Source organism: Bubalus bubalis, chromosome 5 (genome assembly GCF_019923935.1).
Source record: "Bubalus bubalis isolate 160015118507 breed Murrah chromosome 5, NDDB_SH_1, whole genome shotgun sequence".
Taxonomy (NCBI): domain Eukaryota; kingdom Metazoa; phylum Chordata; class Mammalia; order Artiodactyla; family Bovidae; genus Bubalus; species Bubalus bubalis.
The window spans coordinates 39,057,509-39,112,042 of NC_059161.1; the positions used below are offsets into that span (position 1 = coordinate 39,057,509).

At 49.6% G+C, this 54,534-nt stretch overlaps 2 protein-coding genes and 1 long non-coding RNA gene across 9 annotated transcripts in view; 2 read left to right on the top strand and 1 right to left on the bottom strand.

The window, feature by feature from the left end:
* DRAXIN (dorsal inhibitory axon guidance protein) overlaps positions 1 to 13,978 on the top strand; it is a 17,938-nt gene extending 3,960 nt beyond the window's left edge. The window contains exons 2-6 of the mRNA XM_025285889.3: positions 1,358 to 1,545; positions 3,191 to 3,302; positions 4,401 to 4,490; positions 5,984 to 6,073; positions 10,373 to 13,978. Of these exons, the coding sequence (XP_025141674.1) occupies positions 1,358 to 1,545; positions 3,191 to 3,302; positions 4,401 to 4,490; positions 5,984 to 6,073; positions 10,373 to 10,485 (593 nt within the window). The 3' untranslated portion in view covers positions 10,486 to 13,978. The remainder of the gene's footprint in view (positions 1 to 1,357; positions 1,546 to 3,190; positions 3,303 to 4,400; positions 4,491 to 5,983; positions 6,074 to 10,372) is intronic.
* Positions 13,979 to 25,993: 12,015 nt separating this feature from the next.
* LOC102395098 lies at positions 25,994 to 28,139 on the bottom strand. Of its 2 annotated transcripts, none has more exons than XR_006551152.1 (4): positions 27,985 to 28,139; positions 27,370 to 27,855; positions 26,971 to 27,068; positions 25,994 to 26,830 (listed from the first exon to the last, which is right to left on the bottom strand). It is a non-coding gene; the product is annotated as an uncharacterized LOC102395098 (long non-coding RNA). The 2 variants fall into 2 exon arrangements; XR_329164.3 differs by having other exon boundaries at positions 27,290 to 27,855.
* LOC102394347 (angiotensin II receptor associated protein) lies at positions 27,404 to 46,398 on the top strand. Of its 6 annotated transcripts, none has more exons than XM_006076751.4 (5): positions 27,431 to 27,532; positions 40,631 to 40,665; positions 43,190 to 43,295; positions 44,144 to 44,339; positions 45,696 to 46,398. In XM_006076751.4, exons 1-5 carry the CDS (start codon positions 27,506 to 27,508, stop codon positions 45,797 to 45,799), a joined length of 468 nt encoding a protein of 155 aa, XP_006076813.1. In that variant the 5' UTR covers positions 27,431 to 27,505; the 3' UTR covers positions 45,800 to 46,398. The 6 variants fall into 6 exon arrangements, with proteins under 6 accessions (XP_044798934.1, XP_006076813.1, XP_006076814.1 ...); XM_006076752.4 differs by having other exon boundaries at positions 44,144 to 44,318; XM_025285890.3 differs by lacking the exon at positions 27,431 to 27,532 and adding an exon at positions 39,649 to 39,752 and having other exon boundaries at positions 44,144 to 44,318.
* Positions 46,399 to 54,534: the final 8,136 nt, after the last annotated feature.

Here is a 54,534-nt window from a genome sequence, read left to right on the forward strand (position 1 = left end):
ATTCCAGCTTGTGCTTCTTCCAGCCCAGCGTTTCTCATGATGTACTCTGCATATAAGTTAAATAAGCAGGGTGACAATATACAGCCTTGACATACTCCTTTTCCTATTTGGAACCAGTCTGTTGTTCCATGTCCAGTTCTAACTGTTGCTTTCTGACCTGCATACAAATTTCTCAAGAGGCAGGTCAGGTGGTCTGGTATTCCCATCTCTTTCAGAATTTTCCATAGTTTATTGTGATCCACACAGTCAAAGGCTTTGGCATAGTCAATAAAGCAGAAATAGATGTTTTTCTGGAACTCTCTTGCTTTTTCCATGATCCAGTGAATGTTGGCAATTTGATCTCTGGTTCCTCTGCCTTTTCTAAAACCAGCTTGAACATCAGGAAGCTCACGGTTCACATATTGCTGAAGCCTGGCTTGGAGAATTTTGAGCATTTTACTAGCGTGTGAGATGAGTGCAATTGTGCGGTAGTTTGAGCATTCTTTGGCATTGCCTTTCTTTGGGATTGGAATGAAAACTGACCTTTTCCAGTCCTGTGGCCACTGCTGAGTTTTCCAGATTCGCTGGCATATTGAGTGCAGCACTTTCACAGCATCATCTTTCAGGACTTGAAATAGCTCAACTGGAATTCCATCACCTCCACTAGCTTTGTTCATAGTGATGCTTTCTAAGGCCCACTTGACTTCACATTCCAGGATGTCTGGCTCTAGGTCAGTGATCACACCATCATGATTATCTGGGTCATGAAGATCTTTTTTGTACAGTTCTTCCGTGTATTCTTGCCATCTCTTCTTAGTATCTTCTGCTTCTGTTAGGTCCTTACCATTTCTGTCCTTTATCGAGCCCATCTTTGCATGAAATGTCCCCTTGGTATCTCTGATTTTCTTGAAGAGATCTCTAGTCTTTCCCATTCTGTTGTTTTCCTCTATTTCTTTGCATTGATCGCTGAGGAAGGCTTTCTTATCTCTTCTTGCTATTCTTTGGAACTCTGCATTCAGATGCTTATATCTTTCCTTTGCTCCTTTGCTTTTCACTTCTCTTCTTTTCACAGCCATTTGTAAGGCCTCCCCAGACAGCCATCTTGCTTTTTTGCATTTCTTTTCCATGGGGATGGTCTTGATCCCTGTCTCCTGTACAATGTCACGAACCTCATTCCATAGTTCATCAGGCACTCTATCTATCAGATCCAGGACCTTAAATCTATTTCTCACTTCCTCTGTATAATCATAAGGGATTTGATTTAGGTCATAACTGAATGGTCTAGTGGTTTTCCCTACTTTAAAAATGTGAGTCCTGCTGTGGGCTGATGGGGGTGATGAGCAGATAAAGTCGCTGTGTTCCCTGCTTCTTGTCTCAGGCCGAGCCTTGGTCAGAGGCCCCAGCTCCCTGATGAAGAAGGTGGAGCTCTCAGAAGACCAGTCCCCAGATGCTCTGATGGAGGAATCCTCCACCAGCCTGGCCCCCACCATACTCTACCTTACCACCTTTGAGGCACCTGCCACTGAAGAGTCCCTGATCCTGCCGGTCACATCCCTGTGGCCCCAGGTAAGGGGCTGGGAGGGTCCTTGGGATGACCTCATGTAAACCCTTCCTAGTACCTTTAGGGAGACTGAGGCACAGGGGCAGGAGGGAGTTGGTCCAGGCTCATGAGGCTGGATGGAAGCTGGTTCTCCTGATGCCCATCCAGCCCAGCTATGGCCAGCCGGCCCACTGTCCAGGGAGTGCTGCCACTGTCCAGGCAGTGGTCCAGGGGCTCATTCTATGGGATGCCAAGGAATCAAGTGCCAGCTCAGCACACTGGTCTCTGAACCTAGAAAAGTCAGGCTTTGGGGGAAGAATTTTGTACATCCCGCAAAGGACAGAGAATAATAATGTCTAAAACCATGTCCCCACAATCCAAAATTAACAAGCTTTAGTCAACACTTTGACGCATCTGCTTCAGACCTTTAAAAAGAGAGGGAGCAAGCAAGCAAATGTGGCAAACACACCAACCATTGGTGAGTCTATGGTAGTTTAGTCGCAAAGTCGTCTCCGACTCTTTGCAACCCCACAGACTGTAGCCCACCAGGCTCCTCCATCCATGGGATTTTCCAGGCAAGACTACTGGAGTGGGTTGCCATTTATTTCTCCAACGGATCATCTCAACCCAGGGATGGAACCTAGGTCTCCTGCATTGCAGGTGAATTCTTTACCAAGTGAGCCACCAGGGAAAACCCCTTGGTGAGTCTAGACAAAGGGTATTTATTCTTGCAATTAACACAAAATGTGTCATTGCACCTCTTCTGTGGCTTTGAACATTTTTTCAAAATAAAATCATTAAACATAACCAATAAAATAATATATGTAGAAGAAGTAAAACTTTTTTAGCAGGAGATCTTCCTTATTCTCTTTTTGGGTCTTGCACTCCCTTGAGATCCTGATAAACCATTTCCAACAAATCCACTGTTATCCATGCCATTGAAGGGCTACCTGAAGCCCATCTGTTGAGAATCCAGCCCTATGGCATGCTTGCATGCTCAATCACTTCAATCATGTCCCACTTTTTGTGACCCTATGGGCTGTAGCCTGCCAGGCTCCTCTGTCCATGGTGTTCTCCAGGCAAGAATACTGGAGTGGGTTGCCATGCCCTCCTCCAGGGGATCTTCCTGACCCAGGGATCGAACCCAGGTCTCCTGTGGCTCTCATGACAGGCGGATTCTTTACTGCTGAGCCATTATTGCCCATGTTCTACTGTGCACAGATCCAGCCCCGAAACCACAAAGGGTGGGGCCGAGGGGGTCTAGAGTAGAACTGAGCTATGGGCATGGCCTCAACAGTGCCATGCCATGGAGAACTGAGGACATCTGTAGGGGAGAGAAGGGACAGGGGAGCGAGCAGCTGGGCTTCCTCCTGAGCGGACATGGCTGCATCCCCAGCCCCAGCCCCCAGAGACCCTGGGGACTGCAGCAGCTGCCTATAGGTGCTGTCCTGCCTGGGGGTGGCTGCTCTGGGAAGACACTGCCCAGGTAGCTGCTGGAGCCCAAGTCCTGGAGGCCATCTCGAATTCCCCAGGCTGAGATTGCAGGCTGTCCAACACGCCATGAGCTGGCCTAGGAGGAGCCCCTCCTTTGCCCTCTGATCCTGGGACCCCACATTTCTTCTTCCACCTTTTGGGATCTTCAGGCTCCCTCTTCTCCACCCTCCTCTGCAGGCTCACCCCAGGCCTGACGGGGAGGTGATGCCCACACTGGACATGGCCTTGTTCGACTGGACTGACTATGAAGACTTAAAGCCTGAGGTCTGGCCATCCACAAAGAAGAAAGGTACGTCTGCCCACCCCTCCATACCCCTGCTGGGCTCCTCCCCTCCCCCACCATGCCTTGGGATAGGGGCCTGGTGACCCCAGCCTGACCTACAGATGTCCAAGTTGGTGAGAGGGGCATGGAGTCTATAAGGGAACAGATACCTGAAATAGACATGTTGCTCTCAAGTGCTCATCACACACCAGACGGATTCCAACTAGCTACTCCTTTAACCTGAAGAAAAAAAAAACAAAACAGATCTGTTCTGCTGTTGATCCCCTCTGCCTTTTTTAAAAGTATTTAAAAATTTTTGTATTTATTTATTTTGGCTGAGTCTTTGCTGCTGCTGGGCTCTTCTCTAGTTGCAGAGAGCAGGGGCTACTCTCTAGTTGAGGTGAGGGGCAGGGACTGCTCACTGCGGTGGCTTCTCTCGTTGGGGAGCACTGGCTCTAGGGCAGGCGGGCTCCAGTAGATGTAGCTCCCCAGGCTCTAGAGCACAGGCTCAGAAGTTGTAGCACACCAATTTAGTTGCTCTGAGGCATGTGGGATCTTCCTCACCAGGGGATTGAATCCATGTCTCCTACTTTGGTAGGTGGATTCTTTACCACTGAACCATGAGGGAGTGTGTGTTAGTAGCTTAGTCGTGTCTGACTCTTTGGGACCCCATGACCCTCAAGACTCCTCCCTCCAAGGAAGTCTCTAGGCAAGAATACTGGAGTTTGTTGCCATTCTCTTCTCCAGGGGATCTTCCTGATCTAGGTATCGAACCCAGGCCTCCTTCATTGTAGGCAGATTCTTTACCATCTGAGCTACCAGAGAACCACCAGGGAAGTCCCCCCTTTTTTTTGTCCACTCCATGTGGCATATGGGATCCTAGTTCCTTGACCAGGGATAGAACCCGTGCCCCTTGCAGTAGGAGCACAGAGTCTTAACCACTGGACTGCCAGGGAAGTCCCCTGATCCCATTTTAGAGAAGATAAAACTAAGGCAGAGAGGCTTCATGTCTTACCCAAGCCACACTGTGGAAGTGGTGGTGTGAGCACTCTGACCCTGGCATCCAGTGCTTAATCTCTGCTCTGATGAGCCTCAGCCTCTGACCACAGGTCCTGTTTTCCCCAGAGAAACACCGCGGCAAACTCTCCAGTGAAGGGAATGAAACATCGCCGGCTAAAGGCGAGCCCTGTGACCATCACCAGGACTGCCTGCCAGGTACCGAACCAGCATCGTGTTCCAGGCAGTAGACAGGGCACTGGGGGAACCATTGTGGGGGTGGGAGTGGGTGGGTCTTCCCAGACACATGAGCAGGATCCTTTAGGGGTAGTAAATAATAGCAACCACTTTGATGAGAGTTGCTGCCATACTTTATTCTATTTCATCCTCACAGCAACCCAGACAGAGAGGGACCCTGTCATTCCCAATTTTCAGGCAAGGAAATTGAGGCTCAGAGAGGCCAAGTGTTTCAGCTGTGATCACAGAACTCGGAAGTGGCTCAAACCTGAGTCTGCTGGTTCTGAACCACTGCCCCACACTGCCTTAAGTCAGGATGACCCTTCTCCCGACTTCTCCCTAACGTCTTGTCGGGCTTCATTCTGTCCTCATCCTGTAGCGACACTGCTGGGCTCCTGTGGGTGCTTTGATAACATCCTGACCTGTTCAGCAGCTGAGCCCATCAAGACTGTCTGAGAACAGGGGCCTGGGGTTTGGATGGATGGTCTAAACCTCTAGCCCTCAACTGGGTCACTCAGGACTTCTGGGAAGCCGAAACCAAGATGGAGTTAGAAGGGCAGGAGGTTTTTGGGGATGGTGGGGGATAAGGCCTATGAACAATGAAAGCGGGAGGAAGGAGGAATGCACAGGAGTCTGATACAATCTCAGCCAGCCCAATGGGCAGCTCCAGAACAAAGACTCCCTGTTAGAAGAGGCCCCCACTGTGCAGAAATTGCCAGGCCCTGGCAGCCAGTCACTGCCTGGGCTGTTCTGCTCAGGCCCAGTGTGACATCATCAGCCCAGGAGGCTCCTGCAGGTGTTAACAGCGGGGGCTGGTGGCTAACTGCTCTCCTGGCCAGTGGATTGCAAGGGCAGAGACTCGAGTGGCACACCTTGAATCCTGTTAATTCAGTAACCAGAATATTCTACAAAACAGCAACCGAACCATTTGGCATTGTGTAAGCCAGACCACCAGCTCCCTGACAAGCTGTTTCCCTTCCAAATGGTTTTTCCACCCAGAGCAGGAAGAAAAGGCTCAAGTTTGGGCCAACTGGACAGCGGCTCTGAGAGCTGGCTCTGTGGTGGGCGAGGTCGTGCCTGGGGCTGTGTCTCAGGGGCTTCTGTTTCCCCATCTGTCAAAAGAGGACGTTGGCGTCCATGATCCCTGCAGCCCCTCCCAGCTCCACACTGACTCCACACCTGGCGGCCCCCTAGCCTTTCCACCCAGTGGGGAATCAACAGCGCCTTTCCTCCTCCCATGATCAGTCAATTGCCCATCTGGGGCGTCTAGGGTCTCAGCCGCCCGCCCTCTGGGGACCTCGGCCAGGACATCCGTTGGTGGTTCCGGCTGGGAGGCTTGTGCACCAGATGGTCCACCCGGCCAGGGGCAGCCCCGCCATGGAGATGATGGATCTCCTGTCCAGCGGGAGCGTGTATGGGGTGGCAGGGGGCGTCTGCTCGGCACGGCTGACCGCATGTGCTTGCCATGTGGGCAGGGACCTGCTGCGACCTCCGGGAGCATCTCTGCACGCCCCACAACCGAGGCCTGAACAACAAATGCTTTGACGACTGCATGTGCGTGGAAGGTGAGGCCAGATGCCGGGGCTCCCTCGGCACCGAGAACCTTACCACCTCCCATTCTCCTCGAGGCAGGGGTGGGCAGAGAAGGAGGTGAGAGAATCCCTGGGGAACTGAAGACACCAGCAGGAACAGCTTTGCTCAGTGCTTTCCCAATCTGTGAATTCATTTAGTCTCCATTGCTGGCATCGCTGCTCAGATTTGCTTTTATCACCTCCTGAAATACAAGCTGGTATGATCTCCCATGATCTGGAGACAGGAGAAGGGAGGAGAGAGAAGCGTATCTTTTAAAAGAAGATCAAACCTGAGAAGGCTGGTGCTTTCACACCAGAATTCTATTCCAGGGGAGACATTCCAAGTGTGATAACAAGGGTTGGGGAGTGAATTTCCCAGCACTTTCCCAAGGAAGGAGGCTCTTACCCAGCTGGCTCCCTCTTTACCTCCTCTGAGCTCCCACCTGGAACAGTGTGTGCCCTTCTGCCCAGGTGTGCCTCGATGTACCCAGCTCTGTGCTAAGCACTCTACCTGTTAGCTCCTCAATCCTCACAACCATCTCAGAAGGGAGCTATCATTCTCCCCATTTCACACAAAAGTAAACTGAGGCACAGAAAGATTAAGTCACTTGCGCAAACCTATGTAGCTAGAAAAGTGGGGGAAATATTTTAAATTGTGTATTCTGAAAATTTTCAAATACATATTAAAGTCATCAGAATAGTATGAAGAACCCCCATTTCCTATCATCCAGTTTCAGTAATTCTCATTCACGGCCAATCTGTGCTGTCCCCACCCCCTCCAGTTCCCCCACTGCAATAGGATTTTTTTGAGGGGGGCAATAGGATTTTGAAGCAACTCCTAAGAATTTAGATATTTTACCTGTGAATATTTCCATATATGCATCTAAGAGATAAGTATTCTTTTAAAACCAAAATACCGAAAATGCACAATAATTACTGGATGTCATCCCACCTCCAAGGTTCACTTCTCTGGGGGGTGAGGGGTTTGACCTTTGTCCCTTTGTGAACCGTCCTGAGGTACACACCCTATTTTTGCTCACATTAGCCTCAAAAGTTATCTCCTGTGAGAGCAATAAAGCTGCTTCAGTCCAATTATCCATTTGTCCAGTTGGTCAAGACATATTTCCGGAGTGCCTACTATGCACCAAGTTCTGATCAAGACATTGGGGATTTAGGGGTGAAGAGAACCAACAAGTTCTCCACCCATGGATTCCATTCTAATGAGATGAGTGACAGTTAGCAAATAACTGGGCTTCCCTAGTAGCTCAGATGGTAAAGCATATGCCTGCAATGCAGGAGACCCGGGTTCAATGCCTGGCTTGGGAAGATCCCCTGGAGAAGGAAATGGCAACCCCCTCCAGTATCCTTGCCTAGAACATTCTTTGGACAGAGGAGCCTGGCAGCCTACAGTCCATGGGACTGTACTCTACAGTCTCAAAGAGTCGGACACAACTGAGCAACTAACACACACAAACACACACAAGCAAATAATTAGATGTCTGTAAAAAGGAGTAGAACTGTAAAGACAGTAATTCAGGCTGGCCTGGGAATTATTTTAGAAAGGATGGACAGGAGCGGACAGCAGAACTAGCCACCTGAAGATGAGAAGTGGGATAGGAAGGGAGAGTCCCAGACAAGCAGCAGAGCAAAGGCAAGGACCTCAGACAGGAGCAAGGCTGGCATGTTCTAGTGCGCCTGGCACACAGCAGCCACACGGTGGCACAAGAGGAGATGGGAGAAGCTGGGGGGTAGGATCAGGACTTCATTTACATTGTCATGGGAAGATGTCGGCAGGTTGTTTGTTTGTTTTTTTTTTTTCTTTTTTTTAGTATTTATTATTTGGCTGCATCAGTCTTAGTTGCTCTGCCACAGGTGGGATCCTTGTTTGCCCACCAGGGATCGAACCCATGTCTCCTGTATTGCAAGACAGATTCTTAACCCCTGGACCATCAGGGAAGTCTCTCAGCAGGTTTTAAGAAAGGGAATGACCTGGTCTGACTTTTGAGTATACCATCTCACTCTGGCTGCAGGACTGTGCGGGGCAGGACTGGAGACGCAGGGACGAGCTAGGAGGTGAGGGGATGGAGGCAGGCAGGGGTGGAGATGCTGAGAAGCCGCCTTCTTTTGCCTGTGTGCAAGGTGGGGGCTCATTTGGCGGAGGAGGAGACTGAAGTGCATAGCAGGCTGGAAGGCACTCCAGTCCAGGGAGCCTGGAATTAGCACCAGGACCTCCAGGTCCAGCCTGCCCAGGTGAGTGGGATGTGGCCCTACTGCTGCACATGCCCAGTTGGTGCCCTGCTGGATGCTCAGTGGGCAGCCCTCTGCCAGGGAAGCCATGCTTCCTTCCTCCCCTGGGCCTCAGTTAGGAGGGGGCAGCGTTTCAGGCCTTCAAAAGATAACTGTGCAGTCAAAGCCCCATCTGCTCATTTCCCTGGTCCCTCCCATCCTGGTCAGTCCCGCAAAAACTCTCGTTTCCTCTCTGGAGACTCAGACTCTGGGGAAAAAAAAAAAAAAAGAAATTGAGTGGAAATGACAGCTCCTTAAAGATGGTCCAGGAAGAGATTGTCGCCCAGATGCTACAGCAGAAGGATCCAAGTGGTGCCAGGAACCCTCATGAGGACCAAGAGTCCTGAGGTACTTCTGAGAAATTCTGAAATGTTGGATTCAGGTCCCAGAGCTGAAGTCCAGCAGTCTAGGCCAGCCTGGAGGGTTCCAGAAGGGCTTCTATGGCTACCATCCACTCCTATTCATGATCCCCTGCCCCTCCCAAGTGTCACTCATGTAGCCACAGATCTGAAGGCTCAGTGATCCACGTGTTGGTTCTAGACCCCTAAGCACAAACTTCAGAGCAATTTCTGTATTCTCTTGACAGTGACATAAGCAGATCTTAAATTGGTGACGGCCCCTTTCCCTGTGGCCACTCCTAACCGGAAATGTAGAGATTGCTCCGACCACACTGACATCTCCTTCCCTAACCCCCTACCCCGAATCTGGAAGATATGGCCTTTTTTTTTTTCTTTTTTTTGGCTGCATTGATGTCTTAGTTGCAGCACACATGATCTTCATTGTGGCATATGGACTCTCTAATTGTGGCTCTTAGACTCAGTAGTTGTGGCGAGAGCTTAGTTGCTCCATGGCATGTGGAATCTTAGTTCCCCAATCAGGGATCAAACCCACATCCCTTGAACTGCAAGGTGAATTCTTAACCACTGGACCCAGGGAAGTCCCGGGAGGATGTGGCCTGAAATGAAAAACATGCCTACTCATGTATGCCAGGGGATGTCTATCATGGGCCATGAGTTAGCCCAAGCAGGAACCCCTCCCACTGGTGGGCCAAGAGGGCCACTCCTACTCTAATTAAGGTGGTCGGGGGGGTTCCTTTGAGAAGGGACTGTGAAGGAGCAGTTATGCCAAGAGCTTCAGGAAGGGATTTCTGGCTGTGAGAACAGCAAAGGCCCTGAGGCTGGAAATGGTGGGGTGTATGAGGAAAAGTGCTAAGACTAGGTGTGGCTGGAGTTAGAGTGAGGAGGAGTGGGAGGTAAAGAGAGCAGACAGGGGGCAGGGCAGGTGCCAGAGAGTCCTGCAAGCCAGGGGAAGCAGTTTAGATCTCCTTTGGAGTGCAGTGGGGAGCCATGGGAGGTTTTATAGGGAAGGGCAGAATCTGAATCTCTTTTATTTATTATTATTATTATTTGCTGTGCTGCATGGCATGTGGGATCTTAGTTCCCTGACCAGGGATCAAACCCAAGCTCCCTGCATTAGGAACACAGAATCTTTACCATTGCACTACCAGGGAAGCCCTGCATTCCTTTTAAAAATAATTTTAATAGACTATTTTTAGAGTCGTTTTAGGTTTACAGGAAGATTAGACAGAAAATACAGCAGTCTCATATGCCTCCCCCAACAGTTTCCCCTGTTATCTTACATTAGTGTGGTACACTTTCTAAGATTGGTGAACCAATAGTGGTACATTCTTAAGTCCATAATTTACATTAGTGTACACTCTTTGTGTTGCACATTCCTTGGGTTTTGACAAAGACTAGACATTATCCAGCATTATAGATAGTATCGCACAAAATAGTTTCGTGGTCCTAAATATCTCCTGTGCTCCATCTGTTCACTCTTCTCCATCTGTGATTCTCTTTTTTAAACCCATTCAGGCTGCTGTGCGGGGGATGGATTGGTTGTAGGGCAGAAAAAAAGAAGGCAGTGATAGTGAAACGGTGCGAGGCCGGGCGGGGGCGGGGAACTGACTGGTCTCACGTTTGACCCCCCTTGCCTCTCTTCGCTCAGGGCTGCGCTGCTACGCCAAATTCCACCGGAACCGCAGGGTCACCCGGAGAAAGGGGCGCTGCGTGGAGCCCGAAACGGCCAACGGCGACCAGGGGTCTTTCATTAACGTTTAGCTGCCCGCGCGCGGCGCCTCCGCACCGGCCTGGGGACTGAGCTCCGGAGGTTTGGAGAAGCCGGGCAGTTTGTTTATAACTAGCGGTGGCAGATCAAATGCGGGACCAGCTGACTGAGGCTGCAGGCTCAGATCCAGGACGCTCTGTCCCGAGCACTGGACGAACTGCCCCTCCCCAGCAGCCGAGCAGCAGCACACCTGCACCCACCCCAGGGCGGACGGGAGACCCACACTGCCTGCGCATCCCGGTGTCCGTGTTCTCCGTGTTGGCAATGTCGAGAGTGCCCTCTATCGTCCGACAGCAGCACTGCAACGGTTTCAAGTTTCCAAAGGAAGAGGCTTTTGAGCTGGAAAAGAATGGAAACTTCTGGAGAGACTGGGGAACCAAAAGGCGGGAGATGAATACCGAAGCACCTCCTATGTACCAGGCACTGTGCTAAACGCGGGCCATACGTTATCTCGTTTATCACATGACCTTTTAAAGTAGGCATAATCACCATTTTACAAGTGAGGAAACTGAGGCAGGCTTAAATGATCTTGTCCAGGGTCCCAGGTCAATGCTCCTCAAACCTTCACCTTGTGTAGGAATCCCCAGGGATCTGGTTAAAATGCAGATTCCAATTCAGTCGATTCTGCATTTCTAACAAGGTTCAGGGATTGCTGATGCTCCTGGTGACCCGGGACCCCACTGAAAGCACCAGGTCCCGAGGAGTCAGGAGTGGAGCCCGCATCTGAACGTGGGTCTGCCCAGCTCCAAGGTTCACATCCTTGCTCTTCCACAACCAAGGACTCATTCCAAGTTCTCCATGGCTTTTGGTGAGAGACACGCATTCCCTGGTGGTTCCTTTTGCTGTGGTGAAGGCTGGAATAACAGACAATTCTCTTCCTTCTCTGGACAAAAGTGTATCGTTTAAAAGAAAAAGAAAAAAGAAAACGTGCATTAAGCACCTGCTTGCTTACAAGGCAGGATTTGGGCAGATTGGCGAACTGGTGTTCTGAGACTGGAAGTGTTTAAGGGAAACGGTAAAGCTGTTCCTTATGTCTATGGCCCTGCTCACCCCATCCTGGGATGTGTACTTTGGAGGGGCCTGAAAGCTGCCACCCCAGGGGTTCTTTGGCTTTTGGAGTTCATGACCTTTGAGAATCTAATGCAAGCATGGACTCAAAAACACACATTGCCAGTTGGCACCCACTTTGTATACGTCTTAGTGGTTCTAGGTCCCCCAGAGACCATCCCAGGTCTATAGGTCTACACTTCTTCAACAGAGTGTACTGAGGAGTTGGGGACATCTAACTGCATCCATCACAGACCACCTAAACACCTTTCTGAGCTGATGTGACTCTATAGTGGCCACCTCAGGAGAGTCACTTAAATCCCTCCACCTGGCATCTCACTCCTGACCAACCCTCAGGTCCAAGGCAAACAAGGTTGCAAACCTTCCCTCTCCAGATGCCTCGCTGGCCTGGACCGCAGCCGGAGGGACCACACCCACAGGATGCCAGGGCTGTTTACTCCATTGGGAAAATCAGTTGGGGTCAGGGGTATGGCACCGAGGAAGGCAAACAGATCTAGAAGAAACCAAATACACCGGCTCTTTTCTCCTTATTCAAGTTCAGAGGCATGGGAATCTTAGGGAGGGGAGGACCGCAAGAGATCAAAGCCGGCTATTTGAAAATTGAATCCACCTGCAGTCTTGTCTGTTTGAGACCAGACAAGGCCTGTGCTGTGTGCCTCATATGGGGTGGCCGATTTGAGGTCATGATATAACCCTAGCAGGGGTGGCTGCAGGCAGAGAACCCAGAATTGCTTTCATCTGGTGGTGGTGGGGAGGTGTGTGGCGAGCAGTGCTGAGGGTGGCCCTGGCCATCAATGATGGAAACACAAAAAATTAGGACAAAGTGGAAGGCTCAGTGGAGCTATCAGTGCCTACCAAGGGAGCTCCATGGCTAGAAATTCAGGGCCTATGGCTTTGCCCTAGCTGCTTCCATTTTGCATTTGCAAAGGCAAAGTGAGTGGAATTCTCTTAACTCCAGAGTTAGGGGTCCCAAGGCCCTCTCTGTGTTTAACAGACCTCTCTGCCAGAAGTACTTCCTTAGGTCTGCCTTAAATTTCTTTTGCTGGTGCATAAGCCAATATCCTTGAATCCAGGGTTCAACAAACTTATCATAAAGGGCCAGATAAATATTAATATTATAGGCTGTGTTCCAATGAAGCTATTTATGAACACAGAATTTCAGATAATATCACTTGTCACATATGGTTATTCTTTTGATTTTCATTTTAAAATGTGAAGACCTCTTAACTTGCAGACTACACAGAAACATGCAGTGGGTTGTACTTGGACCCCAGGCCATGGTTTGCCAATCTCTGCTTTAATCTGCTGGTCTCAGCCTTGGCTGCACATTAGGACAGTCTGGGGAACTTTCAAAGGTGCCTGAGCCCACCCGCGAAGATTCTGGTTTAATCGCTCTGGGTTGTGTCTGGGCATTGTACTTTTGCAAGGCATCCGGGTGGCTCTAACGTGTCACCCGAGCCCGGGTCTGGGACCCCTGCCCTCATCCTCCTACGGGAGTGCAGCTGCTGACAAATGGGCTGCTCCACCACTCACTACTTTGGTGACCCTGGGAGACTTCATTAAGGTCTCTGTGCCTGGATTTCTTTATCTGTAAAATGGGGCTAATCACTCTTCCTTCATAGGGGTGTAGTGAGATGTAAATACAAAATCCTAGCAACATGCTTGCTACAGTGCCTGGCACATAAAAAGCCCTCAGTTAATTTATTTTCTAGGATGATTTTAGCAGCTGTTCTGTTTTTTGGCAGTGATCCATCATGTACTCAGAAATCAGTTCAAAGTCACCATTCAGGATCTTTCCTCAAAGCATGTTCCCTGGAACACTGTGAGATGCTCCCTTAGGAAAGAGGGGATGGGGTTCTGTGGTCAAAGAGGTTTGGAAAACTGTTCTGGACTCAGCCCGAAGCAGCATGTACAGTTTCTGTCCACTAAGGCAGAGCTGTGGATGTCAGCGGCTGTGCAACAACAGGATCAGGAGTTTCTAAATATATCCCCCTCCTCTCCCTGAGGCTGGGAAGAGCTGAGCAGGAGGCCAAGTGGAAACCAATAGCTACTGGGACGGTCACCTGTGCCCCCTGCATTCCTCCTGAGGGAGCTTTCCAGCCATTCCCCAGAGATACTCACTGTTCCCACGGGGCTGCCTTTCCGTGACTTGTCTGGTGATGCCAAGAGTGGCTCCTGAGCCTGCCAGAGATGGGCGAAGGGTCAGAGGACATGAGAACCATGCCACATGGGAATGTGACAGCTTCACTTGCCCCTTGAGGAGTCACTGAGCCATACATCATGTCCCGAAGCCAAGACCCCTTCCACCACCTAGAAGCTACAGGTGGAGTCTTTGTTGCTAAGTCACTCAATCGTGTCTGACTCTTTGGCACCCCATGGACTACAACATGCCAGGCTTCCCTGTCCTTCACCATCTCCTGGAGTTTGCTCAGATTCATGTCCATTGAGTTGGTGATGCCATCCATCTCGTCCCCTTCTCCTCCTGCCTTCAATCTTTCCCAGCATCAGGGTCTGCCTTACTTCAAGCCATATTCAGCACATCCAATATGATCTGATGTCAAGATGACGGGCATCAGCTTCCTGGAAGGGATCCGCTTTGCAGCTGGAGAGACATCTATGTAACCTGCAAGGAACATGTTTACAAAACAACAGAACAGCAAGAAAAAATGGGTGCTGGGAGAGACAGCAGGAAAGGCCAACTATTTAGGCTCCTCATTGGGGCTTGCATGCAGTTGACAGGGACACCATGACCTTCATGATGATCTTCACTCCTGTGGGAGATGGGAGGGCATGTGCTGGGGAGGGCATGGTAGGACTTGCCAATCTGAAGAACCAGGCGCTTCCATTCACAGGGAGTATATTTACTGAATCCTAAATCAGGATGGTGGTCTGGTGGAGGATAAGCAGCCTCTTCTGGATGCAAAAGGCTTTCTGGTCCCTCCGTCCTTTTTTTGTTATTGTTGGGACAAGGAATAGCGACTTTATTCAGAAAGCCAGCCAACCCCATCTTGCCTGAGTTAGAATTCAGGCTCCTTTTATATTTAAAGGGGAAACTCAAACACTTTCTGGTTCCCATCAGCCTTCATCTCTTCCTCCCTGCAGTCAGTCATTCACAGGTGGACCTGATCAGGGTGTTCCTTGTGTGCTAAACAAAGATATTTTAGCTTAATGCTCATTATCTGGGAAGCAGGGTTCCCAGTAACGGGCCATTATGTGTAATTTGTTTATAGGCGATGTCCCTGTAGTGATTAATTTGTAATAGGATACAAAAGGTCTTCCCTATCATAATTCCCAATGTCAATGTCCGTTCCACAGTCTTGTGGGGGAAAGACCTGGGAACTTGGCAGAGATGCGGGATCCCGGCCCCACTGGGACCTGCTGAATCAGTATCTCTAGGGGTGGGTTTTCACAAGTTCTCCAGGCTGTCCTAGTGCACAGTAAAGGTTCAGAGACACAGTAGATGCAGAGGGGGAGAAAGGATGGTCAGACGGCCAGGGACATTTGGATGATTCGGGGGCGTTTGCATATGGGTATGAGGTTGACCAATCTGAGATCCACTTTGCCTGGTTAACAACCAGCGTGACCAACTTGCAGGCTCAAAGGCCCTGCCTCCTGGGCTAGAACTGGCCTTTATTTTTAGAGGAAATGAAATGGAGCATCTGGGCCTGGGGCCTCAGTCGTTGGGTTTTCTGGCTTTTGGGCACTTCCCTGGGGGACTGTGGTTCCTGTTTATAAAGTATGGGGACAACAGGGAAACGGGGAGGTGCTACATCCTTGAGTCCCATGATGGCATGTTGCATGCGCTCTCTTGAGCTGTAAATAAAGAGATGATGGTTAATAAGCTTCCCTGTTGTCTCTCTCTGCCCCTCCAGATGGTCTGTCTTGCAAGACAGGGAACACTGTCAGGGTGTTTCAGGGGAACTCAGCCTGGTATTTCTCCAGCTACTTATTCATTCACTCTGCACCTTGGATTAAGCATTTGCTCTGAGCTAAGCAGAAGAGAGTGGCAGAGGATGAGATTGTTGGAAAGCATCATCTATTCAATGGACATGAACTTGGGAGAACTTCAGGAGACAGTGAGGGACAGGGAGGCCAGGCGTGCTGCAGTCCATGGGGTCACAAAGAGTCCGACATGACTTAGCAACTACACAACAACAAAGGGTACACAGGCAGGTAGGGTCTCAGCCCTCACCTAGACTGCATCCTGGTCCTTTAACCAGACCATTGTGTGTGTGTGTGGGGGAATTTCATATCTTTATCTTCTCCCACTTTAGGGTTGGGGCAGCTAAGGTCCCAAAGAGATTACAAGGCTGGCCATATATAAGGCTGGTAGGCACATTGCAGGCAGAGAGTGCTGAGAAAAACAGGTGCCCGCTTGGGCAGAATGAGGAAAACAAAGCACCACCACCTAAGACCAGGCCTGGGCAGGCTCAGATGCCGTCTTAGGAAAGGGCATGAACTGGCTGGTGGTGGACTGTCTTAGCACCAGGAAGGACATCTGTTATCTCAGTGGCAGCTCCAGCCAGCACCACCAAGCTGTGCAGACCAGACCCCCTCCAAGCCTAGCCGATCAGAGCAAGGCTATGTTATGGCTCTCAGTGGCTCTGTGTCCTAAAGCCAAGGGAGGGTCCAGACCCTCCTGGGAGCCAGAGTAACTACAGATGTGGGAAGCCCCTAAAGGCCTAGGGTCCTTGTGGGGATTTCCCTGCCCAGGCACCACTGAGGGACTGGCTCCTGCAGCCTGGACAGGGAAAGCTCCCTGATCCAGGGTTTCTATAACACAGGCCTGGGGTGCCAGTGTCAGGATCATCCGAGGGGCAGACCCACAGTTCTGAGCCTACCCAGGCCCCTGACTCAATCTCTAGGGGTGGGCTTGGGAATCTGCATGTTGATAAGTACCCCCTCACCCCACCCCCAGTCCTGAGAACTACTGCACCAAACCTTCCTGAGAACTCACATTCTTCCCTGCTAAGGCACCATGTAGCTGGCAAACCTCCCACTGAGGATGGATCCCAGGAATCAAGCCCAGGAGGTCCCCCTTCATATAAGCAACTGCTCAACTCAGCCACTGTAGTGCAAAAGGCTCCAGAGACAACACAGAAATAGATGAGCACAAATGCATGAACATGGTTGTGTTCCAATAAAACTTTATTGACACCAAAGGGCAGCAGGCTGGATCTGCCCTTGGTCTGTAGTTTGCCAGGCTCTAGTTGTTACTGCTGACCCCGGGGTCAATGGTTATAGAAAGGCATGCTGGGCTTCTAAAATCTCCCTTTGTTATGGAATGTCAACTCAAACCCATTTCTGCTAAGGAGGGTCTGAGCAGTCTGAAGTGAAGGGTCAAGACCAGTTGAACCTGAGGCCATGGGGACTTCGATGCTCTCTGCTGGCAGCGTGCATGCAGCCCTCAGCAGATCAGGTGGCTGGACTGGCAGTGTCTCAGGGTTCTCCAGAGGAACAGAACCAACTGAGCATTTGTATTTATGTATCTTAAGTGTCTATGTGTTTACTTCTTCTTTATACATGTATTTATATAAAGAGATTTATTTTAAGGAATTGGCCTATGCTATTGTCAGATCAGATCAGATCAGTCGCTCAGTCGTGTCCAACTCTTTTCGACCCCATGAATCGCAGCATGCCAGGCCTCCCTGTCCATCACCAACTCCCGGAGTTCACTCAGACTCATGTCCATCGAGTCAGTGATGCCATTCAGCCATCTCATCCTCTGTCGTCCCCTTCTCCTCCTGCCCCCAATCCCTCCCAGCATCAGAGTCTTTTCCAATGACTCAACTCTTCGCATGAGGTGGCCAAAGTACTGGAGTTTCAGCTTTAGCATCATTCCTTCCAAAGAAATCCCAGGGCTGATCTCCTTCAGAATGGACTGGTTGGATCTCCCTGCAGTCCAAGGGACTCTCAAGAGTCTTCTCCAACACCACAGTTCAAAAGCATCAATTCTTTGGTGCTCAGCTTTCTTCACAGTCCAACTCTCACATCCATACATGACCACAGGAAAAACCATAGCCTTGACTAGACGGACCTTTGTTGGCAAAGTAATGTCTCTGCTTTTGAATAGGTTATCTAGGTTGGTCATAACTTTCCTTCCAAGGAGTAAGCGTCTTTTAATTTCATGGCTGCAGTTACCATCTGCAGTGATTTTGGAGCCCCCAAAAATAAAGTCTGCCACTGTTTCCACTGTTTCCCCATCTATTTCCCATGAAGTGGTGGGACCGGATGCCATGATCTTCGTTTTCTGAATGTTGAGCTTTAAGCCAACTTTTTCACTCTCCACTTTCATCAAGAGGCTTTTGAGTTCCTCTTCACTTTCTGCCATAAGGGTGGTGTCATCTGCATATCTAAGGTGTAGGAGCCATCAAGTCTGAAATTTGCAGGGCCAGCCAGCAGGTGGGAAACTCAGGCTGGGCTCAGTGTTACAGGCTTGAGGCCAGGTTTCTTGTTCCCCAAGACCTCAGTTTTTGCTCTCAAGGCCTTCACCTGATCGGGTGAGGTGCACCCACATTCCTGCAGGTCATCTCCTTTACGTGAAGTCAGCTGCTTGTTGATGTTGACCACATCTGCAAAATGCCTTCCCAGCAGCACCTGGAGCAGTGTGTGATTAAATCTTTGGGTACAACAGCCTGGCCAAGTTGACACAAAAATATAATCACAGGGGCAGGGGCAGGGAGAGCTCCTGGAGCTGGGCTCCCGCACTCCAGATCCAGATCACAGCACTTGGGTGTGTGGTAGCATTGTCTGTGATGTGTCGTGAAGCTCTGGGCCTCCTTGCTCTGTTTGCCAGCTTTAGCATCAGGTGGCAGCAGCAGCGGTTACCATCTGTTATGTATGTGGGCATGGGTGCTTTGGTGTGCCCAGAGGAATGTCTGGACCTGAAATTCCACTTGGGGTGGATAGGGTGCAAGGGTGCTGTGAGTGGACCCATGTAGGCAAGTGGCTAACAGGGGCGCCCCTTCCTTTCATCGCACCCCCACCCCCAATGCTGTATCCTGAAACCCACCTGTTTGTGCTGGGAGGCCAGCCTCAGGACAACTGGGCTCCTTCCACACTGGTGATTGGTCAGTGCGGTAGGGCTGGGTAGTCAATTCTGCACATCGTGGTCCCAAAATGTCCCACTGTGTTCTCACCCTTGACCTTGCGTCAGCTCCCCGCACATAGTGAAATCCAGGGTTAGCGAAGAAACGCATTCATCTGAACACTACCCTGACCTCTGTTTACTGAGCTGACTCCACTGCACGAGGCACATACCCTCTGGTGTAGCTGGAAGTTGTTAGAACCCATTTTGCAGAGCAGGAAAACTAAGACACTAAAAAACAAAGGCCACTTGTCCAAAGTAATGTAATTACTTAGTGGCAGAGCTAGGGACACTACCCAAGTGTCTCTGAGTCTAAAACCTAACTGTGGGTAATAATTCCCTGGCATTCTAGTCATTAAGACTCCACACTCCCCTGCTATACAGCACAGGGAGCCCAGTCTGGTGCTATGTGACCATCAAGAAGGGTGGGATGGGGGTGGGTGGGAAGCAGGCTCAGGAGGGAGGAGATATATATATATATATGGCTGATTCGAGTTGTACAGCAGAAACCAACACAACTTTGTAAAGCAGTTATCCTCCAATCAAAGGAAAAAAAGAAAGAAAGATTCTATGCTTCCAATGCAGAGGGTGTGAGTTTGGTCCCTGGTCAGGGAACTAAGATCCCACATGCTGTGCAGTGCTACCAAAAATTAAAATAAAACCTGATTGTGTCCACCAGCCTCATGTTCCTCTCAAAGGCCACAAGTTCACTGAGCACCTACCAGGAGTCAGTCACCGATCCTCACCCTCAGGCCCATCCACTTGGCAGATCACAGGACTCTGAGCTCACCCCCGGGCCATTAAAGCTACTGTCGAGGCCAGCGGGGGTTGGGGGTGGGACAAGAGCTCTGCCCACAGGTCCCAGCCCTGGGCTGCCTGAGCCAAAGGTCACCCACTCACCTTCAGGCTGCCTCCCCTGGAGGGCTCCTCAGAGAGAAAAGGGGTCGAGATTCCTCCCAGGGGCTTTCCAACTGGTGTAATCCGAGGAGGCACCCTGCCCAGTCCCACCACTGCTTCCTCATTCTTCTCTTATCTCTCTGCCAGCTCCTTAGTGACCCCCAGCATGTGAGCTGAGACCTCATGGAGCCTGCAGCAGAGACTGAGAGCCGGTGAGCAGGCAGCAGTGGGTGAAAGTAAACACCAAGATAAACCCCACGTCAGATAGGCATCCAGGGCGCCGCAGGGCTCAGCAGCATAACCGACCTTGTTTGTGTTTCTGAGTGATCACTGAGGAGCAGCCAGAGCTCTCACATGCCTCCCTGGACTCCAACCCCATCCACGTGGAGAGATGGGAGGCCACACAGAGAAAAGGAGGCAGCAGCCTGAACTCAGGACAGAACTGGGACAGGCAGTGGAGGCGAGAGGCAGTCAAGCATGTTTAGTGAGGGGCCTGTGAGATCAATCTGCCTGCCAATGCAGGAGACATAGGTTCGATCCCTGGGTCAGGAAGATCCCTTGGAGAAGGAAATGGCAACCCACTCCAGTATTCTTGCCTGGAGAATCCCATGGACAGAAGAGCCTGGTGGGCTACAGTCCATGAGGTCACAAAAGAGATGGACAACAACAATAACAATCTCAAACTCCCAATCCAGCAATCCTCTTTATGTCACCAGGTGTATGCATCCGTATATGTGTGTGTGTGTGTGAGCACATGTGATCTCACAGTTGTTCAGTTGCTAAGTTGTGTCCAACTCTTTGCAACCGCATGGACTGTAGCATGCCAGGCTTCCCTGTCCTTCACCATCTCCTGGAGTTTGCTCAGATTCATGTCCATTGAGTCAGTGATGCTATCTAACCATCTCATCCTCTGCTGCCTCTTTCTCCTTTTGCCTTCAGTCTCTGGGATTAGCAGATGCAAATCACTATATATATATATATATATATATATATATATATATATATATATACACACAGACACACACACACACACATACAATGGATAAATAGCAAGGTCCTACTGTATAGCACAGGGAACTTTTTTCAATATCCTGTAATAAACCATAATGGAAAAGAATATGATAAAGAATGTATAGATACATATTGTTGGTATTTAGTTGCTAAATCATGTCTATCTCTTTTGCAACCACATGGACCGTGTGGCCATGTAGGCAACCATGCTCTTCTGTCCATGGGATTCTCTAGGCAAGAATATTGGAGTGGGTTGCCATTTCCTTCTCCAAGTGATCTTCCTGACTTAGGGATCAAACTTATGTCTCCTGCATTGATGGGCAGATTCTTTACAACTGAGCCAATGGGGAAGTCCACGTATATCATATATACATATACAATTGAATCACTTTGCTGTTCAGCAGAAATTAATACAATGTTGTAAATCAACTATACTTCAATAAAAATAAAGAGGATTGCTGGAGAATAGATGAGGGGAATGAAGAAAATGCCGTAAGACTGAGAGTTAGAGTGCAGCTGAGGGGCTGGACTTGTATTGGGCAACAGCTAGTTACATTGCTTTCTTTCTGGCTGACATCTCACATGACCACTGGGACACCTCAGGGCACAGAGAGTTTCCTTTCTGCCTTCTCCACACTCACCATGGGGTCCACAGGGCGTTGTGATGAGTTCTCTGATAGCTGACTTGAGCACTCGGGTGTCTGGAGGCATGGGGAAATATTGCTAAGAGTTCAGTGAGGCTGTCCCAGGATGGGGCCCACCCAGCAGTGATTTCCTTAGGGCCCCAAGGAGCTGGCGAAGCAACTGGAACATTAGAAATTATTGGCTGCATTTTAGGGCTCAAGAAGGAGTATTCAAGGAGACTGACTGGGGCCTATAAAAGTTAGTGATGGATGCTGCCGTAAGTCTCAATTCTGTGCCATTGGGATAATTGTTTCAGAATCAGTCTCCCAAAATGAAAGGCATTATTATAATAAAACTCCTTGCATTTGCACCTACCTACAGATGGTGACTGCAGCCATGAAATTAAAAGACGCTTACTCCTTGGAAGGAAAGTTATGACCAACCTAGACAGCATATTCAAAAGCAGAGTCATTACTTTGCCAACAAAGGTCCGTCTAGTCAAGGCTATGGTTTTTCCTGTGGTCATGTATGGATGTGAGAGTTGGACTGTGAAGAAGGCTGAGCACCGAAGAATTGATGCCTTTGAACTGTGGTGTTGGAGAAGACTCTTTAGAGTCCCTTGGACTGCAAGGAGATCCAACCAGTCCATTCTTCCATCCAACTCCTTCTGAAGGAGATCAGCCCTGGATTTCTTTGGAAGGAATGATGCTAAAGCTGAAACTCCAGTACTTTGGCCACCTCATGAGAAGAGTTGACTCATTGGAAAAGACTCTGATGCTGGGAGGGATGGGGGGCAGGAGGAGAAGGGGATGACAGAGGATGAGATAGCTGGATGGCATCATGACTCGATGGACATGAGTCTCAGTGAATTCTGGGAGTTGGTGATGGACAGGGAGGCCTGGCATGCTACGATTCGTGGGGTCCCAAAGAGTTGGACACGACTGAGCGACTGATCTGATCTGATATATGTACGTATATATATATATATAGGAATAAAATTGATAAATTGTCTCTATTAATGAAAAATGTTCATCTATGTATATATGAACTAATTTAATAAAAAAAAAAAAAAGAACCAGGCTCCCTTTCTTATGACTAGTGACACAAACAGATGCCTCCCTGGAGAGGAGGCTCTCACACCTCCTGGCAATGTCCAGGCTCCTTCAGAAAACCCAGGAAGAAAAGAGGAGAGTCACCCACCCTAACATGCCCCCCCAACCCCTGGTGCACATGCTTCCCCAAGAACCATCCCTTGCCTGGCTCTGAGTGAGTGATGCCATGAACACAGATGATTTTATTGACAAGTCACAATGACCTTTGATACTTTCAGAAACTTGGTATCAACTAGAGACCAGGCCAAAGGATCTGGGAGCTCAAGAAAGCCATACTGACTCCAACCCTACAGGGTTCTGCTCAAGTTTCATCACTTCTCCTGCCTTTCCCACTGTCTTTGCTCAGAAAGAAAGAGATCACATCCTCAGATACAAAGAACAACCCTGACTGATCTTGAGTGGCCTCAGCCTGCAGCAGCTTGAAGAGGGACTTTGGTTCCTGGCCAGAGATTGAGGTCAGGTCTCAGCAGTGAGAGCGCTAAATCCTAACCACTAAAAAAGATCCTGGTGCTGGGAAAGATTGAGGGCAGGAGGAGAAGGGGGCAACAGAGGATAAGATGGTTGGATGGCATCATCAACTCAATGGACATAATCTGAGCAAACTCTAGGAGATAGTGAAGGATAGGTATGCTCAGTCTAGGGGTGGCAAAGAGTTGGATTGAACAACAACAAGACCAGTGGTCAGTGACAAGGCCCTGACCCTTCGGCTTTGCAGAAAAGAATTCCCACAAAGACAGAAAATAGTGAAACAAAGTATTTATTAGGAGGAAAAACGGAGTACAGTAAATGTGGATATACACAAGGGTGGGTTCAGAGGGAGAGTGTCCTCGTGATAGTTTGAATCACTTTTATGGGGCATTTCTTCTGGGTTTCCTTTGCCTGGTTCTGAGGCTGCACTGGTTTAGTTTAGGGTCCTCCCACATGTGCATGCCCATCTCTTAGCCAAGATGGATTTTAGTGCAGATGACAGTAGGTAGGTAGACATCACTTACTATGAGGTGATGCCCCCTCCTTTTTTGACCTCCAAGGAGCCTTTCTGCACATGTGTAGTTAGGGAGGTCTCCTTAACTTCGAGTATGAGGACGATGTGGTCTTTTATCTCTTATCTGGCAGGGCCCAGCTTCCTCCATTATCTTTCTTGTAGGGAGTTTCTGCTATTATAACAGGGTCCCCTGGGGCACAGAAGTAAAGAATCCATCTGCAAGTCAGGAGCCACAGGAGACATGGGTTTGATCCCTGGAGAGGGATCTTGCCTGGAGAGTCCTATGGACAGAGGAGCCTGGTGGGCTACAGTTCAAGGGTTGCAGAGAGTCGGACACAACTGAAGCAACTTAGCACACATGCACAAACTGTTATGAAGTCTCTGTCCACAGGGGAGAAACTGTTCAGCCGGGGGCCCATCTATCTCCTGCCTCATGACCAGCGAAACACCTCGGCCTTCCCCTAGCCTGCCAGACCTTAGGCCAAGAAACACAGAGCTGGTGTGTTTCTCAGCTTCTCACAAGCTGAGAAGCAGCACTGGGGCAGAGGTCTCCAGATCGAATCTGGATCCAGCACGAATCCTGGTGGCACCCAGGGGCCACGGCTCTGCCTTTTGGGCCCTCCCTGATGAGTTTCCTGGGGAGGGCCTGCTCTCTCACAGGTGCCTGTGACTTTCAGACAGTATTTGGTTACTTTCTCTGTTTTATTTCTTTCTGTTGATGTCACGCAGTCGTGGAAGGAAGTGGTCGGATCACAGCAGAACTGTTGAGTGTCCAGTACATTGTGGTCCAGAGGACAGTTAAAAATAATTTCAAAGCCTTATTCAGTGCCTCCCACCACCTGGGGCCTGTTTATCACTCTCTCCATTTTGGAGATGCAGAAAGAAATTCAAAGAGATTAAGCAACTAACCCAAGGTCACACAGATATAGATTGGCGGCACTGGGCGGGGACAGGCGGGGCGCGGGGGGGTTGGCGGAGGAAACAGTAAAGGCTGGGGAGGCGACAGCATGCTGAAACACTGAGGTCCATCTCCAAGGCTTTGCTAGTGGGAAAGAGGTATAAGCATCTCCCAGTCCAAGGGGCCTTTCCCTGATGCTTCAATTCAACAGACATGTATCAGGGGCCAGGAGCTGCTAAGAGATGCCAGAATATGCTGTGGTTTTTTCATAGCAGTATAGCAATGATTTGCTTATTGAGCACCTACAAAGTGCCAGAAGTTATGTCAAGCATGCATCACCCTGAGGTTTAAGATCACTCTGCTAGGAGGCAGGGCAGGGATCCAAATAATATCATTAAAGAACACAAGTGACCATGGGGAAGAAATGGCTGTGACTGCTTCATTGGGCATTTGTATAACTAGCAGCACTGAGTGGCTTCCTGACAGAATCTGGATTATTCTGAGGACAAGTGGGTGGCAGGTTTTCCTCCGTGCCCATGATGGAAGTGGTGCCAACACACTGGTTCAGCTGGTGTATTCCTTGAACAGTATGTGCCAGGCAAGTGTGGAGATGGCAAGACCCTCCTAGGGCTTGCAGTCTAGATTGGGGAGGGTGAGGGGGGACAGACAATAAACATGTCAACAAGTGAATGGAGAGGTCAATACCTTCAAGTACTGTTAAGTGCTATGAAGGAAAAAAAATTGGATGGTTACTACCATCTTTGAAAACAGTTTGACAATTTCTTAACAGCTTAAGTATACACACGCCATGTGGTCCAGCCATTCCATTCTAAGATAGTCATCCAAGTAGGCGTTCAATAACTATTCCCTTAATGAATAAATGAATGCATCTATTCTGCATGACAGTCTTTTGGGTTTTGTTTTGTTTTCAATTGTGGTAAAAAGAAATAAAGTTTACCGTCCTAACCATTTTTAAGCGTACAGTTCCAGTAATGTTAAGTACAGGCTTCCCTGATGACTCACATGGTAAAGAATGCCTGCAATGCGGGAGACCCAAGTTTGATCCCTGGGTCAGGAAGATCCTCTGAAGAAGGGAATGGAAACCCACTCCAGTGTTCCTGCCTGGAGAATCCCATAGACAGAGGCTACAATCCATGAGGTCACAATGAGTCAGACATAACTGAGCAACCAACACACACACACAATGTCAAGTACATTCACCTTGTTGTGCCATGTCATTTACTTTTCATCTTGAAGGTACTGAGGATAAGACTCAGCTGAGACAGACAGAATTGGTGAGGGACATGAAAAATTTAAACTTGACTTCCAGAAGTGTACTCCCTAAAAAATATGGCCCCAAAGCCTGTGCTTTTTGAAGGTCCACTTGTCCTTCCATAGTCAGGGTGGGTAGCTCCTTTGAGAACAGTTTCACTTTCCTTTGTCCCTTTGGGCTCCCTCCCCACCCCTGCTGGGTCTGCCCCACCTCCACCTTGGCCCAGAGTGCCTCTGGCCCCAGCTGGTGAGATGAAGGCAGCGTCACTGCAGGGACATTCCACAGATCCAGCCTTGTGCTTCATCTGGCTCCAATCTGTCTTCCCCTCCTTGCCTCACTCCATCTTTGAATCTCAGCCTGGGCTGTATTTTCCTGTGATGTGGGCAGTGGAGCTGAGTGGCTATGTCACAGTCCTGAAACCAGACCTCTTTGGTCCCCAGCCCAGTTTCACACCAACTAGGGATATGCCTTTGGCCAAGCCCCTTAACTCCTCTTAACCTTAGGGATCTTATAGTAAATTAGGATAAGAATGGCACCCACACCATGGCGGTTGTTATGAATATTTATTATGAGCACTTTTCACATTGTTTGCCACAAAACTGTACTTAATAAATGTCAGCTCTAATACCAGGAATTGTTTGTTTTGCATTTTCTCCTTACAAGGTGATCAGTTTTACTATATACCTACATGCTTGGATTAAACACCTCTAGAATCTAGGGTTTATAGGAGATATCTCTTAGAAGGAAACAATATAATAATAATGTTATAATATCCACTAGTTATTGAGGAATTCCTCTCTTCTAGGTACTATGCCAGTAACAATAATTAATGATAATTAACTAATAATGAATATCAAAACAGTAGCAAGTCCTGACTGAGTGCTGTCTGCCAGGCAATGTTCTAAACGTTTTTATATATTAACAAATCCTTATTAACAAATTCAAAATAACCATCCTTCAAGGAAGATACTATTATTTCTCTCATTTTACATATTAGAAAACTGTAAGCACAGAGAGGCAAAGTGACTTGCTCAAGTAGAACCAGTAAGTGGACAAAGTTAGGACTCAAACTCTTTTCTCTGGTCCAGCTAGTCCTCTGGGCTCTGAATCCCAACAATCGTGCCCAGTGTAGTCATCTGTCCGGTCTCTCTCTGAAGCTTACCGGCTCTCCGTTATTCTGGCAGATGTGCTGTTCTGCTCAGGGGGCTGGACAGCTGTGTCTCCAAAAGGGACATTCAAATAGGCCAGCAGACTCCGGGGCCCTGCAGAAGACCCCACATCCACCTGGAAAACTTCATTCTTTGTATCTGGAGAGAGTCTGTGTCTTGATAGGATCTTAGGACCCACCCAGGCAGTTTTGCAGGTTTCCACGTGGTCTCTCCCCTCCTGGAAATAAGAATAAGCACTCAGAGGGAAGGACCCAAGGGGATCCCAACAGGTCCGGATGGGAACAGATTGGAATAGATGGGAACTTTGGCTCCAGATGGGAACAAGTCCTGGTAAAGACTTGAATAAGTCTTCCTTACCTTTAAAGCAAGTGTCAGATTCATTTTTTCTTCAAACATGAATTAGTTCATTCATCCTCACAAGGATTCTATGAGGTAGGTAACCGTCTTCACTTTCACTGGGGAAGGAGGGAGGAGAGACTGTGCCCTCAGGGATGAGACACCAGCTGTTACAACATCTGCAGGTTGTACTTGGAGGTTCCCCCAAGTTCTCCTGGCTGCAGGTGGCCCCGTCAGCCCACATGCGGGGATTTTAACTCGGCGAGATATTGCGCCCTTTGCGACACAAATCTGGACATTCTCCAGCCGCCCCCCGCCCCCGCCCCCGCCCCGTAACTACCTGGGCAGTGGCGCGGTGAAGGCTCGAGCGGCAAGACGCCGTCTCCTAGCTACCGGGCAGTCGTCACATGACCTACTCACGTGGCCCCCCAGCCCAGCTGGGGTTGGAGCGCGGGCAGAGGGCAGTCGGCGGGGCGGGGCCGGCAAGTTTGTTTCCCGAGTTCGGAGACCAGGAGCCCCCGCGGTTGTGGCGCAGGTGCTGTCCGGCTGGGTCGCGATGGAGCTGCCAGCCGTGAACCTGAAGGTGGCGATGGGCGGGGCGGGGGTGGCGCGGGGCGGGTCTCCCGGAGCGTGTTGGGTATTTGCGCTTTTAAAGTAGGATTTTAGAGGTGAGAGGACCGAGAATCTGGGGAAAGTGGAGTGGTGGGGAGAAAGAGAAGCAACAGAGCCCAGGTGGAAGGAGGTGGGGGGATAGACCATACCAGGGAGACTGATCCAGAAGGCCAGCAGGAAAGACCGAGAGGGATCTGGAGGAGGGAAGCGGCCGTCTCTTCCTGGAGTCAGACCGGTTCTGCTGGGAGCGCTGAGCCCCTGAGGCTCGCTTTGGCCTGCGCGCCCAGAATTTCTCTGGAGAAAGGGGAAGGCGTGTCGGGGAGGGACCCAGGGAGAGCCCGAGGCTGGACTTGGAGGCAGGACACTTCCCCTCCACGGAGAGAGGGGTAAAGCTTTCACCTGGACCCCCAACACTGCCCTTACCGCCTCTTTTGTTGGGAAGATCAAGTTAAGGAAATCAGATGATCCCAGGCAGATGGTTTTTCAGAGTTGATAGATTCAACGTCATTATTTCTTAAGCAACACAGACACCAATAGAATTTACTCAAAAGCAGAAACCCCCAACTTTGCACATTTAGGAAAACACTGTAGCTCGCTGGGGTGTCTTCATTTCCTGAGCTGTAAGAATGCCAAAGGCTGTTCTTCTTTTTCTCCCCGCCCTCCTCCAGCCCAGTGCTTCTTGGCCGGGTTTGCCACTGAGAGGCTGAAGCCTTTAGCTTTGGTCGAGCTAAGCTAAGTTGCTTCAGTCGTGTCCGACTCTTTGCGACCCTGTGGACTGTAGCCCACCAGGCTTCTCTGTCCATGGGATTTTCCAGGCAAGAATACTGGAATGGGTTGCCGTGGTCTCCTCCAGGGGATCTTCCTGGTCCAGGGATTGAACCTGCGTCTCCTGTGGCTCCTGCATTGAGGGCAGATTCTTTACCAGTGAGGCACTGGGGAAAGATGTTAACCTTGGACCAGACCTGCCACCTGTGGCCTGGGTACAGTTTCCTTTGAGACTGTATGCAGGAGTACCCTCTTACTCACCCTTGACAAAGCATTATGCACCCATGGTGTCTGGTACTAAAGTAATGTAAGAGATAGATGACTACAGAACAATACATCATCCATATTTGGATTATTAGACACGGTCTGTGCTGTGACTTCACGTGGGCACATTTCCTTAATATTGAACACTTGCTTCAGCAGACCTCTCCGAGGCTTCCAGTCAACCGCTGCAGGGGGAGAGATGGCTGTGACAAGGGAATGGGCTTGGATTGAAGGTTTAGCAGGGAAGAAATTTACACGAGGACAATTGAGGTTCATTGGTATCAACATTCACTCTGTTCCAGGCTGTGTGCAGTTAATGCCGACTACCTTTTCTCTGATTAGAGATTTGCCTAAAATAATTAAGGGGGAAGGAGGAAAGGGACAGAGGGGCAGGAACTTACAAGGGAGTGAGCCCTCATTCTTGGGGCATCTGTGGTGTGCCAGGTTATTTAATCACATCAACCTTCTGAGATTTTTGTAGTTGAGCCAACTTCAGCTCAGACCAGATAGGTAACTTGTCAAGGCCCCACAGAGATTAAGTGACAGTCAGAATTTGAACCCATCAGGGTCAAACTTCAAAGCTGTGTCCTTTCCTGGCCACCGTTAGGGCCGACTTCTGCTTTGACAGTTAATGCCCAGTGGGAGGGCTTAGTCTGTTTGTGGCTTTTTTTTTTCTTTTTTTTTTTTTGGAGAAACTTTATGGGCCTCACAGGCCACACATGACCACAGATGTGAGTTTTGCTGGCTTTCAGTGCCCACAGTGAAACCGCTGGTCCTTTCTTTGACTTGAGAAGTAAAACACCATATCTCCAAGGCTCTTAGCTGCTACCAATCAGAGACAAGTAAGTGCCGAGAGGTCGTGAACAGCTAGGGTTGCCAGGTAACATTGAGGCCATCCAGTTGAGTTTGAATTTCAGATCAACAATGAATAAATTTTTTAATCTAAGTATGAAAAGTGAAAGTCATTCAGTCATGTCCAACTCTTTATGACCCCAGGGACTCTACAGTCCATGGAATTCTCCAGGCCAGAATACTGGAGTGGGTAGCCTTTCCCTTCTGCAGGGGATCTTCGCAACCCAGGGACTGAACCCAGATCTCCCACATTGCAGGTGGATTCTTTACAACTGAGCCACCAGGGAAGCCCCAGAATACTGGAGTGGGTATCCTATCCCTTCTCCAGCGGATCTTATATCCCAGGCAATATTTGAAACAGTCTAGAAAATTATTCATTATCTGAAATTAAAGATTGACTGGGGGTTCTGTTTTTGTTGTTGTCTTTTCTGGCCTCCCACAGAAGTCTAAGTGGGATATTCTGAGATCAGAACCCCTTGGGAGCTCAGAAAATGCCCAACCCCCCTGACCCTGCTCTTACCCTTGCCTTCCTTTCACACATTCCTGGGGCATTGGCTCAGTGCCTGCTTGTGCCCAGCCCACCCACAGTAGGCACTGGTGCCAGGTGAACAGAAGCAGCTGCCCTGGGCCCTCCGGGTAGTTCCTAACCCAACGCCACACATGAGGCAAGTCCTGAGCTGAAGGAACGTCATTGTGAGAGTTTAGAAAGTTCTAGACTTGGGTTCATGAGGGCTTGTGAGAAAAGGCCCTTGGGAGGAGGGTGCAGGAGGGTAGTATAGCACGAGGGTTAAGAATTCCGGAACCTGACTGCACAATAGTCATGGATGGCCTTGTCTCGGGGCTTCCCAGGTGGCTTAGTGGTAAAGAACGCACCTGTGATGCAGGAGACATGGGTTCAGTCCCTGGGTGGGGAAGATCCCCTGGAGTAGGAAATGGCAACCCACTCCAGTATTGCTTGTCCATGGACAGAGGAACCTGGCAGATTACAGTCCATGGGGTCACAAAGAGTTGGACATGACTGAAGCAACTGAGCACATGCATAGCCATGTCCCGGAGGCTGACTACCTAGCAGGCAGTGTGTTGAATGTTTCACACACCCCTCCACCTCTACATAGCCACACAACACCCCCATGGAGCATTATTGTCCTCACTTTAGAAGAGTAAACGGCAGTTGCGAGAGCTCAGGTGATGGCCCGGAGTCACACAGCTCTAAGTCATGGAGCTGGGGTCTGATCCACATACTTGGCTCCAGCAGCCACACGGTCAACCACTGCCTGCCTCTGCCTCCCCTCTCTGGCAGCCCTGACTACTGCCCCCTGGGCTCAGCCCTTGGGGATCCTTGGGGATCTTGCTGCCTCATTCAATAGGCCACCGAATGTTTGCACAGGACTAAGAAATATATTCTGGGGTTTTTGTTTAAATTTTGTTTTGGCCACACCACACGGCTAGTGGGATCTTAGTTCCTTGACCATGGATTGAACCTGCACCCTTGGCAGTGAAAGCACAGAGTCCTAACCACTGCCCCTAACAGGATATTCCCAGGAAAAATATATTCTGTATATTAATCTGTATGGAGGGGGATTCCCTGGTGGTCCAGGGATTTGGACTCCATGGTTTCACAGCTTGGGGCCCAGGTACAATCCCTGGTCGGGGAGCTAAGATCCTGCAAGCCTATATGGTATGGGCAAAGAAAAAAAAAATTCTTTATGGTGACCTCAAGTCTGTCGACCACCTGGCTAGGCAGTCCCAGCCCCACTGCCATGAGGCCTTCAGTGACAAATGAAGGGTCTGAATCCTGGTCCAAGGACCCCTCGGTTTCCCCTTAGCCTTCCTTCCTCCTGGTCAGACATACTCATTTCCATCCACGCTTCCCTTGCTCTTCCAGATCCTAGCACAGTAGTACAGTGGGTAGAGCACAGGCTTTGGGGCCAATCAGATCTCCCTCCAAGGCCAGGCTTTGCTGCTTACCAGCTGTGTAACCTGAAGCAGGTTTCTTAACCTCTCTGAATATCAGTTTCTTCACAATAAAAAGAGCATAAAAATAGACCCTACCTTCTAGGATGCTAAGAGGAGGATCCAGTGATCCAGGAGGTGAGGTAGCTTCACAGTTTTGTTGTTTTTTTATTTTAATCTTTATTTTATGTGTTTATTTTTGGCTGTACTGTGTCTTTGTTGCTGTGCAGGTTTTCTCTAGTTGCAATGAGTGGGGCCCAGTCTTGATTTGCGGAGCATGGGCTTCTCGCAGCAGTGGCTTCTCTTGTTGCAGAGCATGGGCTCTAGGGCACAGAGGCTTCAGTAGTTGAAGCACATGGGCTCAGTAGTTGTGGCCTGTGAGCTTGGTTGCCCTGCAGCATGTGGCATCTTCCTGGATCAAGGATCGAACCAGTGTCTCCTACATCGGCAGGCAGATCTTTACCACTGAGCCACCAGGGAAGCCCGCATCACGTTTTTATTAGAAAAACTCAGACCCAAGTGACTGATTCTGCGATTTGCATCTGGGCTCTCTTGTCATACATAACTGTTTGGGCCAATGAATCTCTCACAGCCTCAGTGTCTTCATAAGTGAAACATAAGCATTAAAACTCTACCCCAGACAGTCACAAGGATGACATGGGCCAAGTGTTCAGGGCAATGTAGATATGTGGCAGGTACATCTGCATCAGTAGCAGGGGTTGCTGTAGATGACATGGTTTCAGGATGACTGTCCACAGAGGTTGTGGTTGTTGTTGTTCAGTCGCTCAGTCATGTCCAAGTCTCTGTGACCCCATGGACTGTAGCCCACCAGGCTCCTCTCTCCATGGGATTCTCCAGGCAAGAATACTGGAGCGGGTTGCCACTTCCTTCTCCAGGGGATCTTCCTGACCCAAGGGTTGAACTCGCATCTCCTGCATTGGCAGGCGGATTCTTTACCACTGAGCCCCCAGGGAGGTGCTTACAGTTATTTCGTGGAAACATCCAGTGACTGACTGTCAGATGCCTGTCTCTTTCTGGTTGAGGCGCCCCTGTGGGACACGAGGGTGATAGATGCTGCCTCCATATCACCAGGGAGGAACCCAGGGCTCCAACACAAAAGGAGGTGGCCCCTGGACCAGAACTCAGGTCTCCTACCCCTAGTCCAGCATCTTACAAGCCCCTGCTGCCATGGCCGGTCTCTCTCTCCCTTGGTCTTCTAACGCATTGAACACTGGCTGGGAAAGGGCCAGGCAGCCTTCCAGGCCAGGCACTATATGAAGAGTCCAGGAGCTCAAGTCTCTCTCCTCTTGCCCAGCTGGGAGCAGTCAGGCCGCCGGAGCACGTGCTGGGCACATGCGCCCCTCTCTCCCCCATCTCTGTGGCTGTATCTGAGACTCCCCAGTATTCTCTTGGTAACCAGAAACCTCCCCCAGAGCCAGCAGACAGTTCTTTTGTGCTGAGATAAGGGCTATGGGAGAGGGCAGGGCTGGTTTGGCTGGGTTTCTTTTTCTTTTTTAATTTCTATTGAAATGTGTTGTTGTTTAATCACTAAGTTGGCCCCCCTGTCCTTCGCTGTCTCCTAGAATTTGCTAAGATTCATGCCCATTGAGTCGGTGATGCTATTTAGCCATCTCATCCTCTGCCACCCTCTTCTCCTTTTGTCTTCAATCTTTCCCAGCATCAGGGCCTTTTCCAATGAGTCGACTCCTCAGCTGGCCAAAGTATTGTAGCTTCAGCTTCAGCATCAGTCCTCCCAGTGAATATTCAGGGTTGATTTCCTTTAGGATTAACTGGTATGATCTCCTTGCAGTCCAAGGGACTCTCAAGAGTCTTCTCTAATACCGCAATTCAAAAAGCTTCAATTCTTCAGCACTCAGCCTTCTTTATGATCCAATTCTCACATCCATACGTGACTACTAGAAAAACCATAGCTTTGACTATACGGACCTTTGGTGGCAAAAAGATGTCTCTGCTTTTTAATACACTGTCTAGGTTGGTCATAGCTTTCCTTCCAAGGAACAAGTGTCTTTTAGTTTCATGGCTGCAGTTAGTGAGTATGGTTGATTTACAATGTTGTATTAGTGTCAGAAGAGTGAATCAGTTAAACATATACCTATATTCACTCTTTTTTAGATTCTTGGCTAGGTTTTTTGTTGGAGCTTTCCTGCACATTCAAACCCTCTGGGCCCAAGTGGGTGTGCCCTCCCATTACAAAGATGGGGAAACTAGCCTACGAGGCTTAGTCTTCATGGGTTTCTTTTCCCACGGCTGAAGAGACGTGCTCCACTGGTGCTAAGTAGCCTAAATACTGAGCAAACAAAAGTGATGTCGCACCGAGGGGAGCTGTGTCTGCTAAAGGCCCACAGGATTTCCAGGTCATACTGTTTTCTTCCCCAAAGAGAGGGCCTAGTTTGGGGGCTTAGCCAGATGCTCACTCCATATTACAGGCTTTTCCGGCTCCAGGAAGTACTTTATCCCACAGGTTATAGAATGGTTTCCGCACAGGCTTTCCTGCGTGTCGCTGCCTTTCCTTTTCTGGGCTCTGCAGGCCAGGCCTGGAAAATCCCATGGATGGAGGAGCCTGGTGGGCTGCAGTCCATGGGGTCGCTAAAGAGTTGGACACGACTGAGTGACTTCACTTTCACTTTTCACTTTTATGCCTTGGAGAAGGAAATGGCAACCCACTCCAGTGTTCTTGCCTGGAGAATCCTAGGGATGGGGGAGCCTGGTAGGTGTGAGCAAGGAGTTAACCAGGGACGGGGGAGCCTGGTAGGCTGCCGTCTATGGGGTCGCACAGAGTCGGACATGACTGAAGCGACTTAGCAGCAGCAGGCCAGGAGCATCCCTTTATTAAAGACCTGCTGTGTGCACAGTCTAGGGGTGGGAACCAGAGCATTTGAGAATGAAGACTGTTTCTGAAATAGAAGTTGAGGGAGGGGAGGACTCAGTGTTGATGTTGGGGAGTGGAGAAGTGATATGACTGTGACTCCTTCCTTGGTTTCTTGTCTTAGTTAAAAACCCAACACCAGGACCACCTGGCTGGCCGCGTGTGGCAGGTCCCTTCCCCTCTGTGAGCAGGACTTCTGTCAGAGGGGACCGTGTTTTGCTCTCAAGATAAAGATCAGAATTCTCTCCCACACCTCCCAGGCTCAGCCCTGCCCCCCACCCCCACCCGCTTCCTGTCCCTCCTCTACTCTCCTCTTCCACTCCAGCCACATGGGCCTCTTTTCAGTCTCCAGAAGGGTCCATGCTCCCTTCCATCACAGATCCTTTGCAGGTGCTGTCCCTTTGGCTCGAAATGCTCTTCTTTCCCCCTCTGTCCCTGGTTAACTCCTTGCTCACCCACTTCATCTCCCCTGAAACATCATCCTTCAGAGAAGCCTCCAGTGTTCCCCTCCTCTGATCCAGAATGAGGGTCCTTTTCTTTGCCGTTACTTCCTTCTCAACAGACTGTCTGTTCGGACCCCCACTCCTTAGGTAATTTTTTGGTTAGCAGGTGTTCCCCTCCACCCCACCCGGACTGCCAGGTGTCAGTTCTGGAAGGGCAGCCTAAGACTGCATCTGCCCAACTTACCTTTGAATCTGCAGGGTGGAGGCCAAGCAGGTGTCAGCGATGCCAACTTAACCTGTAAATGATTAAGTAACCTGGCACAGTCTGATCACCCTTCTTCAGTCCCTGTAGCCTCCTGGATGGCTCAAGTGGTAAAGAATCCACCTGCAATGCAGGAGTCATAGGAAGCATGGGTTTGATCCCTGGGTTGGGAAGACCCCCTGGTGGAGGGCATGATAACCCACTCCAGTATTCTTGCCTAGACAATCCCATGGACAGAGGAGCCTGGCAGACTATAGTTCATGGGATCTCAAAGAGTTGGACATGACCAAGCACACATGCACTCATTCTTCTGTGTGCTTAGTCAGTCGTGTCCAACTCTTTGCAACCCCATGGACTGTCACCCACCAGGCTTCTCTGTCAGTGGGATTGATTCTCCAGGTAAGAATACTGGAGTGGGTTGCCATGCTCTCCTCCAGGGGACCGTCCCAATCCAGGGATGGAACCCAGGTCTCCTGCATTGCAGGCAGATTCTTTACCATCTGAACCACAAGGGAAGCCCAAGAATACTGGAGTGGATTTAGTTCAGTTGAGTCGCTCTCAGTCATGTCCAACTCTTTGTGACCCCATGGACTGCAGCACACGAGGCTTCCCTGTCCATCACCAACTCCCAGAGCTTGCTCAAATTCATGTACATTGAGTCGGTGATGCCATCCAACCATCTCATCCTCTGTCGTCCCCTTTCTCCTCCTGCCCTCAATCTCTCCCAGCATCAGGGTCTTCTCTAATGAGTCAGCTCTTCGCATAAGATGGCCAAAGTATTGGAGCTTCAGTTTCAGCTTGGGCTTCCCTGGTCACTCAGCTGGTAAAGAATCTGCCTGCAATGCAGGAGACCCAAGTTCCATCCCTGGGTTAGGAAGATCACCGGGAAGGGAACGGCTACCCACTCCAGTATTCTGCCCTGGAGAATTCCATGGATTGTATAGTCCATGGGGTCACAAAAAGTTGGAAATGACTGAGCAACTTTGATTTTCACTTTCTTTCAGCTTCAGCACCAATCTTTCCAATGAATATTCAGGACTGATTTCTTTTAGGATTGACTAGTTTGATCTTGCAGTCCAAGGGACTCTCAAGAGTCTTTTCCAACGCCACAATTCAAAAGCATCAGTTCTTTGGTGCTCAACTTTATTCATGGTGCAACTCTGACATCCATACATGACTACTGGAGAAGCCATAGCTTTGACTATATGGACCTTTGTCCAAGAGTAACGTCTCTGCTTTTTTACATGCTGTCTAGGTTTGTCATAGATTTTCTTCCAAGGAGCAAGTGTCTTTTAATTTCATGACTGCAGTCACCATCCACGGTGATTTTGGAGCCCAAGAAAATAAACTCTGTCACTGTTTCCATTGTTTCCCCATCTATTTGCTATGAAATGATAGGACTGGATGCCATGATCTTTGTTTTTTGGATGTTGAGTTTTAAGCCAGATTTTTCACTCTCCTCTTTCACCTTAATTGCTTTCTGCCATAAGGGTGGTATCATCTGCATATCTGAGGTTATTGATATTTCTTTCCGCATTCTTGATTCTAGCTTGTGCTTCTTCCAGCCCGGCATTTCGCATGATGTACTCTGCATATAAGTTAAATAAGCAGGGTGACGATTTACAACCTGGACATACTCCTTTCCCAATTTGGAACCAGTAAATTGTTCCATGTTCAGTTCTAACTGTTGCTTCTTGACCTGCATACAGATTTCTCAGGAGGCAGATAAGGTTGTCTGGTATGCCCATCTTTAAGAATTTTCCAGTTTGTTGTGGTCCACACAGTCAAAGGCTTTAGTGTAGTCAATGAAGCAGAAGTAGATGTTTTTCTGGAATTCTCTTGCTTTTTCTATGATCCAACATATGTTGGCAACTCGATCTCTGATTCCTCTCCCTTTTCTAAATCCATTTTGAAGATCTGGACGTTCTCAGTTCACATACTGTTGAAGCCTAGCTTGGAGAATTTTGAGCATTACTTTGCTAGTGTGTGAGATGAGTGCAATTGTGCAATAGTTTGAACATTATTTGGCACTGCCTTTCTTTGGGATTGGAATGAAAACTGACCTTTTCCAGTCCTGTGGCCATTGCTGAGTTTTCCACATTTGCTGGCATATTGAGTGCAGCACTTTCACAGCATCATCTTTTAGGATTTGACATAGCTCAGCTGGAATTCCATCACCTCCACTAGCTTTGTTTATAGTGATGCTTCCTAAGGCCCACTTGACTGCGCACTCCAGATGTCTGGCTCTAGGTGAGTAATCACACCATCATGGTTTTCTGGGTCATTATGATCTTTTTTGTGTAGTTCTTCTATGTATTCTTGTCACCTCTTCTTAATATCTTCTGCTTCTGTTAGATCCATACCATTTCTGTCTTTTATTATGCCTATCTTTGCATGAAATATTTCCTTGGTATCTGTAGTTTTCTTGAAGAGATCTCTAGTCTTTCCCATTCTATTGTACTCCTCTGTTTCTTTGCACTGGAATGGGTAGCCTATCCCTTTTCCCGGAGATCTTCCCAACCCAGGAATCGAACTGGGGACTCCTGCATTGTAGGCAGATTCTTTACCAACTGAACTACCAGGGAAATCCACTCACTCCTCAGTCCCTGGGGAAAACCTCAGAAGACTAGTTCTACTCTGCCTCGTTTTCCGCATCTTTGTTATAGGAGGGCATATCCACTCAGGCCCTGGGTGGAACAACACCTGGCTAAGTCGGGATTGAATCCTGGCTCTGCTGTGTGACCTGGAGCAGATTACTTACCATTGAGCCTTGGTTTTCTCAACTGTAAAACGGGGGAAATGGTGCTTCAGAGGATTGTAAGAATGAAACGCATTCATAGGCAGAAAAACCTTATCTTGGTGCCTGACACATAGGAAGCACTCATTAATAAAGGTAGGTAGTGACCAAGATTCCTTCCAGAGCTAGCCTTCTGTCATATTGTTCTTGTTCGATTGCTCAGTTGTGTCCAACTCTTTGCAACCCCATGGACTACAGCATGCCAGGTTTCCCTGTCCTTCACGAATCCCTGGAGTTTGCTCAAACTCATGTCCATTAAGTCGGTGATGCCATCCAACCATCTCACCCTTTGTCTTCTCCTCCTGACTTCAGTCTTTCCCAGCATCAGGGTCTTTTCTAAGGAGCTCTTCACATCATGTGGCCAAAGTATTGGAACTTCAGCTTCGGCATCAGCCCTTCCAGTGAATATTCAGGATTGATTTCCTTTAAGATCGACTGATTTTCTCTCCTTGCAGTTCAGGGGACTCTCAAGAGTCTTCTCCAACACCACAGTTCAAAAGCATCAATTCTTCAGCATTCAGCCTTATTTATGGTCCAACTCTCAGTCATGTAGGCTCAGCTTTTTTGGTGTCTTGAGACCTCTGTAAAGTCAGGTGTGTTGGTCCTTAAAGAGCCATTCTCCTAGTCCTTTGTAGCTGGAAGAGGAGTTCTTTAGGGGTTGGGGACCACAGTCTGGACTTGGTTCACTTAACCTGAGCACTGGGAGCAAGGTGGGGTATCCTGGCCATCTGCCCCGGATGTCATCTGCCCCCCACCCCGTGTGGAAAACATCCATGTGTGTCCAAGCCCAAAGAGCTTCTCTCTCTAGCACAAAGGTTAGGAGCCCTAGTTTTGGAGTCAGACTTACCATTTAATTACTGTTTTGCTATCAGTGGAGTCATGATCAACTTAATTTACCTCTGGGCCTGGTTTTCTTGACTGTAAAATGGGAATGATTCTAGTATCTGCTTCAGAAGCTCAGAGAAGGTCATGTGAGACATTGGGCCCAGGGCGTGGCATGTTGCAGATGTGCAATAAATAATAACTCTTTTTTTTTTTTTTGGCGGTACTGGGTGTTCATTGCTGCGTGCAGGCCTTCTCTACTTGCGGTGAGCTGGGGATACTCTCTAGTTGCCACACTCAGCCTTCTTGTTGCTGTGGCTTCTCTTGTTGCCCAGGCTCTAGGTTTGCAGGCTCAGTAGCTGTAGCACACAGCACCTAGTTGCCTCGTGGCATGTGGGATCTTCCCAGACCAGAGATCGAACCCGTGTCTGCTACATTGGCAGATGGATTCTTAACCACTGGACCACCAAGGAAGTCCAAGAGTAATTCTTCTAGAAATGCAGCCAGAGTTCCTTGCTGCAGGTGGCATCCTCTCCTTAACACCCCCCACCCCCTGGAGCACAAGACTAGAAACCTGGGCCTTTCACTGCAGTCCTTGCTGTGTCCACCCTTGCTCTCTGGGCCCAGCATGCCGCCGCTGCCTCAGGCTCTTGGCATCCTTGAACCCTTGGTGCCTGGAGCAAACTCCCTTAAAGGTCCTTGTCCACCACTGGACCCTACTCCTGCCGTCTCGCCGCCACCCACAACCTCAACCCCATCCCGGCCCTACCCCTCCTCAGGGCTCTGGGTGTTGTGTCCTTGCCTATGCTTCTGGGAGTCCACCCTGGAACACCCCACTCTCCCTCCCCTGTGCCTGGCTGGTCCCCAAGTCCCCTTTAGCACCAGCTCCGAGTTCCCCGCTTCTTCCCCCTGCCTTACCCATAGCATCCATCTGCTCCTTCCTTCCTTTTTCTCTTTCTTTTTAAAAAATATTTATTTGGGACTTCCCTGGCGGTCCAGTGGTTTAAGAATCCACCTGGCAATGCAAGGGACGTGTGTTCGATCCCTGATCCAGGAACTAAGACCCCACATGCCGAATGAGCCACTAAGCCCTCGCGCCGCAACTAGAGAGCCTGCATAACACAATGAAGATCCCACGTGCTGCAGGTAAGACCCGACATAGCTAAAGAAACAAATGAATAAGTATTTACTGACAGAGATCTTTAGTTGCAGCCTATGGGATCTAGTTTCCCCCCATCAGGGATGAAACCCTGGACCCCGTGCATTGGGAGCACAGAGTTTTAGCCACTGGACCACCAGCAAAGTCTAATACTATCTTCTTTACTTGCTTTGCAATCAGGACTCTCTTGATTTCTGGGAATAGAGACCAGTTCCAGCAGAGGGCTGTCTCTGAAGGACATATGTGGCAATAAAAAGGGTGGGACGGTGCACGGACTCTTAGTATAAATCCTAACATGTTACCTTCCTGCAAAAAAGCCCCTGGTGACTTCTTGAGATGAAGCCCTTGAGATGAAGTCCATGTTCCTTGCCGAGGTCCTCCAGGCCCACCTTTCCCCTCTGGTCTCCTGCCCCCAGGCTGCTCTCCCATTCCTTGGACGCACTGGGCATCTGCTCAGCCCCACATGGCACCCCAGCTCCAGTGTACTGAAATCAGCTTCATTTGAGCCCCTTCCAGCCATCGAGGCCTCCTCTGGTTTCAGAACAGATTCCCAGGTTCCCCAAAGGAGCCTCCAGCTTTGGAAACAGGAAGGGGTGTGGGTGTCAGCTGCCCCAAGGGACCGGGGAGGGGTGACCTGGCAGTGTCCTCTGGCCTGACCTGTGCTCTTCCTCCTTCTCTGCCACTGTTGGGGGCCACTCTCTTGCTGGTGTTTGAGCAGACATCCCCGAAGCCCTCTTAGGTCCCAGGCAGGGGCTTCTGGTGTTTTTTGGTTCCAGAAGCTTTGCTGCCCATTCATCCTACCACCATGGTGGTCACAGTCGCAGTTCTCTTCTTTACCCCACCCCCTCTTTTTTTTGTGCCACAGGCAATCCTCCTGGTTCACTGGCTGCTGACGACCTGGTGAGTGAGTGTGGGTGTCCAGTTCTGTGTCCCCCTGGTCTCCCGAGATCTGGGTCCACATGTCTCTCTGGGGTCTTGTCCACGTGTATCCTGGGTCCTGTCCACATGTATTCCTGGGGTCTTGTCCATGTCTCCTGACCCGTTCCAAGACTAAATAGCTCATCTGTCAAGATCATCATTAGCAAGCTCCTGTGTCCCAAGGATGTTGGAGGGGCAGGTGGTCCCCAGAGGCCTTTGCCATCACTGACCCTAGGAGCGTCTAGCCCTCATCCTCAGGAAGACAGCAGCCCGGGGGGGGGGGGCAGTACTGACAGCTCAGACCTTTCTCCAGACACTGCCCAAGCCCTTTGGGGCTTGGCATCCCCCTGGTTCCTCCACTAGGGCCTTTGCATCTGGGGCTGTGAGGTGCTGAAGCCTAGGGGCTGGCCTCTCATACCTTGCTGGGGTGGATATCTGGTGGAGCTCTGTGTGTCTGTGACCTTGGGTGAGCCACTCAAACCCCATGAGTCATTTTCTCACCTATAATGTCAGAGTATTACTGACCCTCCCACTTATCCTATTAAGTCATCTGAAGATGAAAACACGATTTCTGAAACCATAATAATTGCTGACATTTATTGAGGGTGCCTTCTGGAGGTTAACTCAGCAGCTCAGCAAGTAGACACATGATGAACCTGAGTATGAGGGTGAGGTCACTCACTTAGGCGTGGACCCTCACTCTCATTTCATACCTCCTGCCCAGAGACAGTAGACTCAGGATTTAGACTGACCCTGGTCATGTCCTTAGCCCTGCTGTGTTCCAGCCAGGTCACCTTCATCAAGTGACTCCACTTCTCAGTACCTTGGTTTCCATCTGTAAAATGGGTGCAAGGATGCACGGCCCTCAGGAGCTGTGAGGAAGAAGCATGGCCTTGCTCTGCTCACCAGACACTGCCCAGGCCTACACAAGGGAGGCCCGGGGACCACAGGGTGATTTTCATAATTACCTTCTGCTTTATCTGCTTTATCTGTTGAGTTTCTGGGGAGATTTTTCTGCCCGACCAAGACTGGAAACCATTGAGCTCACGTGTACATTTTGCAGATGTGGAAGTGCAGTGTACATGTTCGTGGGTATGAATAACGGGAGCAGTGATCATCATGGTTAATGGCCTTGGGGAGCAGAGTGAAAATCCAGGTTTCTCAGGAACACTCCCCGAGACTCTGAGTTAATGAGTCCAGGCCGGGCCCCCAGCACTTGCTTTCTCAAAACCAAAAAATGAGATGACTGATTTCCAAGTAAGCCCCATGGTGCTCTGCACTTAACTGCTTTGCACATGTTTTCCATATGGTATACTTCAGGGAATGTCATTTATATTTATGAAGCACCCCACTCTGTGCTTGGGCCGTCCAGGTGGGTTAAGAGCATGGCCTCTTGAGCCAGACTGCCTGGGTTTAAATCTCAGCTCTGCCACTTAGGAGCTGTGTGACCTTGGGCAAGTTCCTTGACCTCTCTGGGCCTCAGTCTCCTCATCTGTAAAATGAAGATGACCGTAGTGCCTCTTTACAAGGGTTGTTAACGCATATGCACATAAATGAACCCATTTAAAGCACTCGTAACTGTGCTAGATACTAGTAAGGGGTCTGGGTTAACTATTCTTTGAATTGACAAACAGTTTAGTTAGTAGCGATGCCCTACAAGATAAGAGAGTGGGCATTGTGTTAGAAGGTGGTCCTTACAGTGGGGCAGTCAGGGAAAGAGTCTCAGAGTTAACATATGAGCTGAGGCTAAAATGACAAGAAGGGACCAAGTGTTCAGGTAGAGGGAACAGCAAGGCAATGGATGGGAGGTATAGGCTGGGCTGTGTCATCAGACCCCACAGCACCCTGTAGACCATGATCAAGAGTCTGAATTTTATTCCAAGAAAGTGTTGGAGGAGTTTTAGCAGAGAAATGACATCCCCTGATTTACCTTACCGGTTGCTGTTTATGGAGGAGTTAATAAGTGTCTCTAGTGGTGAAGAATTTGCCTGCCAATGCAGGAGACGTAAGAGACACAGGTTCGATCCCTGGGTCTGGAAGAGCCCCTGGAGGAGGGCATGGCAACCGGCTCCACTATTCTTGCCTGGAGAATCCCATGGACAGAGGACGCTGGCAGGCTACAGTCCATGGGGTCGCAAAGAGTCGGAAACGACAGAAGTGACTTAGTATGCATGCAAGCGCATTTATGGAATGACCAGGATGGGGCAGGAGTGGAAGTTAGGGGAACAATGGGTAGAGGCTACAGCGAAACACTCAATCCCAGTAGGAGAAGATGGTGGTTTGGACCTGGAGGGATATGGCCAGATTCTGGATCCGTTTGGGAAGCAGAGCCGATGGGATGTGCTGACATTTTTGGCACATGGGTGTGAAGTAGGGGAATGGAGAGCTGAACGAGGCCGAACTGTGGCCTCTACTCATGGGGGCCCTGAGACCTAGCACCGCAGGAGGTGACCTGTGGGCACCTAGGGGGCACCTCCTGACTTGACTCAGGTGCCTCCTCCTGCAGGGGCTGCATCGTGTTCCAGGGCCCCTATGCCTGGACCAACGTCCCCATCCTGGCCTTGGGCGTGTGGGCCGTGGCGCAGCGGGACTCTATCGACGCCATAAGTATGGTAAGCTGGGGGAGCAGCCAGGGAACCGGCTTCAGGGTGGTCATAGGCCCAGCTCCGTCTTCCCCTTTCCCTGTCCTGTCTTCTCTGCCTTCTTTTTTCCCCATTTTCCATTTTCTAGAGTCCAGGCTCCCAGCCCACATGTATCTTCACTAGCCTGGCCTGCTGCTCTGCCTGCCTGGCTCAGAGAGTCTCCTCATTGTTTTCCCCAAAAGGGGCATGGGGTGGACTCCCACCAGTGCCCCATGAGATTGGCCATTCCTGGAGGGCAGTAGGGCATGCGCCAGTAACCCTCCTTGAGGGCCCCCCTAATAGGGAGGGCCCCCTATGAAGAGGGAGCTCAACCACTTTGTGAGGTCAGAGTGGACACAGTCTGGCTAAACTGTCATACTGGGAGTGCCCGGACACCCGCGCAGACCCTGTGGCTGTGAGCACCAGCACTGGCCTCTCAGGACGGTTGGAGACGGATTTCTTCAGTGGTGGAGATGGAGCCAGTGAATTCCAAGGGACCTTCTATCTTAGAGGTTCTGAGCCCACGTCTTGTGCCTCATCATGGCCTCAAGGATGAGAAGAGTTGGGGGAGAGGACTCTGTCAGAGCCTGCAGGCTGGGTCCCGATAGGGACCCCATCCCTGGTCTCAGCCCTGCAGTCCCCAGTCGGGCATCTAGTCTGCAGAGTCCCACCTGCTGTCTTGGTCTGTCTTCCAGCAAACCCCAAGGACACAGTAGGGCACAAATGGAGCTTCCAGTCTGGAATATATGGTGGGGGGATGGGGTGACAGGGCAGCAGTGTGCTCACCACCCTAATGACACTGTGGTCACCCCTCGGCCCTGTGCCTGGCTGTCTTGCAGTTTCTGGGTGGCTTGGTGGCTACCATCTTCCTGGACGTGATCTACATTGGCATCTTCTACCCGAGGTCCAACCTCTCGGACACAGTGCGCTTCAGCGCAGGCATGGCCATCCTCAACCTGATCCTCAAGCCGATCTCCTGCTTCTTCGTCTACCACATGTACCGGGAGCGTGGGGGTGAGCTCCTGGTCCACGTTGGTGAGGCCACCACCTCCAGCCAGCCCCCCAGTTCCCCTCCCACCAGCCCCGGTGCTGGCACTGCTGTCTCCTCTCCTTTCCTCGATCTCTGCCTTGCCCGCCCCCCAGCCCCTGCCCCAGGGAGCCAACCTTGCCCCCTGAGACAGGGATTCAAGGTGCAGGGTGGGGCCTGGTGTGGGCTCTGGGCACTAGGCTGAAAGGTGTGCAAGTTTCTGGTCTCCTAGAGGAACCCAGGGGTCCCCTGGCCATCCCTGCCTGGCTATGGTGCCATGTCCTTCTCTCAGCTTAAACATGGGTGCGACTGGGGGCCTGACCCCATAGGCACCTGCAGGGCCAGCTTCCCCTCTCAGCTCCCTCTAGCCCCATTGCTGGAACCCCCTTTCCTGCCACCTATGGGGTCTGGGCGACCAGGGGAGAGCCAGTGCTGGCCTGGGTCCTGGGGGGCCCCAGCCAAAGCCAGCCCTGAACTGGACCCCTGCTTGTTGCAGCCCTTCCCCAGCCCCTTGTGACACCCGTTCTCATGTCCTTTCTGAGAGAAGTGGGGAGAGCTGTGGTCTTCTGCCTTTCACTCTTGAGAAAAGTGGCCTGAGACCTGCTGGGGGAGCAGCTGGGTTGAGGATGGGAATGGCCCAGGGCTGCCCACCCTTAGCAAAGCACCAGGCTGCCCGGACCTGCCCCGGGGTAAGGAGGAGCCAGCGCTGTCCCTCCATTAGACAGATGAGGAGACAGAGGCCTGGGGTGCTGGGGGCTTGTTCAGGAGCACAGGACAGATGTGGGGAGTGAGGATGGGAGTGAAGGGTATGGCACCCAGAAGCCAACAGCCTGCCTGGCACTGTCTGGGCTCTGCAGCTGCGCCAGCCAGGGGGCCTTCTGTAGGCTGTACAATGATGTCCACTGTCCGGGAGAGGAGCTGGAGGGGAGCCCGTGGGTCTGGGGCTGGGCATCCCTCGGCCAGATTCCTGAGCACACGCTCCCAGGGAAGCACCGAGGCACAGTGGCTGAGCCCTGTCTTTGGTGCCGTGCTGCATCAGTTGGAATCCTAGTGTCCTCTGCTTCAAGCTTTATAATCTCAAGCAAGGCGGTTTATCTTTTTAACACTCGGTTTCCTCATCTGTAAAGTAGGGACAAAAAAATACCCTGCTCTATAGGGTTACAGGAGGACTGAATAAGTGATACATGCTAAAGGCTTGGTGCCTGGGGCTGCTGCCACTGTCTGTCCTGGATACCTGGATGCCCAGCTCTGGCTTTTCTTGTTGGGGTGGGATGGGTGGCGGGGAGTAGGGGGACCTTGGTTTGGCCTCATGGAATGTGCTAAGTCTTCACCCTTCATTTTTTTCTTTCTCTCCAACCCCCCAGGTTCCCTTGGGCCCTCAGAGGATCGCAGTTCCTACCAGCCAATCGACTCCTCAGAGGTGTCTGCCGACCCTGAGAGCAAGGCTCACATGACCCGAGGATACTGAAGCCCAGCCCAGGGGCCAGTCTGACAAACTGTGGAGCCGGCAGAGAGGAGGCCTCCTCACCTTCTTTGTGCCTTGGACATCATTCTAGGGGGTGCTCCTGACCGCTCCCTGCTTTCTCAGAACTAACTTGTGTCCTCCAGTTCCCCATCTCAGGGATTGCCTGAGTCACGTGCCCTAAAAGGCCCAGAGCCCCTGTGCACACCTGTCCCCAATTCCTCGAGCCCTCTCCTCCCTTCCGGGTTGCCCACTGGTCCCAGGCTGGGAACTCTGGTTGCTTTTGTCCCCTCCACCCTTAGCTGCTCCGTGCAGGCCCCAGGCCGAGCCATGCCCGAGCCTGGCAGGATCAGGCCTCTAGGGGCCAGTGGTGCCCCCCCACCTCGGCCTCTCCTAAGGTTGGCCATGCCCTCCCGCAGGAGCTCTGAGAGCCTTGGGTCCTGCTCACTGCCAGGAGCACAGGGGTGAGGACCCCTGGCTTCTCACTACCTGGTCACTTGGTGCCTGAGGACCCCAGGGCTGGAGGCAGAAGGGGTCTTCAGCCCCTCAGACCCCCATCAACCTCCAGCTGCAGGCCACAGCATTAAAGGGAATTCTGCAGCCAAGTGTGTTTTGAGCCGTGTTTCCTCTCCTCTCAGAGCTGGGGCCTGGACTTGCCATTCCCAGGAAGATTTCTCCTGTGAATCTCCAGGGTGCCAGGGCTTAGGTGCTTGTTTTCTTGTGACAGGAGGAAACGGGGGCTCGTGACCAGCTGGGCCTGCTGGGTGCTCAGCTCTGGCCTAGCCGAGGCCCCAGGAGAGGAGGGCACTGTCCAGTGTGTCAAATAGGCATCCATGTCTCTGAATTAAGTGACAGGTATTGGTTTGAATCCTGCTCTGCCACTGACTGTGTGCCCTTGGGCATCTCAACCTTTGGAGCCCGTGTCTGCTGGAAGAGGGCTAATAACCTGCCCAGAGAGAAAGAGACGACGCAGGCGAAATGTACAGTGCCTGACCCTCGGGAGAGCTTCCTAAATGACAGCAAAGTTTTTGATGGGGCTGCTCCCTAAGCCCATGCTGATGTTGGTCAATAGTCCGGGGTGGCCTCCCCCTGGCAGACCCAGTATCTTGGACTCAGAGCAAACTGGGACAACTGTTCAGAAGCTCCAGGGGTTTCGTGGCCAGGACCCTACCCCATCCCTACTGGGATGGGTATTGACCACTGGGCCCCAGGCATCTGGGCTTTGTCAGGCCATCCTGGCTTGCTTGTCCCTGGCACAGAGAGGTTAAGGCTGGGTGCACAGCCCCCACCGCCCCATTCTTCCATATCCATCCATCCAAAGAGGCTGAGTGCCTGCCAGTGCTGGGCATGGGCCTGGGGCTACAGGGGTGAACTCAGGTCCTGCCCTCAGGATAACAGACGCTGGGAGTCCTCTGTCAGGAGGCCCAAGCCCGGAAAAAAGGAACATGGGCCTCTGAAGAAGGGACCCAGGAATGCTCTTGGGCCCAGGAATGCAGAGGAGCTGCAGCTGCGGAAAACCTTAAACAGTCTTTTAGTCAGACAAAGGCAGACAAATAAGCCATGGTTCATTCATTCTAAGGAATACTGTTCAGCAGTTCAGATGAATAAACCAGACATATTTCTATCAATGGTGGTCCCCCCAAACATCGGTTGCAGAGTGGCACATGCAATATGAGAGTGTTCGTGTGAATTTTAAAAGCTCATAGAAATACTTTGTATTGTTCATGGGTGTGTATGTGGTTAAGGCATAAAAGTGTTGACTAGAAGGACCTGTCTCAAGTTCATGATTGTGGCTTTGGGTGGGAGAGAGGTTCCAATTCTCTCCCCAACCCTGCCACCCCGCCCTTTAAAAATTTTTTTTTGGCTGCACTGGGTTTTCATTGCTGCACACAGATTTCCTCCAGTTGCAGAGTGGAGGTTACTCTCTAGTTGCAGTGTGTGAGCTTCTCGTTGCGGTGGCTTCTCTGGTTGCAGGGCACAGGCTCCAGGTACATGGGCTGCAGCAGTTCTGAAGTGGTGTGCTAGGTACACTACTTTCAGCGGTGCATGGGCTTAGTTGCGGCATGTGGAATCAGGGGACCAGGGTCAAACCTGTGTTTCCTCCACTGGCAGGCGGATTCCTACCCACTGTACCACCAGGGAGGTCCCCAGGTCTCTTGTTTATACCAGTTCCTGGCACGTGGGAGGCTGGCAGTGTATGTGCTCCTTGAATGTATCAGGAGGCCACCATGGCTGCAAATGAGGACAGGAAGAAGGAATGAGGTCAGGGAGGCAGCACGGCCCAGATGGCGCAGTGTCACAAGGTCATTTCAAGAACTTTGAATGAGACAGGAGCTGCTGGAGAGCTTTGGGCAGAGTTGGACATGGTCTGATTTATGGTCTAGAAGGACAGTGTTGGACAGACAGGTGCGGGTGGTGAGAAGTGGTCAGGCCAAGCAGAGCACCAGGCACCAGCTATATCAATCTAAGGGAGTTCTTCAGGTACTTCTGCCTGATAGGGATAGAACAGGTCAGGAATAGGTCGGAAAGATCCCTTAGAGAGGGAAATGGCAACCCACTCCAGTATTCTTGCCTGGGAAATCTCATGGACAGAGGAGCCTGGTGAGCTACAGTCCATAGGATCACAAAATAGTCGGACATGACAGCATAACAACAGGTAGCGGTAGGAGTTCTAGTAGGGCACTGTAGATAGGGAAACCTAGGAAACCTTGGGAGACCACTGTAAGTTAATGATCACTCAAGAAAGCTTCTGGAAGGTAGTGGAATTACAGCCTTGCTAAACTATAAAGTCATAAATAAAGGCACGAGATATGCCCCAGGCCATTGTGTGTGTGTGTGTGGTAAGTCGCTTCAGTCGTGTCTGACTCTTTGCGACCCCGTGAACTGTAACCCACCAGGCTCCTCTGTCCATGGGATTCTCCAGGCAAGAATACTGGAGTGGGTTGCCTGTGCCCTCCTCCAGGGATCTTCCCTGACCCAGGGATTGAACCCACGTCTTTTATTTCTCCTGCATTGGCAGGCAGGTTCTTTACCACTAGCATCACCTGGGAAGCCCCAAGGCCATTAGGTGAAAGAAAAATATCACCTCTTTTCTTTTGATATAATAATCCTAAGAGATCAAGAGATGGCAAGAATATACAGAACTGTACAAAAAAAGTCTTAATGACCTGGATAACCATGATGGTGTGGTCACTCGCCTAGAGCCAGACATCCTAGAGTATGAAGTCAAGTGGGCCTTATGAAGCATCACTATGAACAAAGCTATTAGAAGTGATGGAATTCCAGCTGAGCTATTTAAAATCCTAAAAGATGATGCTGTGAAGTGCTGCACTCAATATGCCAGCAAATTTGGAAAACTTAGCAATGGCCACAGGACTGCAAAAGGTCAGTTTTCATTCCAATCCCAAAGAAGGGCAATGCTCAAGAATGCTCCAACTACCGCACAATTGCACTCATCTCACATGCTAGCAAGTGCTCAAAATCCTTCAAGCTAGGCTTCAACAGTATGTGAACTGAAAACTTCCAGATGTTCAAAATGGATTTAGAAAAGGCAGAGGAACCAGAGATCAAATTGCCAACATCCATTGGATCACAGAAAAAGCAAGAGAATTTCAGCAAAACATCTGCTTTGTTGACTACGCTAAAGCCTTTGTGTGGATCACAACAAACTGTAGAAAATTCTTCAAGAGATGGGAATATCAAGCCATCTGACTCCTGCAAAACCTGTATGCAGGTCAAGAAGCAATAGCCAGAACCAGACATGGAACAATGGACTGGTTCGAAATTGGAAAAGGAGTACATCAAGGCTCTGTATTGTCACTCTGCTTATTTAACTTATATGCAAAATGCCTGGCTGAATGAAGCACAAGCTGGAATCAAGACTACCAGGAGAAATATCAATAACCTCAGATATGCAGATGATACTACCCTAATGGCAGAAAGTGAAGAGGAACTAAAGAGTCTCTTGATGAAGGTGAAAGAGGAGAGTGAGAGGAGAGTGAAAAAGCTGGTTTAAAACTGAACACTCAAAAACCTAAGATCATGGCATCCAGTCTCATCACTTCATGGCTAATAGATGGGGGGAAAATGGAAACAGTGGCAGATTTTATTTTCTTGGGCTCCAAAATCACTGCAGCCATGAAATTAAAAGATGCTTGCTCCTTGGAAGAAAAGCTATGACAAACCTAGACAGCTTATTAAAAAGCAGAGATATCACTTTGCCACCAAAGGTCTGTATAGTCAAAGCTATGATTTTTCCAATAGTCATGTACAGAAGTGAGAGTTGGACCATAAAGAAGGCTGAGTGCCTAGGATTTGATGCTTTCAAACTGTGGTTAAGAAGACTCTTGAGAGTCCCTTGGACACCAAGAAGATCAAACCAGTCAGTCCTGAAGGAAATAAACCCTGAATATTCATAAGGACTGATGCTGAAGCTCCAATATTTTGGCCACCTGATGCAAAGACCTGACTCATTGGAAAAGACTGATACTGGGAAAGATTGAAGGCAGGAGGAGAAGGGGATGACAGAGGATGAGATGGTTAGTTAGCATCACAGACTCAATGGACTTGAATTTGAACAAACTCCAGGAAATAGTGAAGGCCAGGGAAGTCTGGCCTGCTGCAGTCAATGGAGTCAAAAAGAGTCAGACACAACAACTGAACAAAAAGAACAATCCCTAGTTTGGCCTCAGGTCAGACACTCTCCTGACTGATAGGAAGGAGAAGCTCATGATGTAAGCCTCACATTTTCTGGAAGAAGGTCGTCTTTTCCCTTCCCCTTTTCCTTTGACAATAAAATTGTAATCTATTTAATCCTGGGGCAGAATTCCCTCACCTGCCCACCTGCACCTCTTACAAGCATCCTATGTTAATAAATCTGCTTCTTGCCTATCACTTTGCCTCTTGCTGAATTCCTTCAGTGCTGAGACAAAGAACCTGAGCTTCATTAAATCCTGAAACTAGGTGTGTGATCTAAGTTGGAAGACTGGGTTTTGGCTGGGTTCAAGTCCCAATCTGAGGTGAATGGTTTCATGCCCATGGCAACTGGGTATTGGAGGCACCAAGGAAAACACCAGGCACTCAATAACTGATGGACAGTGGCTGGACTCATGCCAAGAAGAAGCTACATGATCAGCATCAGTAGTGGTCATCTCTTTGCCAATAAAGGTCTGTATAGTCAAAGCTACTGGTTTTTCCAGTAGTCATGTATGAATGTGAAAGTTGGACCATGAAGAAGACTGAGCACCAAAGAACTGATGCTTTCGAACTGCAGTGCTGGAGAAGACTCAAGAGTCACTTGAGTCCAAGTCAATCCTAAAAGAAATCAGTTCAGTTCTGTCAGTTCAGTCACTCAGTCATGTCCGACTCTTGGCAACCCCATGAATCACAGCACGCCAGGCCTCCCTGTCCATCACCAACTCCCGGAGTTCACTCAGACTCAATGTCCATCGAGTCAGTGATGCCATCCAGCCATCTCATCCTCTGTCAGTCCCCTTCTCCTCCTGCCCCCAATCCCTCCCAGCATCAGAGTCTTTTCCAATGAGTCAACTCTTCAGCATGAGGTGGCCAAAGTACTGGAGTTTCAGCTTTAGCATCATTCCTTCCAAAGAAATCCCAGGGCTGATCTCCTTCAGAATGGACTGGTTGGATCTCCTTGCAGTACAAGGGACTCTCAAGAGTCTTCTCCAACACCACAGTTCAAAAGCATCAATTCTTTGGCGCTCAGCCTTCTTCACAGTCCAACTCTCACATCCATACATGACCATAGGAAAAACCATAGCCTTGACTAGACGGACCTTTGTTGGCAAAGTAATGTCTCTGCTTTTGAATATGCTATCTAGGATTGGTCATAACTTTCCTTCCAAGGAGTAAGCGTCTTTTAATTTCATGGCTGCAGTCACCATCTGCAGTGATTTTGGAGCCCCAAAAAATAAAGTCTGACACTGTTTCCCCATCTATTTTCCATGAAGTGATGGGACCGGATGCCATGATCTTCAGTTTTCTGAATGTTGAGCTTTAAGCTAACTTTTTCACGCTCCACTTTCACTTTCATCAAGAGGCTTTTGAGTTCCTCTTCACTTTCTGCCATAAGGGTGGTGTCATCTGCATATCTGAGGTTATTGATATTTCTCCTGGCAATCTTGATTCCAGCTTGTGTTTCTTCCAGTCCAGTGTTTCTCATGATGTACTCTGCATATAAGTTAAATAAGCAGGGTGATAATATACAGCCTTGATGTACTCCTTTTCCTATTTGGAACCAGTCTGTTGTTCCATGTCCAGTTTAACTGTTGCTTCGTGACTTGCATATAGGTTTCTCAAGAGGCAGGTCAGGTGTTCTGGTATTCCCATCTCTTTCAGAATTTTCCATAGTTTATTGTGATCCACACAGTCAAAGGCTTTGGCATAGTCAATAAAGCAGAAATAGATGTTTTTCTGGCACTCTCTTGCTTTTTCCATGATCCAGCGGATGTTGGCAATTTGATCTCTGCTTCCTCTGCCTTTTCTAAAACCAGCTTGAACATCAGGAAGTTCACAGTTCACATATTGCTGAAGCCTGGCTTGGAGAATTTTGAGCATTACTTTACTAGCGTGTGAGATGAGTGCAATTGTGCGGTAGTCTGAGCATTCTTTGGCATTGCCTTTCTTTGAGATTGGAATGAAAAGTGACCTTTTCCAGTCCTGTGGCCACTGCTGAGTTTTCCAGATTCGCTGGCATATTGAATGCAGCACTTTCACAGCATCATCTTTCAGGATTTGAAATAGCTCAACTGGAATTCCATCACCTCCACTAGCTTTGTTCATAGTGATGCTTTCTAAGGCCCACTTGACTTCACATTCCAGGATGTCTGGCTCTAGGTCAGTGATCACACCATCATGATTATCTGGGTCATGAAGATCTTTTTTGTACAGTTCTTCTGTGTATTCTTGCCACCTCTTCTTAATATCTTCTGCTTCTGTTAGGTCCTTACCATTTCTGTCCTTTATCGAGCCCATCTTTGCATGAAATGTCCCCTTGGTATCTCTGATTTTCTTGAAGAGATCTCTAGTCTTTCCCATTCTGTTGTTTTCCTCTATTTCTTTGCATTGATCGCTGAGGAAGGCTTTCTTATCTCTTCTTGCTATTCTTTGGAACTCTGCATTCAGATGCTTATATCTTTCCTTTGCTCCTTTGCTTTTCACTTCTCTTCTTTTCACAGCCATTTGTAAGGCCTCCCCAGACAGCCATTTTGCTTTTTTGCATTTCTTTTCCATGGGGATGGTCTTGATCCCTGTCTCCTGTACAATGTCACGAACCTCATTCCATAGTTCATCAGGCACTCTATCTATCAGATCTAGTCCCTTAAATCTATTTTTCACTCCCTCTGTATAATCATAAGGGATTTGATTTAGGTCATACCTGAATGGTCTAGTGGTTTTCCCTACTTTCTTCAATTTCAGTCTGAATTTGGCAATAAGGAGTTCATGATCTGAGCCACAATCAGCTCCCAGTCTTGTTTTTGCTGACTGTATAGAGCTTCTCCATCTTTGGCTGCAAAGAATATAATCAATCTGATTTCAGTGTTGACCATCTGATGATGTCCATGTGTAGAGTCTTCTCTTGTGTTGTTGGAAGAGGGTGTTTGCTATGACCAGTCCATTTTCTTGGCAAAACTCTATTAGTCTTTGCCCTGCTTCATTCCGTATTCCAAGGCCAAATTTGCCTGTTACTCCAAGTGTTTCTTGACTTCCTACTTTTGCATTCCAGTCCCCTATAATGAAAAGGACATCTTTTTTGGGTGTTAGTTCTAAAAGGTCTTGTAGGTCTTCATAGAACCGTTCAACTTCAGCTTCTTCAGCATTACTGGTTGGGGCATAGACTTGGATTACTGTGATATTGAATGGTTTGCCTTGGAAACGAACAGAGATCATTCTGTCATTTTTGAGATTGCATCCAAGTACTGCATTTTGGACTCTTTTGTTGACCATGATGGCTACTCCATTTCTTCTCAGGGATTCCTGCCCACAGTAGTAGATATAATGGTCATCTGAGTTAAATTCACCCATTCCAGTCCATTTTAGTTCACTGTCAATCCTTAAAGAAATCAGTCCTGAACATTCATTGGAAGGACTGATGCTGATGCTGAAGCTGAAGCTCCAATACTTTGGTCACCTGATGTGAAGAGATGGCTCATTGGAAAAGACCTTGATGCTGGGAAAGGCTGGAGGAGAAGGGGATGACAGAGGACAAGATGGTTGGATGGCATCACCGACTCAATGAACATGAATTTGAGCAAACTTCAGGAGATAGTGGAGGACAGAGGAGCCTGACATGCTGCAGTCCGTAGAGTCACAAAGAGTTGGACACGACTGAGTGACTGAACAACAAGTGGTGTGGGTCCCCTGGGACCAGCAGGTCTCTCCCGGCAGCTGATGGGCAGTTTGCTTGCTGAGCCCTCTCATGTCACAGTGGAAGCACCTTATCCCCTCTTGAAGGACAGATAGAGCAGTGGAGTTGGCTGGGTGCCACGTGACAGGCATGTTTAAATGGAACAAAAGAGCACACACTGGCCTGAAAGAGGGTAAGATATTCCCACACCAAGTGATGAGCTTGGCAAGGCTGCGTGGGCTCTCCATCTCTCAGTGAGGAAGTGTCCCAGGCCAAGCAGGGTGGAAAGGCCACACCACAGAGATTACATCTCCCAGCCTGGAAGCTCTGGGGTCTGTTCTGAAGGCAGAGTAGCAGGTTTCACTCATGGACTGGA

Excerpts from the sequence above, each read along its gene's own strand:
- LOC102394347 (XM_006076751.4), top strand. The coding sequence starts at position 27,506 with ATGGAGCTGCCAGCCGTGAACCTGAAG. Across the intron at positions 27,533-40,630 it reads TGCCAGCCGTGAACCTGAAG|GCAATCCTCCTGGTTCACTG; the intron begins GTGGCGATGGGC and ends TTTGTGCCACAG. Across the intron at positions 43,296-44,143 it reads CTATCGACGCCATAAGTATG|TTTCTGGGTGGCTTGGTGGC; the intron begins GTAAGCTGGGGG and ends GCTGTCTTGCAG.